The sequence below is a fragment of the Vipera ursinii genome (genome assembly GCF_947247035.1).
Source record: "Vipera ursinii genome assembly, chromosome: 1".
Lineage (NCBI taxonomy): Eukaryota > Metazoa > Chordata > Lepidosauria > Squamata > Viperidae > Vipera > Vipera ursinii.
Genome location: NC_139512.1, coordinates 54,671,264 through 54,743,352, shown reverse-complemented (window position 1 = coordinate 54,743,352; position 72,089 = coordinate 54,671,264).

Genomic DNA, 72,089 nt, shown 5'->3' with positions numbered 1-72,089 from the left:
AGATCAGACCATCCTTTGGTGCGCGGCAACCAAACACAAAGGAATAGAAACCAATTTAGGATGGCAAAAATATTTTAGAGACCCTAAGAGACACACTTCAGACATGTTTAATTTTCTTTCTGCGTGACTAGAGATTTCTTAAGTGTCTGTTCCTGACCTAAGTGTATTTCTCATTAGATCCTACTTAGATACTGAAATAACATTTTATTATTTGGAAGACTGAAAATATGCAGCAGTAGTTTAGCGCTATTCCTTTAGAAATACTTCACTATTTTGACATCCTGAAAAACTGAATGCAGCTCATTGAAATTGTAAAAAAACAAAAACAAACCAAGGTTGCATTTAATTTTGAATAATGTCATGAAACCAAACTATTCATCATTCTTCATGAAGAGGTCATATCCTTACCTGTTTCATTGAATTTGCAGGACACATCTATAGGGCAATGCTGTAAAGGAAAAAAATATTTCCATTTTAGCATTCAACTTATGTAACCTTTGGCAACATGTGTTATCAATGGCTCTTTGTTGATTTTTTTTAAACTGTAAAGATATACAGGGCATTGCTATAGCAACACAGTCTGTCTTCTAACACCACCAAAGAGGTTATGAATAAAAGATGGGGGTCTGAAGACAACCAAATAGAAAAAGCAGTTCCAATCTTTGTGAAACAAGACATTTGCAGTTATTTTATTACATGGAGAAATACAAAATCTTACTATCAAGATATCTCTTGATTAGAAATTAGCACTAATTTCTCATTTTTCCCAGGAAATAAACACTTTGTACAGTTGGCCTTTGAAAATGGATAATAAAGCAGCAATCTTATATCTATTACTTTTCAGTAGATCTCATCCATGTGAGCGACACTTATTTCAAGTCATGTTGCACTTAATTAATTATCCAAGATATGTTATTGATTGAATTAGAATTGTTCTCAGCCAGGCTGTTTAAATCATAGTTTGTTGAATAGACCATAGTGGATTGGCTCACACATAGTAACAGAATAGTAGAAATAACAGAATAACAGAGTCGGAAGAGACCTTGGAGGTCTTCTAGTCCAACCCCCTGCTCAAGCAGGAGACCCTGTCGCCATTTCAGACAAATCCAATCTCTTCTTAAAAACCTCCAGTGTTGGAGCATCCACAACTTCTGGAGGCAAAGTCATTATAAACCACAATAACACATTTGTAACTGAAAACAGACTGGAGGATTAAATGGGCTAGGGGTCCAATCCAGAAGGGTACCCTTATATTCTGAGGTTCAAATAAATCACAATATGGCTTCAAGCAATGTGTAAATCTATTTAATTTAATTTAATTTAATTTATTAATATTTCTATACCGCCCTTCTCCCAAAGGACTCAGGGCGGTGAACAGGGCAAGAATAAAAAGACAGAATTACAAAAGTTAAAAAATAATTAAATACATGCCCACTAAAAAACAATTAATACATAATAAAAAACCCCAATAAAATACAATAAAAACCCCACCAATCCCCCATCAGGCCAGGCCGGCTTGTTCGAACAAGTATGTTTTTAGATCGCGGCGAAAGGAGCGAAGATCGGGCGCCATCTGGAGCTCAACCGGTAACTGATTCCATAGCACCGGGGCGCCCACAGAGAAGGATCTCCCCCTGGGGGCCACCAATCGACATTCTCTGACCAGTGGCACCCTGAGGAGGCCCTCTCTGTGGGAACGCACAGGGCGGAGGGAAGTTGATGCCGGCAGCAGGTGTTCCCTAAGGTACTCCGGACCCCTGCCATGTAGGGCTTTGAACACCATTACTAGTACCTTGAATCTCATTTAAATTTAAAACAAGCAGGCCCGGATTTGGACATCTTTTGGATGATAGCATCCATTATGATTACTAGATATAAAATACATGCAAACACAAAGTGAGATAACTGTTTAGACTGAAATTGAAAAATGTAGAATTTACTTTAATATGCAAACTTGCAAAATTTAATATGCAAATATGCAAAATGTGGACAACTCTGGAAGTGTAAAATCTGGGGCCATTTCAACATCAGTAACGCACACCAACATTAATTCTTCTGAGACCAATTTTAAGCATGTCTACTTGGTGCATTTTATTAAATATTATTACTTTGAAAAATAAAGCATTTTGCTATTGTTATTGCCTGAATATCACTAAAGATCCAGAACAAAAAATGCCATCTAGTTAGGGGGCAGCTGTATTATTCCTCTGCACTTTCGACAGAGGTTTCTTGATTTTTTTTTTTTTATTTTTTTAAATTTTTTTTTTTATTAAATTTATTATTTAAAAACATTGGACACAGTACCAGCGAGCTGACAAACCTTTTTGTCTACAATGTTTAAATATATATATATATACATGTATATATGTACATCAAAAATACACTTAAATACACTTAGATTACAAATCGGTGAAATACCACAATATTTAAAACAGTGAGCTAGTCTGTAAAACCTAATAGAAACCTTTCTTTTTATCCATCCAAAGATACAATTTGTTCCAAATTCTATAATAGTCTGATTGATCTTTATTCTTTAATTCCAAAGTTAATCTGTCCATTTCAGCGCAATCCCAAATTTTCCTAATAACCTCTTTTTGTCCTGGGATCTCATTCTTTTTCCATTTTTGCGCAAATGATATTCTAGCTGCTGTGATAATATGGATCGTTAAGTATAGCACATCTTTAGGATATTTCTCTTTCGTGATTCCCAACAAGAAAAGTTCTGGACTAAACTCCAGATCTTGTTTCAATATTTCTTTCAGCCAAATCCAAATCATTCTCCAAAATTTTTGTGTTTTACTGCAAGACCACCACGTGTGGAAGTATGTGCCTATCTCTTCAGAACACTTCCAACATTTGGGAGATACTGTTGTGTACATTTTTGCTAAGCGGGCTGGGGGGAGATGCCATCGGTAAAACATTTTAAATAAATTTTCTTTATACGATGAGGCCAGTGTTATCCTTTTATTCCTATCCCAAATTGTTTGCCAAGTATCTAGGTCGATGTTATGTCCTAAATTGTTAGCCCAGATCAACATGGGGTCTTTCACTTGCTCTTCAAACAGCTTATATCCCAAAAGTAATTTATAAAAATTCCTTATTTGTTTAGAGTCCGGTCCCAATAATATTTTGTCCAATGCTGTTTCAGAGGTATATATCCCCCATTCATTTTTATCCTTCCTAAATCTCGATTGGATTTGTAAGTAGGCCCACCAATCGAGTTTTATACCTTGTAATTCTAGTTCATTCCTAAGTTTCAATTCCCCCTCCTCATTCAGAATATCCTTGTATGAGATTATGTTACCCAAATCAAACAGATTTGGGTAAACTATCGCTTCAAGGGTGGATAGCCAGACCGGTATTTTGGTGTAATTGTGAGATCTAATTTTTTTCCAAGTATTGAGTAGCGCTTGCCTGATCCGGTGTCTTTGAAAATGCGAGAAAAGACCTTGTTTCTCCGTCCATAGGAAAGCATGCCAGCCATATTGCAAATCGTGACCCTCTAAAGTTAATAGTCTTCTATTTCTCAAGATTACCCATTCTCTAATCCAGCTCAGGGCCGCGGCGTGGTAATATAATTCCCAGTCTGGCAATCCAAAACCCCCATTTTCCTTCGTGTCTTGTAAATATTTCAATTTAATTCTTGGTTTTTTCCCCTGCCAAATAAAATTTAGTGATAATTTATCCAAATTTCGAAAAAATTTAGAGTCGAGTTGAATTGGGATATTCTGAAACAGAAACAGGATTTTAGGCAGAATATTCATCTTAATGACAGCGATTCTTCCCAATAATGAGAGTTTTAGGTTTCCCCATCTTTCCAGGTCACCTTTTATTTGATTCACTACACTATCATAATTATCCTTTTTGAGTGAAGTGCATCTAGCCGTAATGTTAATCCCTAAATATTTTATTTTCTTGACTATTTCTATATCCGTGATTTCGGCCAGATTACCTTTTTGTTTATTGGTCATATTTTTAACAATCATCTTGGTCTTATTTCTATTTATTCGCAGTCCGGCAACCTCACCATATTTAGATAATTCTTCCAATAGCTTTGGTCCCGTCTGACATGGATCCTCCATAATAAAAACTAGATCGTCCGCGAAAGCTTGCAATTTAAAGGTTTCCTTTTTAATGGTTAATCCTTTTATCTTTGGGTCGTTTCTTATAGTTCTCGTTAATACTTCAAGAGTCAATATAAACAGCAACGGTGATAAGGGGCAGCCTTGCCGTGTTCCCTTTTGAATTTGAAACTTGCTAGATGCTTCCCCATTAATAATTATTTTTGCTTCCTGATTGTCATAAATTGCCCTAATTATATTTATAAATTTTTCACCCATATTCATAAAGCTAAGCTGTTGGCACAAAAAAGACCATTTAACATTGTCAAATGCCTTTTGGGCGTCTAAGAAAAGTAAAGGTTCAAATAAATCACAATATGGCTTCAAGCAATGTGTAAATCTATTTAATTTAATTTAATTTAATTTATTAATATTTCTATACCGCCCTTCTCCCAAAGGACTCAGGGCGGTGAACAGGGCAAGAATAAAAAGACAGAATTACAAAAGTTAAAAAATAATTAAATACATGCCCACTAAAAAACAATTAATACATAATAAAAAACCCCAATAAAATACAATAAAAACCCCACCAATCCCCCATCAGGCCAGGCCGGCTTGTTCGAACAAGTATGTTTTTAGATCGCGGCAAAAGGAGCGAAGATCGGGCGCCATCTGGAGCTCAACTGGTAACTGATTCCATAGCACCGGGGCGCCCACAGAGAAGGATCTCCCCCTGGGGGCCACCAATCGACATTCTCTGACCAGTGGCACCCTGAGGAGGCCCTCTCTGTGGGAACGCACAGGGCGGAGGGAAGTTGATGCCGGCAGCAGGTGTTCCCTAAGGTACTCCGGACCCCTGCCATGTAGGGCTTTGAACACCATTACTAGTACCTTGAATCTCATTTAAATTTAAAACAAGCAGGCCCGGATTTGGACATCTTTTGGATGATAGCATCCATTATGATTACTAGATATAAAATACATGCAAACACAAAGTGAGATAACTGTTTAGACTGAAATTGAAAAATGTAGAATTTACTTTAATATGCAAACTTGCAAAATTTAATATGCAAATATGCAAAATGTGGACAACTCTGGAAGTGTAAAATCTGGGGCCATTTCAACATCAGTAACGCACACCAACATTAATTCTTCTGAGACCAATTTTAAGCATGTCTACTTGGTGCATTTTATTAAATATTATTACTTTGAAAAATAAAGCATTTTGCTATTGTTATTGCCTGAATATCACTAAAGATCCAGAACAAAAAATGCCATCTAGTTAGGGGGCAGCTGTATTATTCCTCTGCACTTTCGACAGAGGTTTCTTGATTATTTGGGATGTCTGGCCCTTCAAATAAACTGCATTATAGGCTATTGTTAAGCCTTTGACATTTAAAATTGATTGTTTTCTCCTCTGCATTAAATAGTCCATACAATAGTTATTGTGGGATTTAGACAATCAGTTCATAAATGTAGGACTTTCTGGGGCAGTGAACATCTTTATCAAAGGCTTTTTTACTTTCCTTAACGGTAAAGAATGAAGAAACCAAACAAAAGAGAAGAAATTGAGTGAAAAACCAGAACATTGTGTATCTTTCTATAAAATAAATTGACAGTATGACATTTCCCTTGCAGTGTAAAAGGAGAAGCAGGTCACAGATAATATATAATAGTTTCTGAGTGTGTATTGCAACTGTGAGTTGCCTCTGAGGGCTGAGCCATCAGTGAGATTGAGATACAGGAGATGAATTTGCTTGCTACTCATCTCAGATCTTGCTGCTCAACCCAGTCCTCCTCAACCTTGGAAGACATAATGGCTAGGGCCAGTGTTATCATAGCTATTCATTAATCGTGTCTTGAGAAGTTCAGAATAAAACACAGAACAAGGACTAAACCATCTATCATCAGTAGGACTCTGAGGCACCATGTTATACATAAATATGGATGAAATGTCTTCCAGAATTTCCAGAAGATTTTCCCTCTGTAGAAAGCTTTTGAATACAGCAATTTCTTTAGATCTCTTTGAAGGCTGTAGTGGTGGTTGTGACTATGATTCGTTACACAGTTGCAGTGTTTAAACAGGATATGGTCTTTTTATCCACTGATTGAGTCCTTATCAAGGACTTGAAATAGGTAAATGCTGTCGGTTTATGATGTTACAGGTATCATCACAGAATGTAAGCCTTTTCAAGTAAAGCTGCCTTTTGCAATTGACTGATGGTGATTTTGTTAATGCTGATGGTATTCAAATAGAGTTCCATTTGTTTGCATCCAAGGTACCTAGTACTATTGGTAGTATCTTTTTTTTTAATTTCTTGTAACACACCCTTCCATTTTTTGTACCCTCAATGGCTTCCCTTGCTTTCTGATCTAAAGCTAATTTATTTCATGTTGTCTTCTTATCAAATTTAATCAAAGCATAATAAGGTAGGGAAGTCACAGTTCAGTGGAGAGATAATTACACAGTGAGAGGTGGACATTTCATGCATTCCTTTCTTAGCCTTTATAAAAAGAAAGGTAAATGCAAGAACCTGTGTCTTATTGACATTTGTCTGACATCATCTTCAAGAAAAAAATGCAAAGCACCAAATGAACGCAGAAAAAAAATGTGTACAAAAATTTCAGTGGAGAACATTTTCTGTGGAACACTAAATTTGGCAAAAGGCAGTTCAGTTCAGTTTATTACAATCATAGACCAGCTCAAAATACATTAAAAAATGTAACATACGGTTTCCAAGTTATGAGTAGTGAAAATAAACAATAGTATTCAGAATTGTGAAACCTATATGTGAATAACTGATAGATTAAAGTAAAATAATATATATATATATGTGTGTGTGTGTGTGTGTGTGTGTGTGTGTGTGTGTGTGTGTGTTTAAAATTAATCAGTTTCTCTAACAAAAAGACATTGAAAAATTGTTTATTGATAAGGGAAGCTGAATTCTACAGATAGCAGAACTGCATGCTGCTATGTTCAATAAGACAAAATCTAACTGAACAGTTAGGTAAAAAGAAAATGAATATGAATTACCAGAGCATTTATTTCAAAATAGGTATAACAACTTCTGACCTGAAACAGCATAATGGGAGCAGTATGGTACAACGTGGCCCAATTCTTCAGTGCTTCCTGTGCTACATAGCCTGTGCTTAAATGGAATATCCCGGCAGTCCACCTCAGTGATCTCTGTTAAAAAAGGGTAAAGGTAAAGGTTCCCCCGCACATGCGTACTAGTCGTTTCCAACTCTTAGGAGGGTATAAAATCTAACCAAAGAGAAAACCCTCCTAAATTTAGGCACTGCTGTTCAGTTGAGAAATTGTGCTGGGATGGATAGGGTACCTTTGCTTAAAAAGACAATTTTGGATAAGACTGACTGATTCATCTGAACCTGCAAATCCATTTGAGGGGGCAAGCTAAATCTTGGATCTGGGATTCTGCTAAATACGAGCCTTAGTGCAAAACACACTCCTTTGCTTGATCACTTGATTTTAATTGGCTTCCTGTATCTCAGGTCTCTTCCATATGGTAGAATAACACATATTTATTCCACAAACCTCCAGATACAATGGAAAGCTGGTCCTATGCGTCTTAAAATTGAGAACCACACATAAGCCAATAGTGCTTCCTCCAGCAGACTAGTTTGAAGAAAGCACAAAGAAGGCACCCAACCAGCATCCTGCTCCCTCCTCCTCAATATGTTAGTTTTGTAATGCTGCACAAAGCATTCACAAAGCCTCCTTTGTATAACCTTTGAAATATTGAGACAGCAGCATTCACCAGAAGTCTCAGTGTGATGGCTGCAAAGGCTGGCAAGCTCTATGGACATGACCTGAAAAAGGCTTCAAAGCAGCCATGCTGAGTCTTCTGGAGGATATGGCTATTTTAATGCTCCAAGAATGGGTGCATTGCCTGTATCAATATGTTTCAGCCGTTCAGCCCTTGGTGATTAGTAAGAAATCACATGGTCACTATGGCACCTTCGTGCCTCCCCCTAGTTCAAAAGACCATGAGCTTAAAAGACCAATGAAATGCTATCATGGAGCTATGGCAGCATAGCAGTGTAAGGAGGGAAGCGGCAAAACAAGACCCAGGAGATAGGGTTGCTTCCCAAAGGGAAAATGATCCATTTTAAAATCTTGCAGAACTCCAGTGGTTTCAAGTGGAAAGTCACTTGAATACATCCATATTATTCACTATAACAAAGATTTAAAAACTAAAAAAATAGAACAGAGCAAGGAAATAACAGATGAAGGGATATTAATAATGGAGTCATGCTGGGATCCCCAGGCCTGTTGACATAAACAGGTCTAAAGGCACCTTTGAAAGCTCAGAGTGATAATGGGGAAAAGATTCCACAATGCAGGCACCTCAGCAGAAGAGGCCTCTCACTTATGGTGTGCCAAAGGTAGCTTCCTAGCCAATAGGTGGTTTTGGTAGGGTGAGTGGATGAAATCAGGGAGAGGTGGTACCTCATGTAATCTGGTCCCACGCCATGGAGGGCTTTAAAGGTCAACCCTTGAACTGGGCCCTGAAAAAGCCTGATTATCAGTGCAGCTTGCAAAGCACAGCTGTAATGTGTGTTCTACCAGAAACTTGCATAACTGCTCACACTTCCACATTTTATACAAGGGCAGCCCCAGGTACAGCATATTGCACTAGTCCATCTGGGAGGTAATCAGGGTAGGAGTGACTGAGAGTAGGGCCCCTCAATCTAGGAATGGACACAATATAAAATTGTGCAAAGGCTCTCCTAGCCATGACCACCACCTGCTCATCAAACAGGAGTCGTAAGTCTAGGAAAGCCCCCAGACTGCACACACGGTCTGTTTGGGGCAGTGGAGTCTCAAAATCCAAAACCACTCAGTCTTGCCAGAGTTCAGTTGAAGCTTGTTATTCCTTAGACACCGACATAAGAGGTTCACAGCATTGTTTAACTTGACACGAGCAGAGAGTCTACTGATGATACCTCATCCCATGAAGACGGATGAGCTCACCCAGTAGTCTCATGTAGATGTTAAATAGGAGAGGAGAGAGCACTGACCTCTGCAGCACCCTCATAGTAGGGGCCAAAAGTAGGATTTTCTTCCAGAAATACCACCAACTGGAACTGACACCCAGAGAAAGGAGGTAAACCAGTATAACACCGTGTTACCCACTCCCAGTCCTTTGAGATGATTCAGAAAGATACTGCGGTTGATAACACTGAAAGCCACCAAGAGGTCAAGTAAGTAAGGCAAGGAAGGACACATACCCACCCTGTAGTAACTTCTAGTCTTATGGGCTAGAGCCTTGCTTTACAAAGGGTGGAACAGTGAAAAGAAATGAATCCTTTGGGACTTTGCATTTCTGCCCCAGTCTCTCAATATTGTTGTCTATTTACCCAGAAAGAGTCAGTTGTTATTGGGGGAGTAAACCTAGTGCTATCTTTAAGCTATGATAAAATGAAATAAAAATTATCAGACTATAAACTATAACAATTAAGATTATTAGAGTACTAATATTGTCCAGTGCAGGTCAGAAATAATAAGAATTTGTAACATTGTTTTATGCCATGTTAGATACCCAGCTGAGTAGTGTTTACTGTGACAGGCAGCATTTCTCCAAATTCTCCACCATAAGCTGAGACTAATTCAGTACTTGATCCTCTCACCTCTTTTACCTGAACCTGAGAGCTTCCAAATTCAGCCAACTATCGTCTCCCATCTTCAACATATCAGATTTTCATAGAAAAGAACAATTTAGAGGAACAGGTAACTGTAATAGATGGACTTTCACTTTAATCAAAGCAATTCTTACCTGTTTATCAACTTTACCCTCATCCAATATTGCTTTCCATTATGGTTGGTTTAATACCTTCGTTGAATGGCCTCCTCCATTAAGAACTTCTTCTCCTCTTCCCCTTTAGCACTAGACTATTTAAATATGACCTCAAAACATTCCCTTTTCTTTTAGCCTTTGGCAGACACTTCCTGAAGTGTTTTGGAAAGGTCTATAAAGAATGGCACTTCAAAATAAAATGAGAGGTATAGCCAGATGCAAGCATTAATGGTTATCTGAGAAGTAAATTCTCAGTTCTTAGTGAGATGGGAGTAGATTTTTTTTAAATTAAAAAAGTATATTTATATCTCCAGAGTCATCTAATAGTTCTAAGCTAAGATCCAAATTCAGGTGACTAAATTTTGTTTCTGCAGAGCTGTGGGCTGTCCTAAATTGCTCTGTTGATCTTGATTGTTGTCACTGTAACCTTCACTAATTTTGAATGAGATATCGAGCATTGCTCACTGTGCAGATAAAATTGAAGTTTATTAAACTTGTGACCTTCTTACAGCATTTAATGAAATAGCAGGGGTTATGGATGGAAACATATGCTTCCAAAATGCAGTGTTCTGAATTGTGTTACATCTGTAGGTCTTTGTACTCCTGCAAATCCATCTAAATTGACTTTTGTCATGCTCATGCATGGCTCAGTGTTTTCAAATGACTTGCAATCAGTCGCAGTTGTTGGTTAAAAAAAACCATCCGAACAAGATTGATAGTGTGCTGCAGTTTGTATATATAAGAAATTCCTATGATCAACAGACAGATCAGAGAAAAGACAGTCATTCAGTCTAATTGTGGTTGGTATAATGTGACAATTACTGGAATGTTTGGGGGGATAAATTAGTATAGTAATTTCTTTTAGGTTATTTTGTCTTCTGAACAACTTTGAGAAAGGACGATACAAAAAATAAACCTTTTTTTCTGACAAAAAGGGTCTAGGGTTTTCCCATAGAATACACAAGTACAAATTGCTGATAGATTGAAATAATTCCTGTGAGATTACTACTAACTTTCCAAATTGCTGTGTTTGGAACTAGAATATTTTTTCAAGACATTTCTGCATATATGAATACCAAAGCTGTCTTTCTTCTCCCTCCTATTTCTACCCTTTTCTCTTTTAGAAATGATTTTGATAATAATCATTTATTCCCATAGGTTAACTTGTTCCCAACACAAAACTTTCCCAAGATGGAACATTTGAATGGGGTATAGAATAGGTCAGAATTACTTCTTAATGAATGCTTCATAGTTCAAACATGCTGACTTTGTTCAGGTACTTTCACTGGGGCTTTAAATTTTTATTTTTAGTAGCCTGAGAAGTTGCTGGTTTAACATCAGAAACTAGAAGAAAAAGTAATATTCATGAGGCTCCAACCATATGAAAATTTGATGATTCCTGTTTAAACCACTATGATGTTAACATTTACAGCCATTATGTAAATGTTAACATCATAATTTCTGGATGTAGAGCAAAAATTGGGGGCTAGGAGGGTGGGGAAAAAAAAGATGACAGCTGAATGTGTTCCTATAAACAATAAATCAAATATTGGCAGTAACTTAAGAGGTGCCAGGATGGATGCTTGTTGCTTGTTAAGCATGTGAAAACAAGCAAGTAGTATAGAACTTCAGGAAGGATTACTTTCTCTGTCTGGGGGCATCAATTGTTTCCTTTTTTCTGAGCCATCCTAAGCTCAACCCTAGAACAGTTAAATCCATTGTAAGGGTTGCATGAAACTGTTAAACTGCTTTTGAATCCAGGCACTGGATTGTCCCATTCTTTAAGCCATGTTTTAATCAAAAGGAATCCTTTTGCCTCAAAATACTTTCTCCTGGATAAAACACCTGCCAGGCCCAAAGCTTACCTCATGGGATGACTGTCATTGCCAGCTTGTTTTGCTATTGCTTTTAGTAACCCTTTTGGTATCTGTCAGAAAGCCTGTCTATAATAGGAGTTTTTGGCTGAGATATCTCTAGTTAAAAACTTGAGGCAACTATTATTTGCTATTTGTCATTCTTTTTAAATCAAACTCTTTAAATCAAAATCCTTTGTATCTGGGATTCATAATAGTATGATAGACATTGTGTGACTTTTCCAGATCTGTTGCTGCTGAAATGCGCTATTTCAGGAACTCATTAGATGATCTTTGTGTGCAAACCTAGTGCCCAAAAGCTTGACCTATTTTTATTTGGTCCCCAAACCTTACTCTTTAGATACATAAGACTGTATCAGGAATATGTAAATCGGTGAAAAATAAATCTGTTCTGTTCTACTGTTTGTATTAAGAAGACAGTGTTTTGGTCCAACTATGTATTTTATTGCCAAAAACAATCTTGGGAAAATCTGCAACCATTTACATTTGCAAATCTTCTTGACTCTACAGTGGGTTTTTTTTACACAACTTCCCCTTATTTATATAGTTTTTAGGGTAATTTCCACAGAGGCAGCTTTTGTTTACACTAATTGAGATGGCAATAGCTCTTTGTTATGCAAATGTGCCTGCTGTAAGCTCTTTATTTTTAGGTCTTTTATGCAACTGTCCAACACATGTTGTTTTGGGCCACATCTTTTACAAATGAATGAGGCTTGTTTTGTACATTTTTGAGCAGAGACATATGGACACTGGCAGAACTTGCCAGTTTTGACATTAGTGCCATGTTTATACACTGTCTCATTTTGTACAAAAAGGAATCCATTCATTTTTCTCCCCTCCACCATTTTGCATTTCCATTAATTTAGATAACAAAAACAACAGAAATAGAGTAACAAAGTTGGAAGAGACATTGGAAGCCTTCTAGTCCAAACTCCAGCTCAAATAGGAAACTTTATAATTTTCCCAATAAAAATCTTAAAACCTCCAGTGTTGGAGCACCCACAACTTGTTCCACTGTTCACTGTCCACTGTTCCAGGCAAGTTGTTCCAGAGATTAATTGTTCTGTCAGGAAATTTCTCCTTTGTTCTAAGGTTGGTTCTCTCCTTGATTAGTTCCCATCCATTGCTTTTTGTCATGCTTTCAGGTGCTTTGGAGAATAAGTTGATGCATTCTTCTCTGTGACAGTCCCTTAGATATTGGCACCCTGCTATCATGTCACCCTCCTAATCCTTATTTTTATTAAACCAGACATACCCAATTCCTGGAACTAATCATTGAATTGTTATCAATGATGATAATCATTGAATCCCTATAACTTATCTAATGATGTATATCAACAGATATTTATGTGGATGTAACTGCTGAATTGAGTGTCAACTGCCCCCTCCATTAAATTCTATGGATGTTTTAAAATCAGCTGGCTATACATGGCTATAAGCTAATCTTTGAATGATGTTTAATTTTGTTGGGATGGTTTGTTTTGTTTATTAATTTGGGAAGCAAGTCATTATACATTTCTGGCACACTGTATTTACAAATACCATTGTATTTGCTATGGTCTGGTTGTCCCCAGAAAAATTAACTGTAGAACAGTAATTCAGGCAAATGTGATCCTTTATTCCATACAAAAGTGTTTACATTAATTTTAAAGGATTGATCTGTAATGCTTTTCAAGAGTAAGTCTACTTGTCCTGTTAAGTAGGCTCAAAGAGAAGTGGGTTACTATATATAAAACCTTTCTGAACACATTCTGGCAAAGAAGAAGACTTGTCATGTTTTCCTGTCTCTTCTCCATAGCCATTTTTTTTCTGCAGTGGGGAAAAAAGTTATCTTTGCCAGCTCTTGAAATATGATCAACACATTCAGGACAGATAGCAATGTACAGAACCTTGTAACTGGGACTGTTTCACCAACACACAAATAATGCAGAGAGATCTGTGAGAAAGAGCACGATGCAGCTCATTCTACACATAAGGTTTTTCTAATGGGATATTTTAATATCTGCCAATAGCATAGCTTAGTAGGAATTGTATGAAAACTAAGTTTATAAATGGGTTTCTGAGAAAGGGATAGATTATTCAGAAAAATTCAGCTGGAAAAATGGTTTTTTAACCCCTATTTTTCTTTGGTGGTTATAAAAAAGAGATAAAGAGAAGCCAGACACAGACCTTCAGCTGTAGTACACACTTTGATTTTGCTACTTCTGGGACTATCAAAGCAGTTAAGATATCAAACTTCAGGTAGTCCAAAATATATACAAGTCTTTTCTAACTTGGGGCCCTCAATATATTCTGGACTCTATACTGGCAGAAGGGTGAAGACTGAGGGCTAATAGTTCACTATATCTGGAGGGCAGATGGTCGAATATGACTAAATTATACTATTGGAGGAGAAACCTGATCAATGCTGATGGCTGTATTCCACCTCATTGGGTATTAAGATGTAATATCACTCATCATAGTGATGTCAAGAATCAGAACCATGTTTAAAAGACTTTTGATCAAGTCCTATGTGACTCATAAATGACAGCAATGACTAACTGTGACTAGATCTACTTATCATTTTAATTGTATGTAATGCTTTGGAGCAATGTTTTAGTTACTTGGTACTATCCAGGGGAAAAAAGGGAAGCCTAATTCACCAGCAGTATGTTGCTAAGGGCATTGGTATTGTAGCAGTGATTTGAAATTGCCAGATCTGTTGAAGACAGCATGATGGCATCAAACGTCTTGATTGTGTGAATGGACATTTTTCTATTAATGGAAAAAAAGATGTGCATTGTGGAATAACTTTTTTCATGATTACAATACTTACGTTCCAGACACAAATAGTTTTTCTTCCTGGAATGACAATTCCATTCCATGCTTCATATTTGGTATTATAACTAAATTTTAGGGGGGGGGAATAGAAATGAATTACATGGAAGTAATATTCAGAACTATTCAGATTTTATTGAAATAATTTAAAGTTATTTCTTAAATGGATTCAGAGCAATGACATTTCTGAAAGAACATTTCTGGCAAGGGAACATTTCAACTGGAATATACTAAGAATTTTGTTTAGTTTGGCAAAGGTCTTGTTCAACTTGTTCTTGGGATGCTGTAATGTATGGTGCTATCCTATGTGAACATCTATTCTTCATCATCTTTTTTTTAAAAAAACTTAATTAAATTACAACAAGAAGTAAAATATAAACAAAAGCAAACAAAAATTAGAGAAAGAGAAGCTCAGAAGGCAAAATTAAGAATGCAAAAAAAGAAAAAGAAAGAAAAAAGTAGAAAAAAGAGTAACCTCTGGCTTTCTTCAGTACAAATATAAAGTACATTTATTTTTTACTCTAAGATTAAGAATAACACACATTATTTCTATAATTATAAACAGTTCTAACTGTCAAATCCCAAAATTAAAGTTTTGTTTCTTTCAATTTCAAGCAAAAAGTCCAAAAGTGATTTCCACGTAGAAACAAAGCTAGACAAAGTCTTTTCTTGCATCAAGTAGTCAATTTCACCATTTCAGCCAACTCCATTAACTTCACCATCTGCTCTTCCATTGTGGGAATTTGTAAGTCCTTCCATTTCTGTGGGTACCAAAGTCTCTCTCTTTTGTCATATAAAGAAACAAAGTCTTGTGGGTTTTTTTCAATTTATTTATCCATGAAACCTAAAAGGAAAACCTCTTGTACTGCCTCATCTTGGCTTGTGCTTTGATGGTTTATCTTGAAATGGCAAGAGGACCTAGAAGCTCTAAGAGCCACAACTGGTAGTAAGGAGACAATAAGGAAAGGTCCGGAAATCAAAGCTTAGGAGAAATTATTAAAAGAGCTAGAAATATTTAGTCTAGATCAGTATTTCTTGACCCTGGCAACTTGAAGAAGTGTGGATTTCAACTCTCAGAATTCCATAATCAGCTTTGCTTTGCTGTCTGTGGAATTCTGGGAGTTGAAGTCCACTCCTCTTCAAGTTGTCAAAGTTGAAAAATACTGACCTAGGTAAAAGAAGAAAGGGAGAGGGAGAGGGGGGAGGGGGAGAGGGAGGGAGGGAGGGAGGGAGGGAGGGAGAGAGAGATTAGCCAAAAGCTGCCATGTGGAAGGAGGAGCAGATTTGGAATGTCAGCTTTCCTCATCATTGGTATTTATATAGTAAAACCCTGCACTGAACAAGGAAATTGGACTAGATATCTATGTTAGCGCCTAAATTTCACGAGATCATCTCCTATAATAGGCGTCCCCTAGCTCATATGAAAGGATTGAAAATTACTGACTCCCATCAGTAAAATAATGTAGTGCCATAGACACACAAAAATGACTCAATTCTGAACAGGATGAGGAACACAAAAAGGCCAAGACATCACTGTGCAGAAGTAGTTCAGTTTGTAGTGAATTTTTTTTTAAAAATAAGCATACATAAACTTACTTGGAAATCTTTTCTAACTTAATAAAACTTGCTTTTGGAAGATGTGCAAAGGTTTACCCTGTCGATTAGAGAATTCTGGCATCACACAGTTTTCATTCCCCTGTCTTTCACTGGCCAGTTTGAAGCTGATGATCGATTGTCTACACTTTGGTGAAATCTGAAACTCAGGAAATAGGTCAGAAAAAGCCAATCAATACTATTCCACTCCAAGTTATTCAATTAAGGCTCCCCCCCTCCCAAATTACTGCAGACACATTCCCTAGCCAATACATGCACAGCAAATAAAATAAATAAATAATTCCCATTTCCACATTTATGCTTCCAGAACATACTGTATACACTTAACTGACTGGGTGCATCATCATTGTCATCGTCCTTGTCATCATATCTGAACAGTTGGTTTCAAAGGATAGTTGTAAAGCCACCAGACCCTAATTCATCTGTTGCATCTGAAAGACTTTTGCTAGTTGTGATTGTGAAAAGGGAACATGCTGGCAATTTTGCAACAAAGCATTTTTCCCAGTAACTGTAACCATGGTTGCATGTTGCTGTGGCAGCTGTAGGAGAGGAGAGAAAAAGATGCATTCTAAACAATGCCTATTTAAAGGCACCAGGAGCAGGATCCTGTTCCCTTTCACAAGGAAGTCACTGTGAAAACACCCAAGTAATATCCTGAAGAGAAGGAAGATACAGACAGATTCTTGTTCATTTTACTTCTACTCTACCTGCTTGTAGAGGTATGCAAAAACAACTGCAAGGATCTGCAGAAATTGGCATAGTAATAGAGAGATTTGGAGATGATTTCGGAGCCCTGCAAGTGTTTTCGAGAATTTTTTTGGGTTTGTTTTGTGGCACAGAAACTTACAAAACCTCTGTGAAATATTCTAAGCAGACTCAAAGACCCAATACCAAAGGAAGACAAAGGAGAAATCATTTACAAAATAACATGCAAGGATTATAAACACCATTACACAGGATAAGCAGCATAAGGCTAGCCGAACATATCCATGAACACCAGCTAGCTGTCAAAAACGTCAGTCCTGCTGTAGCTCTTTCCGCTGGGATCTGAAAACCTATTTATTTGAACAGGACGGCCTGGTTTAAGGGTTTGGGGTATTTTTTAATTATTTATTGTTAGGGCTTAATTAATTTAATTTCATTTTAACTTTTGTATGTAAAGCTTTTACTGCCCTGTACACCACCCTGAGTCCTTCGGGAGAAGGGCAGTATAGAAATTCAATTATAAATAAATAAATAAATAAATAAATAAATAAATAAATAAATAAATAAATAAACTTCAGCTAGGAAAATTTAAAATGAGCTGGATCAAAAAATGGAAGAGAATCTTTGAAGTCTGTCCCTTGGCCCAGGGATCAACAGACATGTAGACTTAACTCTTATTGTGAACTTGTCAAAGACATAACCAAAGACACAATATTCTTTCTCATCACGCAGCAATCAACCTCACTTAGTTCATCTAGAGCCATATTCTTAGCACCATAATAATTAAAACTTAACAGCAATTCAATAATCACTGGAAAAGAACATCATCCTCCCAAGAAACCTTCCTATCATGTAGCTCAGAGGTGTCAAACTGCTGGCCCGCGGGCCGGTTTCATCATACCGAAGCTGCTCCCACCCCATTGCTGGCAATGCAAAAAGAGTCGTGACACGTCGTGTGACCCGGCAAGTTTGACACCCGTGGTGTAGCTATTGACACTACCAATTACACAAGAAGCAGTTAAATAAATAAATTTGGAGCATGCCCAAGATGGCGGACGTGCTCGGCTAAGCTCCGTTTGGAGCTGCAACAATGTAACGACCCTGGGAGCCTCACAGGAATATTCTTTTCTGTGAAGGACTTGGAGGGGGAATGAGGACGAGGTGAGCCTTTATACTGTTGTTTTTTGGCTCCGTGAGCCCTGAACTCTCCGTGGTTTTTTTTTTTTTTTTCCCATCTGAGCCCGGAAGAGTTTTAGAGGCCTCAGAGGATATGGAGGAGCTGAGCAGCGCTTTGTGCTGCATGATCAGCTGTTCGTCGGACCAGCTACTTGCGAACTTGAATGGAGGCTGCTGGAGTGCCTGGGAGTGCCTGGGAGTGCTTGATCAGCTGTTTGTCGGACCAGCTGTTTGTCGGAAGGCTTGCGGACTTGCGAACTTGAATGGAGGCTGCTGGAGTGCCTGGGAGACCAGATATTCTGCGGAGCTCTACTCTAAGCGGCGCCGACCAGCTGACTACGGATCCGGGAGGCATTCTCGAAGCCTGTGGAGCCTGGGACATCTTTTTAGAGCTTGGTGGTGTCCCGGAGCGCCCTTCAGCTGCTTGGGGGAGCGGCGTGTTGATTGATTAACTACGAATCACGGCTTGGAGCAGCGCGGGCGTGGAAATGTTGAAGTGTTTGTCGGCTTTTTGGAGGGCCCCGGCTGCTCGGAGGAGGTTTGGGAGAGCCGTGTGGGTCCGGAAGATCTGACTGAGCCCCGTGTTGAATTTCTTGGTGCCGACCAGCTGACTGTGCTCTCGGTGCCGACCAGCTGTCTCCAGTTGCTCAGGAGCCGGATGTTGGTTGAGTAACAACTCCCATTATGAACTACGGTTTGGAACAGCGTCAGCGTTTTAAGCTGGAGTGGTGGAGACGGCCCTGGTTGACGTCTGAGACGGTTGGCGGTGAGGGGGTTGGAGTGCCGCGACCGTCTTGGTACAGTGACTATGGCTGGGTGGAGTATGGACTTTTATGCCTGGACATCTGGAGGCATGGACTATTATGCCTGGACATCTGGAGGCATGGACTATTATAGTTCACTGGACCATATCTTTGAGCCCCACTCCGTGACTTTATGGGTTTTTTACCCTAATCCATCTCGCTGACTGGTTTCGCCTATTGTCCTCTCCTTTCCTTTCCCCCTGGGCTGTGGAAGGTGCCGGGTGTATAACCACTGTGAGAGAGTGGTTAAGAGTTAAGAGCTCCATCTTTTCCGTCCTAGAGGTGAGAGCTCTAGGCGGTATCTCTCTCCCCGGCTGTATATCTCAGGCTGCTCCCCGGTTCTGACCGTTGTGAGAGAACGGGGATTGTCCCGGGGTTACCCTGCTCTAGTGGCAGAAGAGCTGGGTTTGCAGTCTGGATATTCCCCTTCCATTTTTAAGATCCTCCCTTTTTATTTATTCGATCTGGGTCTGTTTCTTGCTGTATTACCCAATTTTACCATGGTTTTGAGATACTCCAGCACGGTTTTACTCGCTCTCAGGGGTGCCCCCCCATCCTGGGAGCGACCCGCCTTACCTTTTAATTTACCTCTTGATGACGGGTCCGACTGTTGGGACCCTGAGAGATGGCCGGGCAGAAACAGGGGCCTAAGATATAAATTTAACAAGAGGCCCCTGATTACTTTTTTAGCTAAATTTTTTGTAGGGTTAGGGAGGGGGGAGGGTTGTGGTTGGTTGGAGAGAGGGGGCACTCTGCCAACTGCTGTTCAGACCAGGCCTAGTAGAGATCGCGTTGAGAGGGAGCCGGGGTCGGTCATCTCTGGAGCTCTGGAGCGGGTCGTGGGAATGCCAATTCCCACGACGATAGGGAATGGCTGCAGGTGTAAGATCAGAGGGCCGTATCGACCTCCGGGAGGGCCTCTCCGCTATCTCCAAGCGGTGAGACGCTCCGACCCTCTGCCTTCGACCCAAGGCTCTGGGAGCGGGGATGTGCAGCCACCTGAGCTCCGACTGGTGTACCTAAATGCCAGGTCCGTTGTTAATAAGGCTCCCCTCGTCCGGGATTTAGTCAAGGGTGAGCAAGCGGACCTGGCTTGCATTACGGAAACCTGGTTGGGCCCAGAGGGTGGTATCCCCCTGGTGGATCTCTGCCCACCAGGCTTCCGGGTGCTACACTGGCCTCGGACTCAGGGTAGGGGTGGGGGAGTGGCTGTAGTTATGAGGGAGACCTTATGTCCGCAGGAGGCCACCGTTCCTCAGATAGTCGGGTGTGAATCTCTCTTATTGAGGTTTGGTCCTAGGGCGCAGTTGGGCTTGCTGCTCGCGTACCTTTCGCCTAGTCGCGTAGCAGCAGCCCTGCCTGAGCTTCTCGATATCCTCTCAGGGCTGGTGATTGAGTTTCCTAAACTAATGGTTTTGGGAGACTTCAATCTACCATCCCTGGGAGGAGTATCTGAGTTAGCTCGGGAGTTCATGGCTTCCATGACGGCCATGGACCTGACGCAGGTAATTCATGGACCAACCCATGAGGGAGGCCACACCCTTGACTTGGTTTTCTTATCTGGTCGGTGGTTAGATGATCTTGGTGGGGGCTCCCCAATTGTTATGCCCCTGTCATGGACCGACCATCATCTCCTGCGGCTGGTCTTCCGTTTTGCCACCCCCCACCGTGGGGTTGTTGAGCCAACTAGATGGTTCCGCCCCAGGCGCTTAATGGACCCTGAGAGGTTTCAGGCAGCGCTGGGGGCCCCACCTGCCTCCCCAGCTCACAGCTCGGCGGATGCCTTAGTGGAGGCCTGGGAAAGGACGGCCACGGAGGCACTTGACCGAGTTGTACCCTTGCGGCCCCTGACCCGGCGCAGATCCCAATGGGCTCCATGGTTTTCCGCGGAGCTCCGGGAGATGAAGCGTCGGAGACGGGGCCTAGAGAGCGTTTGGAGGTCCACCCGATCTGAATCCGACCGATTGCGACTAAGAACCCATATTAGGTCTTATCTCGCTGCGATGAGGGTAGCGAGATCTAATTATTTCGCTGCCCTCATCGCGTCTGCAGATAATCGCCCGGCCGCCCTGTTTAGGGTGACCCGCTCCCTCCTCAACCAGGAGGTCAGTGAGGATCCCTTGCAGGGGCGTGCCGAGGAATTTAGTCAACATCTGTCGGACAAAATCGCTCGGATTCGGACCGGTTTGGACTCCGACTGGGCAGTATCGGATGATCAGGACACGAGTGATCTTGTCGATGTCATCTGGGAGGAGTTCGATCCTGTGACTCCGGAGGAAGTGGACAGGATCATGGGGAGGCTGAGCTCCACCACATGTTTATTGGACCCGTGCCCTTCCTGGCTGGTTTATGCAGCCCGGGAGGGGACACGAAGCTGGTTCCAGGCGGTTATAGCTGCTTCTTTGAGTGAGGGCAGTTTTCCCGCCGCCTTGAAGGAGGCGGTGGTGAGACCTCTCCTCAAGAAGCCTACCTTGGATCTGGCTGTTTTGAATAACTTTCGTCCGGTCTCCAACCTTCGCTTCCTTGCGAAGGTTGTTGAGAGTGTGGTGGCACATCAGCTCCCTCTGGTCCTGGATGAAGCGGATTATCTAGACCCGTACCAATCGGGCTTCAGGCCTGGGTACAGCACGGAGACGGCATTGGTCACGCTGGTGAATGATCTCTGGAGGGCTCGGGACAGAGGATACTCCTCTGTTCTAGTCCTATTAGACCTCTCAGCGGCTTTCGATACCATCGACCATGGTATCTTGCTGCGGCGTCTCAGGGGATTGGGAGTGGGAGGCACGGTTCTTCAGTGGTTCTCCTCCTATCTCCTGGGACGTTCGCAGTCGGTGTTGACGGGGGGGCAGAGGTCGACCGCGAGGCCTCTCGCTTGTGGAGTCCCTCAGGGGTCGGTCCTCTCGCCCCTTCTGTTCAACATCTACATGAAGCCGCTGGGTGAGATCATTCGTGGTTTTGGAGTTGGGTATCATCAGTATGCTGATGATACCCAACTTTTCATTTCGACCCCAAACCACCCCAGTGATGCCCTCGACGTGATGTCCCGGTGCCTGGAGGCGGTCCGGGTCTGGATGGGGAGGAACAGGCTTCGTCTCAACCCCGACAAGACGGAGTGGCTGTGCGTACCGGCATCCCGGGATATTCAGGATATCCCACCCCTCATTATGGGGGGTGAGTCATTACCTCCTGTAGATAGGGCTCGCAACTTGGGAGTCCTCCTAGATTCACAGCTCTCTTTAGAAGACCATATTGTAGCTGTAACTAGGGGGGCGTTCGCCCAGGTTCGCCTGGTGCGCCAGTTGCGGCCCTATCTAGACCGGGATGCCTTGCGCACGGTCACTCATGCGCTCGTGACCTCTCGTCTTGATTACTGCAACGCTCTCTACATGGGGCTACCCTTGAAGACCACTCGGAGGCTCCAGCTGGCACAGAATGCAGCCGCGAGAGTTGTGTCGGGGGTCTCCCGATACTCCCGTGTTACACCTTTGCTCCGCGAGCTGCATTGGTTGCCAGTTGTCTTCCGGGTGAGGTTCAAGGTGTTGGTAATGACCTACAAAGCCCTCCATGGCATGGGTCCAGAATACCTTGGGGAGCACCTGCAGCCGGCGTCAACTTCCCTCCGCCCAGTACGCTCCCACAGAGAGGGCCTCCTCAGGGTGCCGCCGGTCAAAGAATGCCGACTGGTGGCCCCCAGGGGGAGAGCGTTCTCTGTGGGTGCACCGGACTTATGGAACCATCTTCCGGTAGAGCTCCGGATGGCGCCCGACCTCCGCTCCTTCCGGCGCGACCTTAAAACCCATCTCTTTAAGGAAGCGGGCCTGGCCTGATGGGACGGGGTGGGTTTGTTATTATGACTTTAATTTTAAATTTGTACTATTTGTACTATGGGCATTGTTTAATCATGTTTTAATAATTTTAACTTTTGTATTTGTCTTTTACGTATTGCCCTGTTAACCGCTCTGAGTCTCTTGAGAGAAGGGCGGTATATAAATTAAATAAATAAATAAATAAATAATAAATAAATAATTTCATCTCTTTAGCCAGATAATTAATCTACTAACCTCAAGACATTAATCGAATGCCAAACAAGATCTATGCATAGGATCATCCCCTCCAAGTAGAAGCAAAGCAGGCAGATGGATAGATGAAAATAAAACCCTGAATCAACCAACAAACCTTATTTTTCCATACTCACTTGCTTTCATGATGTTATCTAGTAGGCTAATGAAACCTTTGCAAACCCACAACCACACTCAGAGAAATCGAGCAGTGCAGTGTGAGCAGTATATTGTGATTTGTCTATCAATGCTGCCTACCTAAATATGCACAAATAACACACCTGTGGGCTTTGTATCTCAAGACAAAACAAAATAGATATGTTTTTAATAAACAGACCTGGAAATGTAGCTAGTGTATCTTGTACATATTTTCTATTTTCTATTATTCTTCATATAGCATATGAATGTATTCTGAACATTTTCAAAATGAACTCTTCTAAAACCTATAGTGTTTTCAAATTCTAATATGTCAGTAGTACTTGCAAATTATTATTGTTTTCATGTATGAATTGATGGCAAATGTGTATAAAGGAAGAGATTCCTCATTGCTATTTTGTGACCTTGTTTGCCTTAACACAAAGCCATAGCTAATAAACATTTTTTTGTGTGCCTTTGAGTCAGTGTTGACTCCTGATGACTACCTGGATTAGTCCCCACAGTTTTTTTGGCCAAGATTTCAAAAATGGTCTGCCATTAATTCCTTCCTAGGGCTGACAGCGAATGAATGGCTTTCTGCCTAAGGCAGGATTAGAACTGATGAGTTTCCTGGTTTTTAGCCTGGCACCTTATTAAATTATTATTATTATTAATAATAATAATAATAATAATAATAATAATAATAATAATAATAATAATAATAATAATAATAATAATAAAGTTGGAAGGGACCTTGAAGGTCATCTAGTCCAACCCCCTGCTCAGGCAGGAAACTTTATACCATTTCAGGCAAATGGCTGTCCAGTCTCTTCTTAAAAACCTCCAGTGTTGGAGCATTCACCACCTCTGGAGGCAGGTTGTTCCACTGGTTAACTGTTCTAACTGTCAGGAAGTTTCTCCTTAGTTCTAGGTTGCTTCTCTCCTTGACTAGTTTCCATCCGTTGCTTCTTGTCCTGCCTTCAGGTGCTTTGGAGAACAGCTTGACTCCCTCTTCTTTGTGGTAGCCCCTTTGCCATGCATATGATAAACTAACTGCATTTTTAAGCTGTTTTATTTTTCTTCCTTTGCTTTTACCTTTTGCCCAGTTTGAATCTTTTTATCATTCAACCATAGGATTGTTAGGAAGATGATCCAACCACCAGAATTTTTTCTGATTTGTAAGGAAGGAAGAGGGGAAGGTGAAGAGAAAGAAGAAGGAAAAAAGTCTGCCTCCCATATTCAAGTGGGAGCCCTGGATGACTTTTCTCCAGCCATTCTCTGCAATGAATCCTGCTATCTTGTGCTAAACCATGCAGTAAATAATACGTGATTATTTTTTAAGGTTGATTGTACTGCGTTTTATCTGGAATTCTATAATTGTCTCTTATTTTTCCTGTATTCCCCCTTTCCTTATGAATTCTGTTTTTATACCTACAGATTTGTCTCCATTGCTTTATTTATTTATTTATTTATTTATTTATTTATTTATTTATTTATTTATTTATTTATTTATTTATTTTATTACATTTATATACCGCCCTTTCCCTGAGGACTCAGGGCGGTTTACAGGGAGTTAAAAACCAGCAATACAAAAGTTAGAACCAATTTTAAAAAGATTAAACTAACCCTGTACAATTAAAATTTTTAAATTGGGTTTTAACTTTTGTATGGTTGATTTTTAACTCCCTGTAAACCGCCCTGAGTCCTCAGGGAAAGGGCGGTATATAAATGCAATAAAATAAAATAAAAAAATAAAAAATAAAACCCTGATTAAAATAAATTACTCCTCAGCCTGGGCCCGAGAGCTCAAAGAGCCAGGTCTTCAGGCCCCGGCGGAATGACCGGAGGTCGGAGGCAGTCCTCAGCTCCACTGGCAGCTGGTTCCAGAGGGCAGGTGCCCCCACTGAGAAGGCCCTCCCCCTGGGTGTCACCCGCCGGCAATCTCTTACCGGTGGGACCCTGAGCAGACCCTCCCTGTGGGAGCGCACTGGGCGAAGGGCATTTGATGCCGGCAGCAGGTGTTCCCTCAAATACCCCGGACCCAGGCCATGTAGGGCTTTATAGGTAATAACCAGCACCTTGAATTTGATTTAAAAAGGAAGGGTTTTTTTTCTTTAAAATCATTCTCCCATGCAAGATCTAACTGTTGCATTTCATAGTAGTTAGAATGCAGTACTGCAGGCTAATTCTGCCAATTGCCAGCAGTTCAGTTCTCACTGGCTCAAGATTAACTCAGCCTTCCATCCTTCCTAATTCGGTAAAATGAGGACCCAGATTCTTGGAGTCAAGAGGCTGACTCTGTAAACTGCTTATAGAGGGCTGTAAAGCACTGTGAAGCAGTATATAAATCTAAGTGTATTTGCTATTGCTATTGTTATTGCTATTTCAGGTCTGGCACAAGATTTGTGCCTCTCCTTCTGCGTTTCTTGCAGCTAGGAAAGTGTTTCCCAGCTAGGATGCCTACAGTGTGTCAGGAGGTTCAGGCTGTTATAATTACCTTTTACTGAGAAACTTCGGAAAAAGGGGACTTCAGAAAAAGGAATTAACATCCTTCCCAGCTCGAAACACCAAGTTATTTGAAAAAAAGAATTAGAAAAGCTCGATCAGATTCTAACAGTTAATGGTTTTTTGGTGAATTAATTATGTTTGGCTTAATGGATTTGAGGTAGGAGTATATTTTTAAAAGTCCACTCTTTTCTATCGTGGTGAGATGCTTAACCCCACCCTTTATCTGATTTAAAAATTACTTTAAGCTATTGTATCAATTGTGATCATATGCTTGGAATCAAAGTACTCTCTTTAATTATACCATATTTTAATATTCATCAACCATACATGTTAACACCAGCACTAGTTTGAAATCTGATGAATTCAATTTTAATTTGGACCTGAAATGTCATGACTTCACTGCATGAAAACCCACATTCTGATTACTGATGTAGCTTTGTGCCTTGTGCATGAGAGTGGGAGTTATGGAATTCAACTACCAAATTTGAGGCTAATGTTAACGAGTTAGTAGAAAATAAAAAATTAAAAAAACCAGAAGTAAATGCTGTTAATAGTATAGTATTTTGAAAATTCCATGTTTTGTCTGCAACACTGTTGCAAAATCTGAGATGTATTGAATGGCTGTGCCTGCCAACAGAAATCAAAATTTGAATAGATTTAATTACTCAGCCTAACATTTAGTTAATTTTAAGTTAATTGTAATAAACAAAGACAATTTTAATTGGTGATGGTATGAATTAAGAGCATGTATGTATTTCATGCTTTTTTTCTGCTGCTGGTATATTATAGATCATGCAATCATAACAAATTATTTTTCATAAATTGCATTTTTGAAGTTTGGGTTCAAATCTATTCCTCAGGTCCACTCTTAACTGCGAAAGCTGTGAAGGGTATTTTTTTCACAGTTCTCTGTGATCGAAATAAATATTGAATACTTCTGCACCCTCCCTCAGGAGAGACTTACAGAATCTCAAAAAGGAAGTGGAACAGTTTTTCTGTAATAAATTAACCAATTTTCCTTTCAAGCAGAGGAGGTACAAATTAATGTACATAACATTCCCACTCCTAATACCTTAGAAATAATACTTGTCGATGTAGTGACACTTCAGAGGTATTCTGGAGGAAAGCAGTGATCTACCTGTAAAAAAATCGGCTACTATAATATTTTTTATATGAACTGCAATTCATTTTAAATCTGTATGTGCCGGTGAAATAATTAAATATCATTTCAAAGATGCTGGGAGGAGGCATAGTGTCCTGAAATGTTAAAAAGCTAGAAGTCTTATTAAGATAAAGAAAAACATGGGAAGATTTTTGCTTGGTCTATGAAAATATTGGGTCGTCCCCATTTCAGTTCCCCAAGAGTTTTCCCCCCTCCGTCCTATTTTTAACTGCAAAACCAGTCAAAAAGTTTGATTCAGCACTAGTTTCCCCCCCAATTAAACAGCAAGCAAAGTAGATCTCATTTCAGCAAATCTGTTTTCTCTTTTGTTCCCATCTTCTGCCTCTCCAGTTGTCTCTCAGTATTACTCCCTCTTTCACACATACACACTTACGCACCCACAGAGAGGCAGGGGAACTGACTGTACATCTGGCTGTGATATCAGTGAGGGGTTCTGGATCAGGGCAAGGAGAAGAATAAAATACAGGTCTTTCAATCATCTGGAAAGCCCTTCAGAAGCTTCACATGGTGAATGTTTTTAGTCTAGAAACAGTCAATTGGTTTAACAAGTGTTTTCTGTCTGAATGGCTAAGCAAAGAATGTCAGGCATGCAATGTCTACACATATAATTGCTTCACAAATTATATTAATTTTCCTTTATTTAGCCGGAAAGTGCAACGAGTTCAGTTAGTTCAAGGAAAGCAATGTTGTAAACAGACGGCTTAAATGCAAGCGGTGTAAAGAGCAACAGCTTGTGGAAACACAGCCATAGATATTAAGACCATATCCTGCCTTGCTACGGATCGCACATAATTGAATCATGTTCAATAGAAGGCCATTAAAAAATAGGCATGATTTGCAATGCTAATCTGACGAAGACAGCTGTCACTTGGATTTAAATATGTTTATTGAAAGCCTGAATAAGCCAGGCATCTATTATCTTCTGCCTCTGCTGTTATCTGCTTATAAAACAAGCACGATATGTCTCAATAACGTGCTCCGTTTTGTCTTTTAGTTGTAGGAGTATGAAGAAGGCTGAAAGGAGAGAGGAGGGCAGGTGAAATAAAACCACAGAGTGACTACTGGGAATATAAGAGGAACCAGACGGACCAATTCAGTGGAAATTGGATAATAGTTTTTTTTTCATAGCAATTTATAAATACTATTTTTGTTACAGATGCTGGGCTAAAATGTGGAGGCTTATAAATGTCAACTAGAAAATCACCCACAAGGGTCCCAGTGAAGACTCTTCGGCTAGTGTATTACACAAATGTGGGGAACCCCACAACTTCTTAAGTAAAATCCCGACTCTCCCTTGTTTGTGTCTTGACTGTCTCACTCAGTCATCAGCATTGCTCACCACTGTTTTTACCCCCACTGCCTCAATTCACCTTTCCCCCACTTCCGCCTGCACTTAGCACTATAGCTTGACCCCCTCCCCCCTAACAAGCACTGACTATGGCTTGTTTCCTGCCACTAGTTTTAACAATTTGCATGATGGGAACGGGAGGGGATCCCTTGCCATTAATGATGCAGGAGAGGGAGAAAGGAGGATAATAATGTTGTAATAATATCAATGGATACAATTGGGCTGAACAAAATGGGTGTCAACAAGGGAATCCTTGCAATTGCTTTTGCTTAAAAACCAACCTAATGGTGCAACATGCAGAGCAAAGATGTACAAAATGGAATTCTGTAGCACACCAGAATTTCAAAAATAAAATGTGGCCTTTGGCTCAAAAAGCCTATGTGCTTCTATAGCCTTTGCACTACAATTATTTGTTTGTTTGTTTGTTTGTTTCTTCATTCCAGCCAGATGGGGAGAGTTTTTCCAGCATAATTCTCATTTTATGTCCTCAAAATCTGCTCTGAAGCTTCATGGAACCCTTTGGGGATGATGAACGAAGGATCCTGGTCTGGGTTCCCCTGGGGTTAAACCTCGGCCATCGATTAGATGTTTTTGTTGCAACCAGCCGGGACATCGGGTAGTGGAGTGCCCGGTCCCCATCAACCAGGGGACTCCCAGGAAATCCGGGGCCACAGTCATGCGGATCCCAGAGAAGCTGCGAGCAGCGCATCAGGCAGAGGGGTCCACCCCTCGAAAAGGTATCCTGGAGGAGGAGGAGGTGACTACTGCCACACGATATCAACTGGTGGCCCATGACAGCGAGGATGAGCCAACGGAGGATCTGTTGATGAGTGAACCCATACGACCATTTGTCATCCCCATTGTCTTGACGAGTCCACAAACAGGGCATTGTGGGGAGTACTGGGCCCTGATAGATTCCAGTTGCAACCATTGCCTAATCAGCAAATCCGTGGTGGCGGAGGTAGGGATCAGACTAAGGCAGCTGGCCAAGCCCGTTCGGTTTGAGCAGGTGGATAGTTCCCTCCTGGGAGGCGCACCAGCTACCCTTATAACAGAGCCAGTAAGGCTAGAGATAGGGGCCCATTGGGAAGTCCTCCGATTCATTGTGGTCCCCTCCATGACTGAGGCTGTTATTTTGGGGCTAGCATGGCTAGAAAAGTGGGGTCCCACAATTTGGTGGGAAGGGGGCTTGGATTGGTGTTGGCCCCCGGCCACCAGCCCAGGAACAAGCAAACAAGGGCGGAGAGAGAGCCAGGGAGGCACTCGTAGAACAGGAGAGCATGAGGGGGAAGGTCCCCTTCCCGGAGGTGTATGCTGACCTTGCTAAGGTGTTCAGTCAACATGAATGTGATGCACTACCTCCTCACCAGCCAACCGATTGTGCCATTGACATCCTGCTGGGGGCCAAACTACCGAAACCCTGGATGTATGCCATGATGCCTAAGGGGATGAAGGAACTGAGACACTATATTGATAAGAACTTGGCAAGGGGTTTCATCCAACTGGCAAGATCACGGATTGCAGCTCCAGTGCTCTTCAATGAGAAGAAGGATGGCTCCCTATGCCTGTGTGTAGACTTTCGTGGCATCAATGGGGTTTGTGTTGAGAACATGTACCCCCTTACTGTTGATGAAGGACTTATTGGCCCATCTGGCCAAGGGGAAGGTGTTTACAAAACTCGACCTTAAGGAAGAGTATTACAGGGTCTGGATCAAAAAAGGAGATGAGTGGAAGACGGCGTTCAACTGTCCGTTAGGCAGCTACCAGTTTAGAGTCATGCCATTCAGTTTGTGGGGAGCCCCTGCGGTGTTCATGCAACTCATTAATGAGGTTTTGCATGAACACCTGTACCGCGGGGTGCTTGTGTATTTGGATGACATCCTGATCTACTCCTCCAATGTGGCAGACCACATACGACTCGTATGACAGGTGTTGTAAAAACTGCTGAGGGCCCAACTATATGTGAAGCTGTCCAAATGTGAGTTCCACCAAACCCGGTTGGATTACCTAGGGTACCGAATAGTGGGGGTGGAGATGGACCCAGGTAAAGTCAGGGCTGTGTTGGAGTGGCAGGCCCCAAGAACCCGCAGTCAGCTGCAAAGCTTCTTGGGGTTTGCCAATTTTTACCGGCAGTTCATCCCCTCCTTTGCTGCCGTCGCCTTACCCCTAATGGACCTGCTCTGTACCCAACAAGCAGCAGCCAAGCCATGCCTCAGTCAACCTCTAGCGTGGTTGTTGGCCTGCCAAAAGGCCTCTGAGGACCTGAAGGCTCTCTTTGCAAAGGAGCCAGTTCTACTGCATCCGAATCCTGACTTGCCATTCATCGTCTAAGCCGACGCCAGCGACATCGCAGTGGGAGCAGTGTTGCTCCAGAGGAACAGCCAAGGAACATTACAGCACTGTGCCTACACCTCCCATAAGCTAACAGATACAGAACGAGCATGGACAATATGGGAGAAGGAGCCGTTCACCGTACAGTGGGCATTGGCGACATGGCGACATTTCCTGGAGGGCGCAAAGGAACCATTCGAGGTGTGGATGGATCACAAGAATCTGGAGGCTTTGCAGACACCACGGCGCCTGTCCCCAAAACACATATGGTGGGCGCAATACTTTCAGAGCTTCCGCTTTTGGTTACTGTATGTACCAGGGGGCAAAAACTTTCTGGCAGACGCACTGTCACACATGCCCCAATATAAGAGCAAGCGGGAGGAGGTAGTACAAGCCATTATGCCTCCCTTCAGGCAAGTGGTGGCACAAGTGGTTGCACACCATCCGGCCAGCGACCTGGTCCAGGAACTGCAGAAGGCCACCCAGGATGATCCCTGGTTGCAGGACCACCAATCCCTGCTAACAAAAAGGGATGAACTGGCATGGAAGGGCGATAAGTTATATGTCCCACAGGCGGTGAGGATAAGGGCATTGCAAAAATGCCATGATGTAAAGCAGGCAGGACACTTTGGGTTCCTCAAGACCCTGCACCTAGATGAAGACGGATATTGAAGCCTATGTATGGGGCTGCCCTTGTGTGCCTCCAAAGCCTTGTACTGGGAGGCCACCAGGGCTGCTGCAGAAAGTGACGGATCCAACCTGACCATGGGAGGAGATAGCGATGGACTTTGCCGTGGAACTGCCAGAGAGCTGTGGTTACACGGTGATCTGTACGGTAGTTGACCTTTTCTCCAAACAGGCCCATTTTGTACCATGTAAGGGATTACCATCTGCACAGAAACTCGCTAAGATGTTCATCAGGTATACTGCCTGCATGGGGTGCCCCGGCAGATAATCTTGGATCGGTGGGTGCAATTTACAGCCCGCTTCTGGTGTGAGTTCATCCGTTCCATTGGGTCATCTCAGGGACTCAGCTCGGCATACCACCCCAATACCAACCAGGCAGCAGAACAGGCCAACGCGATGGTGGATATCTACGGTGCTACGTCTCCTATCAGCAGAACGACTGGGCTGACATGTTACCATTCGCAGAAGTGGCATACATAAATGCAGTACATAGCAGTACTGGTTTTACCCCCTTCTGGGTGGTACATGGTCTGGACTTCATCCCAAACCCCAAGTGTTTGCAGTGGGACCCCTCCCCCTATCAACCCCAGGACTGGATAGCCCACATTAGGGGGGTTTGGGGGGATGTAAAGAGGGCCTTCGTATGAGTAGAGGAGGCCGCAAAGGTACAGGCAGAAAAGAAAAGGATGGACCAAAACCTTTTTGGGTGGGGGACATGGTGTATTTATCAACCCAGTACCTCCGCTTGAGGGTGCCATGCAAAAAGCTGGGACCGAAATACCTAGGGCCATTCTGGATCACAAAGATCATCAACCCAGTAGCCGTTCGGCTACAGCTACCCCGGTTCCTGGGGAAGATACATCCGGTCTTCCATTCCAGCCTGCTGAAATCGGTAGAGGGGGCCCCTAGAGGCCTGTAACAAAAGCCCCAGGGCCTGTTATGGGGGACCATTATGAGGTGCAGGAGATACTGGACTCCCGGCTCCGGCATGGCCAGTTGCAGTTCTTGGTGTGGTGGAAAGGATACCCTATCACAGAGGCCTCATGGGTGGGGGAAGGAGATGTTCAGGCTCTTCGAATGGTGAGGAGGTTCCACCGACAGCATCCCAGGAAGCCGGGGGGAGGGGTTGTTAGCTGAAGTATCTGCCACAGCGGGTGATTAATCATATGTGTCTCCTTATTTTTCAGGTGGAGCCCTGGTAGAGGGGCCACCTGTCAAGTCCTGTTGGCTTGCCATTTCAGGGAAGTGAAAGGGAGGGGAATTCCCCTTTGCCTGAGGAATCCCTCTGCCTGATCTCCGAGCAGCTGAGGCTCCCGGCTGCATGCTGATTGCTCTCTCTCCGGCCATCGAACAGCTGAGGCTCCTGGCTGCATGCTGGACTGCTGGAGACAATGCTGGAGGGGGGAGGCGGAGGCCAGCTCTGCCGGTTTTAGGGACAGACGCTGGATGCTGGCTGGTTGGATGGGGGGTGGAGCTAAGGGGATTGCCTGTATATAAGGCACTGGGAGCAAGTCACTCTCAGTGCTGACTTTATTTGCTGTTTAATTGCCATCAATCAACGTTAATTGCTGTTATTTGCTGTTAATTGCCGTCAATAAACACTGGTCAGAACGTTCCTGCCTAGCCAGCTATCTTGTTGACCATCATTTATCATTTGTGGAACCAGGGCTGGTGAGGACTCTGGTAGTATATTTATTCATATCAATTCATATGGATGCCCATTTCACAAATGCGAATCTGAGTGGCTGACACAACATTAAGAAATATAGTATAAATACAATATAATGTCACCATGATGTAAAAAAGATGTTGAGATTCCAGAAAGAGTGCAGAGAAGAGCAACAAAGATGATCAGGGGACTGGAGGCTAAAACATAAAGAACGGTTGCTGGAATTGGGTATGTGTAGTTTAACGAAGAGAAGGGGGAGGGGTGACATGATAGGAGTGTTCCAATGTCTCAGGGGCTGCCACAAAGAAGAGGTAGTCAGGCTATTCTCCAAAGCACCTGAAGGCAGGACAAGAAGCAACGGATGGAAACTAATCAAGCAACCTAGAAGTAAGGAGAAATTTCTTGAAAGAACAATTAATTGGTAGAACAACCTGCCTTCAGAAGTTGTGAATTCTCCATCACTGGAAGTTTTTAAGAAGAGATGGGACAACCGTTTGTTTGAAATGGTATAGGGTTTCCTGCTTGAGCAGGGGGTTGGACTAGAAGACCTCCAAGGTCCCTTCCAATTCTGTTATTCTTTTATTCGGTTAAAGATGGAAAGGAAATTGCATAGAAGGATTAAAGATGGAATGCCCTATGTGTCTGAGTCTATTTTCATTTCTTACTAGTTTATTACATAATCTTTCCTAATTTATATACCATAGTTCAATCTTTTCTTTTAGTTTTGTCTTTATTATTAGCTCATGTTCCTGCTTTTGATGCTCTCAAAATCTTTCAATTTCATGTTGGCCTCGGTGTGTTTTAAACATCTCTACCACCTTGATCATCTCTGACTTCAGTCTCTGCTGGGAATGACTTGCAGGTAAATTACTTAATCTTGAGGACCAAAATTCCATTCATATCTACTCAAAGGAATGGCCTACATTTTGGATTTTCCTGCTACGGAGCTTTCATGATAAACTTGCAAAATAAAATACATTTCAACAAGGTCAATATTTTAAGTTTTCTCACCTATAATTTGAGTCCTATATGATTTGAAAGCTATTTAGCTGTTCCCAGCTAAATAGAAGCATGTTGTGAATTTCTACTTGAATGCTTTTAATGGATTTTTTATTTTCTTAGTTCATTGATAAGAGTGGTGTTTTTCCTCTTTCTTCCTTCTTCTTTTTAAGTATAAAAGAAACTATTCGTTCTTTGCTTAGAACTGAGTAGGCGTCAGCTGCCACCTATATAGTTATTCTGTTCAACAATAATTATGTAAAACTGATTCAGGTACAACTCTTAAATTCTATGTTTCAGAGCAGTCTTCTCTTCCACAGGCACTGTGATTATGGTTTACTTCTGCAGGTGCTCTCTATTTCCTCTATAGATTTTTTTTTAAGTATTAAAAAAGCGATTTATCCTCCTGTTTGCATGTTGTGTTTGCATTATATTGTATTTTAGGAGTTCAAAGGACTTTGAAAATTATAGTGTTTGAAAAGAAACTCCTTGGAAGGAACTGATATTGGTTTGGAAAACCAGTGGTCCCGCAGAATAGTTTGCCCCTTTCCACTGTAATTCCAGAAAGTTTCATAGCTCAGAAATCTAGACAACCATCCTGTGTGGTAGAGCTTTTTACATGCATTATATTTTCTGCTTTTTTCACTGCTGCAGAAAACTTTGAGCAAGGTATAGCATTGCTATTCTCAATGGTGAGAATGTTTGCTGAAGCTATTGGGGCAAATCTAATTTATTAATAGCACTGTGTGATAACCGCATTCTATTCATCTTTCATTCATCTAAAATGATATTTACAGACATGAATGTATTATTACAGAGTTGTAAAGTGGGCTGTGGGTGCTTTTGCGATTTAAATTTTGATCCTCTCTTCTTTTCCAAATCTGATTTCATAGATCCCTGTCCTTTCTTTCTTCCTTCATTCATTTAAGATCATTTCTTCTGTCCCCTTATATTAGGCCTTCTTTTTCTAACCTTTTCTCCTAAGTGCAACTCTGCTTATGTTGTATTTTGTGAACCTAGCTGATAGGATTGTTGGGGGACAGGGACTGGTCTTCTGGCTTCTGAAGTATGAGAGATTCATTATGTTATCTTTATATTGCCTTCCTCATCTGCAGCGCTTTTATTCTGCAAATTGCGTGGTTGCCAAACACATTTCAGTTTTTCTACACTCAATAGGTGTCAGGCTTTTATGATCATCTTTCCTTTTTATATAGCATAAGAAACAGAGTTTTGAGTCCAAGTCTCCATTCAGTGCACGAATACAAATGAAAGCATCTCACTAGATAACTGTCTAGCCCTTGCTTGAACAATTCTGATGAACGGGAATTCACCGCCTGTCTGGATAACTGATTACACCATTTATCTGACTCTTTCTTTAACAAGATAGTATTAGAGATGGAAGTGGAGTTATTATGACTGTAGTTGGAAGTTATTGTTCTATGGATATAGTCTAAACTTATGTGTGCCCTTTTTTTGCAGCCAGGCCACATGTCTAAGTAATATCAACTACAGTTCTATGGTTTCTTTCAGACATACTGTTTTCTATCCTATTCAACAGTAATGGCGAACCTTTTAGAGACCAAGTGCCCAAACTGCAACCCAAAACCCACATGTATCGTCGGGTGCCAAGTGGGCGTGGCCCATTGGGTGGGTGTGGCCTATTGGGTGGGTGTGACCCATTGGGTGGTCACAGCAGTCTGGGTGGGCATGGCCACCTTGATGTTGCTCGTGGGGTGGGACGCCTGTGGGGGCCTGGCAGGGTTGGGAGAGATCCAGGGGGGTCTCCAGTGCGTGGGACAGTGGGCAGGAGGCTCATCCTGCAGGGTGAGGGGAGGCGAGGCAGGGGGCAGGGCAGGGGTGCCATTGCCGCAGGGCAAAACAGGTAGGGGCTGAGGCAGCTGCTGCCTGACACCATCGGCCCACACACAAAGCGAGTACATGCTTCTTTACTTACCTTCCAGCCCCGTCCCGTTGCTCCTTTGCAATCCGCTGCCGCCACATGCAAGGAAACAAAGGAAGGGTTTTTTTGGGGGAAAAGGTCAATCAATCAATTCCAACTTCACGATCTTTCATGAGAAGTTGGAATTGATTGATTGACTTCCCCCCCCCCAATAAACTACTCTACCGATTTCAGCATGGGGCTGGGAGTCAGGTAAGGAAAGAAAGGCAGTTTCTGGGGGGAGCAAAGATTTCTTTCCTTACCTGCCCCACTTGTTCTGAGGCCACTTTCTGCTCAGACGCATTGCTCTTGCCAATGGCCCGACTGCCCACTTCAGCACCCTTCCTCCCCGAGCCTCTGGTGCTCCATCTGCTGCTTTGGTTGGCCTGCTGGTCCTCACCTCAACACTCTGCCCACCGCCACCCAGCACGGCCGCCCCAGGGCTGCAGGGGCTGGCCTGGCATGGGAAGGGCATGCGCCCCACCCTCCCACCACCCCCCGCCCCCACCCAGATGCCCTCGCCTCCCCCAAGCATTTTTTTACTAACCTGTCTTTCAGCTGCATTCTGTTTCTACGTTTGCTTTTCAATCTTCGCCACGTGTTTGTGGAACTATGGGTAAAAAAAAAAGTTCCATCAGACTTTCTAACTTCTTGAGATCTCACGAGAAGTTAGAAAGTCTGACAGAAATTTTTTTTACCCACAGTCCTATAAACACATGGAGAAGGCTGAGAAGCGAACAGAGAAACGGAATGCAGCTGAAAGGCAGGCTAGTAAAAAAAAATGCTTGGGGAGGTGGGGGCGGATGCGGCAACCTTACCCTGCACGGGTATTGATGCAAGTTGCTCATGGACGGGACTGAAGGCCTAGGCCTGGGCGACAGTGTACGTGCCCACAGAGAGGGCTCGGCATGCCACCTGTGGCACGCATGCCATAGGTTCGCCACCACGGCTATAGAACAATGAATCAGTGGAACAATTTGCCTCCAGAAATTGTGAATGCCCCAAAACTAGAAGTTTTAAAGAAGAGATTGGACAACGATTTGTCTGAAATGGTATAGGGTCTCCTTTCCAACTCTGTTATTCTATTCCATTCCATTCCACTCCACTCCACTCCACTCCATTCCATTCCATTCTAGATTTCCAAAATGATACTGGTAGAAACCTAGCAATAGATTAGATGCTGCATAACAAAGTTTAAATTAGTTCTGATTCAGCTTTCTCTTTTCTAGAGAGCTGATTATTTTCTTGACTGTATTTCCTTCTGAATGGAAGTGGATCTGAAAGCACACCCTAAAAAAATCAAATGTTTCAATTTTCTTGAATGTCCTTCATCAATTTCTTTCATGCTTTCCACAGACATCTTGTCCTGACCTGTCCCCCTTATTGTTTGTTGAGGACACATCCTCATAACAGAGCCTTAATCTTATAGGCAGCCTACTGCTGAGTCAGTGTGAAGGCCATATGTATGTCTTAAACCACTTGTATTAATCTATGGGACTTTATGGGAGAGGGCAGTTATAATAAATGTTAATGAATGAATGAATGAATAGTTGGTTGAATGAATGAGATGGTTCAAAATGTTTTGGCTTTAAAGTAGTAGTTTTACTTGGAAAATGAAAGAAAATATTCCAATGAGACCTACTAGATAAGGGCTTTTCAACCAGTGGTATGGGTACCACCTGTGGTACATTGGCACCTAGCAGGTGATATGTGACCATCCTAGAAAAGTGATAATGGGGGAGGGGAATGAACTGAACCGGTGTCAGCACCGCACAAGCCTGAGCGAGAGATGGCTGGAGCTGCAGGGCTGTCAGGGTTCAGCGGAAGTGTGAGGATCAGTGCCAGGTTCCAGCTGGAGCTCGGCACTGATCCTGGCGCTTCTGCTGAACCCAGAAGAAGCGCCAATCAGCTGGAATGTTGTAGCATCCCCAGGGACTTGTGATTTACATTCAGATGCTTGGCAACTGATTCATATTTATGATGGTCACAGTGTCCCAGGGTCATGTGAAGTGACCAAAATCTACTGCAACCTTATCCAGCAGACGGGGGAAATAAAAACCAAACACGCCCCCACCCCACCCCCGCTGCCAATCCTCAACAGAAACGCTCACAACATTGAAAACCTTGGACAGGAGGAAGAGCACTGCCAGGTGGGCAGGCAGGTGTCTTGCTCGGCTGTGGCTTGGGGGGCACTTTTTTCAGTGCCATTGTAACTTCGAACAGACACTAAGCGAACTGTTGTAAGTCAAGGACTACTGTACTTCATCACTTTTTTCCTTTTTTTTTGATCATCAAGTTTTTGACACCTTGCTAGGCAACTGGTGGTACTCGGATGTTGCCATATCCTAAAAGTGGTACAATGGGTGAAAAAGTTGAAAAGCCCTGTCCTAGAACACATGGAGTCATCTTCAAATATTGGCAACAAGATGAGTTTCAACTGAGTTGCTGCAGGGAAAGCCCTCTCCTGTCCAGGGCCCTGGGCTCTGTGCCTCCATGGTCTTTATATTTTGGCTGCTGGAGACAGCAGAACCTTTCCCAGTAATTTTCTTCTGCCAGGGGAATACAGTATCAACATTTTAGAAGACCAAATATGAGGTCAATATTCCCTTGAATAAATTGCTGCAACTGTGTTAGATCTCAGTCAAGAAGGTGAAATAAACTGGGCAACATGGAGTATCTTCCTCTGTTACCTGGAAGAGTACAGGCAGTCCTTCACTTGCAACCATTCATTTAGTGATCGTTTAAAGTTACAACAACACTGAAAAAATAACTTTCAACTACTCCTTGCACTTACAACCAACACATCATCCTCATAGTCATGTGATCAAAATTTGGGTGCTTGGCAACCGACATGTTTTACTGTGATTGCAGCATCCTGAGGAGACATGATCACTATTTGCAACCTTTCCAGAGGACTTCCAACAAGCAAAGTTTGTTGTTTGTTTTAACATTGGAAATATTATTGATTAAGATAAGAGACTGAAATAAAATTAAGGGAATTAAAATAAGAGGTCAAGATTATAGATTGAGAGCGTTTGCAGATGACTTGGTTATTACTTTAAGTCAACTGACCTACTCAGTTGTAGATTTGATGGAGATAATATTGTTATATGGGAAAGTTTCTAGATTTAAGAAAAATATGCAAAAAACTAAAATATTGTCTAAAAATATTACAGAACAAAAGGTTGTTTTAGAAGAACTAACTGGATTTGAAATAGTTAAAAAGACTAAATATTCAGCTTCAAATGTGAAATTATATAAAAATAATTATGAATTGTTATGGTTAAAAATACAAAAAGAGTTAGATAGTTGGAAAAAATTACAATTATCTTTATTGGGAAGAATTGCAGCAGTGAAAATGAATATTTTGCAAAAGTTTTTATTTTTGTTTCAAATGATACCTATACTTAAAAAGGATTCAAACTTGGAGGAATGGCAGAAAGGTATTAATAAATTTGTTTGGGCAGGGAAAAGACCAAGAGTAAAATTTAAGATAATGCAAGATGTACGTGAAAGAGGTGGTCTTAAAATGCCCAATTTTAAATTATATTATGAGGCTGCTGCTTTATCATCAATTAGTGGTTGGTTTAATTCAACACAAGGGAGATTATTGAATATTGAGGGTTGTGATTTGTTATTTGTTTGTATGACAAGAAGGTGGATAATGTTTTTAAGACACATATATTAAGGTATGCTCTGTTGCGAGTTTGGAAAAATATTGACATAAGTTAAATTATAAAATACCAATTTGGGCAATACCTAAACATGCAATAGAAAATATAAACGTGGGATTTAATCATGATGTGACTACATATAAAGAAATTCTTAGGATGGAAAGGAATGTGTGGCAATTGAAGCCATATAATATTTTAAAAGAAGGGAAAATAGTACAAACTTGGTTCCAGTATGGGCAGTTACAAGCTAGATGGAAGGAAGATCAGAAAGTTGGTATTTCGATAACTGATGAAAATTTGGTTAAACAAATTAGAGATCAAGGTCAAGCACATATAAGAAGGATATATAATGCATTGATAGAAATAGACTCAGAAACGGAACTTGTTAAAGACTGTATGATAAAATGGGCCCAGAATTTTCAGGACGTCATAACAATGGATACTTGGGAAAAGATATGGGTTAGAAATGTAAAATTTACACAGGCTCAAAATTTAAGAGAGAATTTTAATAAAATGTTTTATAGATGGCATTTAGATCCAAAAAAATTAGCAAGTATGTATCCGAACTGTCAGCCTAAATGTTGGAGGTGTGGTTGTGATGATGCAACGTATTATCATACATGGTGGACTTGTAAAAAAGTCAAAGCTTTTTGGATTAAAATTTGGTGGAACATGCAGAAGATATTTAAGAAAAGGATAAGGTTTTCTCCACAGTTATTTCTGTTGGGTATTATTACAGATTGTACTGTTATAGATACTAAATTGATGTTGAATTTAATTACGGCAGCAAGACTTTTAGTAGCGCAATATTGGAAGAAGGAGGAACTGCCTACTATAGAAGAGTGGACTTTGAAAGTTTCAAACCCGGCGGAAATGGCAAAGATTTCAGCATATTTGAAAGAACAATCGCAACAGAGATATATTGTGGAATGGAGAAGATGGATCGAGTATATTCAGAATAAATATGGGACTAAAAAGTTTCATTTAGCATATGAATAAGTATTAGTTTTATATGATGTATTATTAGGTATTCATTATTAGTTAGTTATTTAGTTATGTTTAAGGGGAGTTAAAGTGCGATAGAATTTATTGTGTTTTTTTAGTTAGTTAGCATATTCTAGCTTTAGTTTGTAAAAGTTAATATCCTGTATTCAGCTCTGGGAAGTTGGGGTGGAGGGGGAGGGAGGGTAAGGGGGGGAGGGGGAGGGAGGGAGTTTATGTTTTTAAAATGTATTCTAAAACTTTTCAATAAAAAAATATTGGCTGCCTAGAAATATAAAAATGAGAAACTTCAAACATTTAACTTTAATATCAATGGAAAATTAAAGCTGGAAAAGTATATAAGGTGTTTGATATCTTAAAGATGGAATGTTAAAATATAAAATATACAAAAGTATTGACAAATGTAAGAAAACTACTAAATAACTGATGGATAACAATAAGAAGTATGTTAATTTAGATAAGAGATAATATGTATCAAAGGAAAAAAGAGAGGAAATTCTGGTTACAACAAATTGGAGATTTGTAATAATATGTATTTGTATGAAACAGAACTATTGTAACCCAGACACGACGTTGCTTTTCAAAGATATTATTGTAACATTGGAAAATCAATAAAAAACCTATGAAAAAAAGCTTGTAAAATCAGATGCAACTCACTTAACAATTGTGAGTTGAAGTCCACAAGTCATAAAAGGACCAAGTTTGAAGATCCCTGCTATATATGCTGGAATGTAGGGGAAACTGCTGCTTTGTGTGGGTTGCAACAGGGACAGACCTTGATCAGGCTGACCTCAAAGATTGATAAAGGCAAGCTTTACAGGCAACACTTTTTATATTCCATCTCAAGGACAGGAAGAAATCACAACTGTAATACTGTGTGGATGTGCCCTGAGATTAGCTTATTTAAAACTAAAAGTGTAATAAATTCAAGGCAATTAATACTTATGTATTACATTTTTATGCTGCTTCCTTTAAATGACTCTCAGAAAATTACAGGATGCAAGAAAAGTTATTAAAACATTCACAGTACATTTAAAAGAGCATTTCAATCACAAAACCAATGCTTAATAGTAAAAGATAAAGATCATAGATAAAAGAAAAGAAGAAACAACAAAAAGAATAAAGTAATTTTTAAATGGGAGCTAACTTGTTTTATAGACCTTTGTTGTCATCAACAGGATGAAGGGCAACATTCTTAGTGCTAAATAAGTATGCTCTAATGGCCATTTTGCTGCTTAGAATGAGGTAAGTACTGAAGAATCATGAGTCACATCCCTGGTAAAAGGAAATTTAAAATGGATCTCCATGAATAATTGAGTCAACATTTCCCCATAAATAAATTACAGTTGCATGATTACTTTTTAAAATGATTTATGTCATTTTTGCAAAGCTGAGCAAAACATCTGGAAATTTACTAAACAAGGATGATGAATGTACTTGTTGATGATCTCTGGTGGATGCAGGATGAGGGTGATGCATCTATCTTGACCCTCCTTGATATGTCAGAAGACTTCAATATCATCAAATTCTTCTAAAAGCTTATGGAATTGGGGGAGAGAGATGCTTAGTGTTACAGTAGTTCTCTTCCTTCCTCCAGGCCTGATTCCAGCTGCTGTGGGTGGGGGAAAGAGGTCTAGCTCTAGAGTCCTAGATCCCTTCTGTGTGAGGATGGCTAGCGTTCTACACTTTGTCCATTTCTATTTAATATACATAAAGCTGCTAGGTGAAATCATCTGTTGGTAAAGGATGATAGCTGATAATATTCAGCTGCACTTCTCTATCCTAGGCCAACCAAGCAATGCTGTCAAGGTTCTTATCCGGGGTCTTCAAACTTGGCCCTTTTATGACTTGTGGACTTCAACTCCTGGAATTCTGGGAGTTGAAGTCCACAAGTCATAAAAGAGCCAAGTCTGAAGATCCCTGTTCTTATCTAATATCTGGGGGCTGTAGGAATTTGGATGGGGAAAAGCAAGTTCAGGCTCCACTCTAGCAATACCATGTTCCTCTGTCATTCCAACTTTGATCCTGGATGATGCAGCACTTGCCCAGACAAAACTGGCATGCAATTTGGGGTCTCTTGGACTCTTAATCCCTTCTTGAGGAGCAGATGAACACTGTGACAAGAAGGGGCTTTGCACAAAACTCTGCTGTGTGCAAATCATGTCTGTTCTTGAATAGGGAGACCATGCTCACAATTACTCATGCCTTGGTTACCTCTCATTCAGATTATTGCATCACACTTTACATGAGATGTCCCCTGAAGACCGTCTGCAAGCTGTAATCCTGAATGCAATGGTGTAAATAGTCATGGGTGCACTATGGTACAATTATGCCACAATATGTATAATTATAAAAAAATCAATTATTTCAATCATTTGTATGGAGAATCTAGGCCCATCTAAATTGAACATGTATATAACAGGTGACAGTACTTGTGTGGACTTGGAAGTTAAGTCTGATTAGACTGGGCTAGGAAGCTAATAGGGAAATCTAGGACTGTTAACGGGATTGTCAAAATGAAAATGTATTCCTGAAAATGATAATAGCAAATCACTTCCATATTATTGCCAAAAAACCCTGCACATATTTGTCCATTTAGATACCAGGAGTTGAATTCATCTTGGGGAAAAATGCAACTTGGGAAAAGATGCTACATTTACGCTCCTTATTCAATACATTTTGGAAACTGAATTTAAAGCTATTTGTTCCAATAGGAAAGAATACTTATAGCTCAGGGCTGAATTGTGGGGTCCTTGGAGCTTGGTTGTTTTCTTGCAGACATTTCATTACCAAACTAGGCAACATCTTCAGTGTTAGAAGGGAGTGGGGTTTGCTCTCTGTTTATATAGAGTAGCTCACCCTGTCAATATTGGTGGGGGTGTTGTTTCTTCTTGGTGGTAACAATATCTACATACCATTCAAGAGTGACATCAAAAAGCAATTTTCAAAATAATATTTGTTATAGTCAAGCAGCAGGCAGAATACAGCAACAAGTAATATTTTATATATATAAAATATATATATATAAACCGGCACATAGATCTCCCCCCTGCATACCAGGCACTAAGAAATTGGGAAGAGGAACAATGTGCGCGATATGAAGACAAACAGCGCAAGCATTCACAGAGTACCTCATTGTATCAAATCCAAGATTGCACCAACACACAACCACCCTGCAATGTTGAACACAGGGAAGAAGAGCAACAACCATTTAGGACCCCTGGCATGAGAACACGGGCAATGACTAGAGCTATGGCTACAACACATGGAACTATCAGCAATTCACTTTTAACAACAGATACCCAGAGACAACTACATCCCCCAAAAACGGATGTGCGACAACTCAAAGAAATACGGCAGACCTCAACAAACAGACCGGTGACGCTCCATGAGAAGAGTGCAGACACCAACAGTATAAACGCGATCTCCCCACCCCAGTATTTCCATCCTGACAACATTGGCAGTTAGCCAATGAAAGCTTGTTTTTTTAGCAATAAAAACTGTTTTAGTTTATCTTATTCCATCCCAGTGTTCATTTAGTTTGTTAAATTTAACATGCCTGGGATTCGCATTTTTAATCTTATCAAGGAATACTACCCGAGAGCTGTATTGCTCACAGCCAGGAGATGGGAGAGACTCGCACAAAAGGTTACTTGCATTTATCGCAGACTAGCCTTTCTACAAGACTGCCTACGTAACGATCTACCTCCGAGGTTGCTCTGGAAGAAACCGCTTGTGGATTCCATGGAGTGCCGACTTGCCATTCATCAATTCCAATGCCATACTACACGTGCATTGATTAACGACCATCATAGAAAGATCCACACTTTGACGATGGCAGCCTGTGAATACTAGGAACGTTGCCAACAAATCCTTGCATGCCAGCATTACCAGCTTCTCACTTGCCATATTAGCGAAGCTACAGAAAAGACCAAGCAACTCAGGACTGAGGTCCTGCATTGCAAAATGCAGCACCTGCATGCAATAAGCAACCCTGGTTCTAACAATGATTTGGTACACAATTTATCATCTAAGACGCTTTCTTAAAAACAACTTGAATTGTTACAACATGATGCAGGTTACAACCTAATGGATGCGCACACTGTGGACTTTGTGGCAGCCTTTGAATCAGCTATCCAACAAGTGAATATTAATGAAGAGACCAGGGGCTCTATCAGGCACCGTGTCACAAGCCTACTTATGACTCATAGACGCTGCCAAACATTATCAGTTACTGAAAAAGAAGCCCTAAAGCAATTACAGGATGACACATCCATCGTCATCCTCCCAGCTGACAAAGGCAGAGCAACGGTCGTAATGGACCGACCCGATTATATCCACAAAACCCTCACACTGCTCAATGACACCAGCGCCTACTGGACTGTCAAAAAAGACCCTATGACAACCCTCAGGAACCAAATTTATATATCCCTAGTAACTCTAAATATATGAATCCCAGGCATATTTGTGCAATGGTATAAAATCCTTCAACTCTGGGATAATTGTATAAGCAAACTCCCCACCCCCTAATATGTACTCTGATGACAGTCAATTTTTAGATTTTATAAATTGTTGATTTTATTGTTTTATGGTTCCTAAACAATAAACAGCTGTTTTACAATTATCCCAGAGTTCAAGGATTTTATACCATTGCTAATAATAATAATAATAATAATAATAATAATAATAATAATAATAATAATAATAATAATAATAAATAATAATAATAATAATAATAATAATAATAATAATAATAATAATAATAATAATAATAATAATAATAATAATAATGTTGGAAGGGACCTTGGAGGTTATCTAGTCCAACCCCCTGCTCAGGCAGGAAACCCTATACTATTTCAGGCAAATGGCTGTCTAGTCTCCTCTTAAAAACTTCCAGTGTTGTAGCATTCACAGCTTCTGGAGGCAGGTTGTTCCACTGGTCCCCCAATCATCTTTGTTGCCCTTCTCTATACCCTTTCTAGAGTCTCAACATCTTTTTTACATCGTTGGTGACCAAAACTGGATGCAGTATTCCAGGTGTGGCCTTACCAAGGCATTGTAAAGTGGTATTAGTACTTGAACTTGATTCTATCCCTCTGTTAATGCAGCCTAGCACTGTGTTGGCTTTTTTGGCAGCGGCAGCACACTGCTGGCTCATATTGAAGTGATTGCCAACTAGGACTCCGAGATCCCTCTCACAGTTACTACTATTGATCAAGGTACCACCTATACTATACCTGTGCATTTGATTTTTCCTGCCTAAGTGTAGAACCTTATTTTTTTCACAATTGAATTTCATTTTGTTAGATAGCGCCCAGTATTCGAGTCTGTCCAGATCCTCCTGTACTTTAAGCCTATCTTCTGGAGTATTGGCTATTCCTGCCAGCTTGGTCTGCAAATTTAGTCTGCAAATTTGATGAGTTCCCCATCTATCCCCTCATCCAAATCATTGATGAAGAGCACTGGGCCCAGAACAGAGCCCTGGGGCACCCCAGTACACACTTCCTTCCATGTAGATGGAGTTCCATTGAGGACCACATGCTGAGTACGGCCTGTCAGCCAGCTATGAATCCATCTGGTGGTGATGCTATCTAACCCACATTTTTCTATCTTATCAAGTAGTAGGTTGTGATCTACTTTATCAAATGCCTTACTGAAGTCCAAGTAAATTATATCTACAGCATTCCTCTGGTCCACTCATTTTGTCACTTGGTCAAAGAATGCAATGAGATTTGTTTGGCATGATCTATTTTTGACAAACCCATGTTGACTTTTAGTGATGACTTTGTTTGCATCAAGGTGTTCGCTGATTTGTTGTTTGATTATCTTTTCCAGAATCTTCCCAGGTATTGAGGTCAGGCTGATAGGTCTGTAGTTTCCTGGATCTATTTTTTCCCTTTTTTTGAAGATGGGAACTACATCAGCTCTCTTCCAGTCCTCTGGTAGTTCCCCAGTGCTCCAGGATCTTTGAAAAATATAGTTCAGTGGTTCTGAGATCACATCTGCCAGTTCCTTGAGAACTTTGGGGTGTAATCCATCTGGTCCTGGTGATTTGAACTCGTCTAGGCTGGACAGGTGCTCACTTAACATTTTCTTGCCTATCTTAACTTGTGTTTCTATTCTGTTTTTTATGGCACTGGTTTTGGTAGGTTGGACTGTTTTTTTCCCTTTGTGTAAAAGATGCAAAAGACGAGTTAAATAGTTCTGCTTTCTCCCTGTTGCTTGTCACCTTCTTGCCATTTTCCCCCACTAATGGACCAATCATTTCCTGAACTTTTTTCTTGTTTTTTACATGTTGAAAGAAGCTTTTTTGTTATTTTTAACTTTGGTCGCAAGCCTTAGTTCATTTTGAGCCTTAGCTTCCCTCACTTCATCTTTGCAGGCATGGGCTATTTGCTGATATTCTGCCTTAGTTATGTGCCCCTCTTTCCACTTGTTATACTGTACTTGTCCTTTTTATCTTTCAATTTATCAGAGAGTTCTTTATGCAGCCATGGTGGTTTCTTTAGAGAGCTGTTATTTTTCTTCTTTGTTGCTATTGTGCTAGACTGGGCCTTTATTATCTCACTTTTCAAAATTTCCCAAGCTTCTTGTTTTCCCCTTTAGGATTCTCATTCATGGAATTCTTCCCAAGGTCTTTGTAAGTTTATTGAAATTAGCTCTTTTAAAGTCCAAGACTCTAGTTTGGCTGTGTTCTATTGCTTGTGCTTCCATAATGTTGAATTCCAATATTGCATGATCACTTCCCCCCAAGGTTCCTGTGGCTTTGACACTCTATCATTTCATCTCTGTTAGTGAGAATTAAATCCAATATGGCTAATCCCCTAGTTCCCTTCTCTACTTTTTGGGAGAGAAAGTTGTCTGCTAGGTTTCTCAGGAATCTGTTTGATCTTCCACTTGGTGCAGAGTTTGTCTCCCAGTTGATATCAGGGTAATTAAAATCCCCCATTACTATTGTGATGTGCTTCCTACATACCTTAGTTAGCTGACTTTATATATGTGTGTGTGTGTGTTTGTGTGTATGTATATGTGTGTGTATATGTGTGTATATGTGTATATATATATATATATATTGCAACCTCAATAACTTTAAGTGTGTGTATATATACATATATGTGTGTGTATATACATGTGTGTGTGTGTGCATGTGTGTTTTTCTTAATTAAGTTAAAAATACGAATCTCAGGCATATTGATATTAAAACAAAAGTTCGGACACTGGGATAAGATAAAAACTAAAGCACTTTAATAAAATTGAGCTTTCATCGGCCAACTGCCAACGTCGTCAGGATAGAATTGCTGGAGAGGGGAAACCACATTTATATCACTAGCGCTTTTGCGTTCCACTCATGGAGTGTGTCACTGGTCTGTTTGTTTCCATCGGCCGTATTATCTCAAACTGCTTTGCACTCGTTCTCATGGAGTGCGATTGCCTGTGCGTGCTTTCTTTCAGCAGGGAATCACTGCCTGTTCTTCCGGTCACAATCGATGCCCTCTTCATTGCGTGTGTCCTCATGCCAAACATCCTTGGGGATTGCTCCTCCCCCTTCTTGCTTTCCGTGATGCAGCGTTCCTGTGTAACTGTGCGATCCAGAGCTCGGCTGGACGGTATACTCCGTGAGTGTTCGCGTTGTCTGCGCCATTCTTCTTCCCACCTCCTAAGGGCTTGGTATGCAGGGAGGAGATCTATATGGCGGTTAATTGAGGAACGGTCTGAAAACCATGCTTGTTTAAATGATTGGCCGCCCTTGGTGTTATCCTGGGCAATCGCCTCAGCCCTGGCCAAATCGAAGGTGTGATTGTGTGTATCCATGAGTGGAGCGCAAAAGTGCCAGTGATATAAATGTGGTTTCCCCTCTCCAGCAATTCTATCCTGACGATGTTGGCAGTTGGCCAATGAAAGCTCGATATTATTAAACTGCTTTGGTTTTTATCTTATCCTGGTGTTCAAACTTTTGTATGTATATATTGCACCCTGCTCACTGAGTCACTGGTCACTGAGGTCACTGGTCTATTGACTTCAAATGGCCGTAGCGTTTCTAAATGTCCATTTCTTCGCGTACTTGCAGGATCAGAAGTTGTTTTTTTATTCATGGTTGCTCCCCTGGTGAGCGTATGTAAAAATTTCCAATGTAAAAATTGCCAATGCAATGCAATGCTGAGGAGGAGCTCTCTTGCCTTTTTGGATGTACTAGTCAGCTGTCAATCCAATGGCACTCTCCATACGACCATTTACCACAAGCCAACCCACACAGACAGAACCTTGCATTATAAGAGTAACCGTCCCGTGGCACACAAAATCACTTGCATTCGGACATTGTTTGGATGGGTCGGCTCGCACTGCAATACGGTTAGGGCCAGAGTCGAGAGGAAATATCTATACTGTATATGCAGGCTTAATGGCTACCCTGCTGAGTTTGTTAGGAGATACAGCAGGACACACAAATCTCGAAGTAGCCGATCAGATAACATAAGAGCAATGCTGACCACATGGACAACACTCTTGTATATTAATGGAGTGTCTGAGGCTACTGCACGGTTGTTAGCCCCTTACAATATTAATGTCGCCCATAGACCAGACCAAATCCTGCATGCCACATTAATGCATCCTAAAGAGCCACTCCCCAACGAAGAAAGATCATCAATTATATATAGGATTCAATGTAACAATGAATCTCCCTTTATTCTTTGTTAGCAAGCCAAAAAATTTACACAAATATGAGCTGCCACTGCTGTGGCTACTGCCTGTAGATGGCCTTGGCTACTGCCTGTAGATGGCCTTGGGCTAGACTGAAACAGGAAATAAGATTTGTCCCATGTCTGGGACTAAGCAAGTGTAATCTGAATGCTTAACAAACATTTAACATATATCTTCCTTGCTTCTCAGCTAACACACACAGAGAGAGAGCCTGTGGCCTAGGGGTTAAAGCAACTGCTTAAGATGTAGTCGGCCCAGGTTCGAATCTCAGAAGGGTATGGCTGACTGATGAGAACAAATAAGTTTGAAATGATCATATCGGTCTCCCTTTATTCTTTGTTAGCAAGCCAAAAAAACTTACACGCACACACATGGGGCTTGAATACTGCTCTGTTCCAGATACACACACACCAAAAAAGGCATGGCTTTTCCAATGGGTGGCCCTCCTTAAATTGTAATAATAGGTGGCTATACTCTTATCTTTTTTAAGATGTGATATAAAATGGAATAGTTTTTCTCAGAATACTTAATGAAAAACCTGTCATCTTGAACTTGAATTTAACTGCAGTTTCCAAATGAATTGTATTCAGCAGCACATCCATTTAAATAATATTGTTAAAAACTTCATTTCACCCACAAGAGTGCCTGTACAAGTGAAATACACTCCTCCTCTCCCTCCTCTCCAAACAACCAGTCATCCTCAATATGTGTATAGAAACACACTAATATAAATTAATGCCTTTTAAAATCACAGTAAACTCTGTTTTCTGTAATTATAACAAGCCCTAGAGTTTTTAACCATGCAATGGTAATTTTTTTAGTCTGTATGCCATTATTGTCCTTTTGATTTTTTTAAAAACTACATCTAACTTGAGCAAACAATGTTAAGTGGGGAAACAGATGTGATTAAATAGCCTGTAATTATGCCTTTAGTCATCTGTTAGCATCATAAGGCTTCTTCTGCTAGTATGACCAGGAAGAGTGACCTAGCTGATTTCCCAGCAGCTTTGCCAGAGACTGATGTAGAATAGATGGCCTTATTAAGCAATCAACAAAAAAATCAGCCATTACAGTGTTACAGTGGAATAGTAATCAGCAGTGTTTATACTATTCACACACTTGCCCCACAATACACAATCAGGCCCATGAATTCTGCTAATTGGGTACCTTCTGCATCCAGAGGTGCCTGCTGTAGGAGACAAAAGGGAGCTGAAAATTAGTGTTTGCAGCAATTAGTTTCTGCCTAAAGACTTAGCCCAGTTGAGGAAAGCCCTGATTCATAGATTATTTTAGCAACTGTGGCATTCAAACATCCTGATTTTTGCTTGCTCTCAAGGGGGAAAAATGTTAGTTTGAAACCATGTATTTAGTTCTCCAGTCCAAAGCTCTTTATTTTATGCTTTCTGGTTTCTTCAGGACTTAAGTATTTTACTTTTATATACCTGCACGAAACCAACTGTGAAGATTGAGGGAAATCTATTTGCCATCATGAAATGGCTTATTAAAGAAAGGTATATTTTCCAGTCATTATTTGCAACATAATCTCTAATATGGTGTGCGAAGTTTTCAACTACATGCAAACGCAACACAACATACACACCCAGAGAGAAAGACAGAGAGAAAAGAATACAATGCACACCAATGTGTCACGCAACAACACATTTGTCTCATAAGCATGACATTAAGAAACATGGACACAGAATACATTTGATTGGACTAAAGTTACAGGGCATTTATTAAGGGGTGTCCTTGACTGCTCAGTGGATTATGCTAAACTGGTTACAAAAACCTACTTGCCCTTTTTTTCCCTTTGAATCTTTAGTATTTCTGATATAATAATCTGATAGGCAAATCTCCTTGCTCCGTTTCTTGCCATGATAGACTCCCCGCTGGAAGGGCTTAGAGGGCAAATTAACAGTAGCACAATTCGAGGGACCTCTTCACCTCTGCTACAAAGCATCAGCTGCTTATTCCAGCTCAGCTAAAGCTCTCAATTTGGGTGGCTGTAGGACCTTAACAAAGGAGAGAGGAGGAAAGATGATTAGAATCCAGGAAGAAAATGGAAGAGAGGGGAGGAGAGAAACAAAAAGTCTTCTGTTAAACACTTCCTCTTATTTGAAGGTCATCCTGGAAATACAACATATTAATATGTTGCAATCTTCATTAGTTTTTGCTTTGAGCAATTATGATGAAGAATGTGACCTTCAAATGAGAACTCTTAGTGCCAAATATTGCATTAAGAAACTTAAAGTGTAGGCAAATATTGGTACTTTGAAGACAATCAGAATAAGTGTGATAGTTTGTAGAGATACTGTACCAACATTTTCCTCAGACTGATTGCATTACATATTGATATTAGCAAGTATCAGTATGTAGTGCAATCAGTCAGTAGAAAATGAGTGAAATGTAAACTAATGAGAGTTAATTGTCTCTTGTAATAGCAAGGACACAGAATTCTATCAATTAAATTAGTCTAAGCTGAAACAGAGATCAATGTAATAGTGTTGTGATACCAACCAAATTAGAACCCCTAATGAAATGAATGATGTACCAGCACCAGGATGACAGAGCAACTAACAGGATACTTTTGATTGGATTTTAAAGTCTGTGAAAAACCTGCTACCATTATCTTGTCATGTATGATGGAATGTAGTAAGGAGGTAGATTCCCAGGAGGGAATATATTTCAGAGGAATATGAGGCAACACAATCTGAACATTACTATGTGTGAGAGAAATAGAATGAAAACAACCCCTCTCTAATGCAGATAGTAGATTCCTCAGTCTGGCAGGATTTTGTTTGTAAGGGTGAAAACAATAAAGAACTCAGCTTGGAAGAATCACTTTGTGTCATCCTTGGTTTTAGGCCTAACATTATAATATTTTAAATCAGCTGTTCCTTATAACTTGTGAAAGTACTATAGATCACCCCTTGTATGAGTGTTGGAAAAATATTAATAATATACCTAAAGGACTTCCTTGATATCTGGAAATATTGAATTTATCAAGCCTGACATCTACTGTAGTTTTACAAAAAAAACCAACAACACCCTACTTGGAACTGCCTATATTCTTACACACTACCTTAATAATTTTTTTGTCTTTGATTAGGGCTTGAATTATTAAGTTTTCACCAGTTTTACAGTAGATTGTGAATCTAACTGTAGATTACCCACACATAATAATAAGGAAAATAGGTGGGTATAGAATATTGCAAGTATACCAGACAATTAAAGAAGAAAAATGGGTATTGGGAGAATATCTGAAGCACAGAGAAAAAGATGCAGTAAAGCTAATATACCATGAAAGTTTATTAAGTACTGGAAAGACTAAACTAGCCTACAAGAAAGATCAAATGAAGAATAGAAATGAAACATGGCAAGGCAATGGGCAGTAGATTTTTTTTTTAAAAAGCAGGCAAAGCAGATAACGACCTGGTACAGTAATGGCTAAGAGTAGGACAACTGAAAAGAGACAGAGGGGCTAATTCCAGTTGCACAAAACCAAGCCTTAGGAACAAATACACACAAAGCTAGAATAGAGAAGGCAACAACAGACATCAATTGCTGCCTCTGCAAAAAAGCTGAAGAAACAGTGGACCACTTATATAGCTGCTGCAAGAAGATCACACAGACTGAATACAAACAATGGCATGAGAAAGTAACAACAATGATACTTGCAACAAATATTTGCAAGAAATTCCATTTGCCTGTAAGAACTGCTGGGACCACAACATAGACAAAGTAATAAAAAATGAAGAAGTTAAAGAGTTCTGGGACTTTAGAATTCAGACAGACAAGCACTAGCCACTTAACATGTCAGACTTAGCAAGTATTGATAAGAAAAATAAAAAGCCTGGACAGTGGACATGGCAGTACCTGGAGACAGCAGAAGAGAAGAGAAAGAATTGGAGAAAATCACAAATTACAAGGTCCGGCAAATAGAAGTAGAATGATTGTATCAAAAGAAAGCAAAGATAGTACCAACAGTAATAGATGGCTTGGCTGAATCACAAAACATCTAGAGAACCGCTTGAACACCATTGGCATTGACAAAATCACCATCAATCAATTGTAAAAGGCAGCTTTACTTGGAACAGCTTACATCCTTCCAGAATACTTTAATACCATCAGACAAGATCTGCATTTCTCAGGTCCTTGGGAAGAATTTGATAGGTGGATAAAAATGCCAGATCCTATCTAAACATCTGACTGACTCTGACAAATCATCATCATAATTCAAGGTGCTGGTTATCACCTATAAAGCCCTACATGGCCTGGGTCCGGGATATTTGAGGGAACACCTGCTGCCGGCATCAAACGCCCTTCGCCCAGTGCACTCCCACAGGGAGGGTCTGCTCAGGGTTCCGCCGGTGAGAGATTGCCGGCGGGTGACACCCAGGGATAGGGCCTTCTCAGTGGGAGCGCCTGCCCTCTGGAACCAGCTGCCGGTGGAGCTGAGGACTGCCCCCGACCTCCGATCATTCCGCCGGGGCCTGAAGACCTGGCTCTTTGAGCTCCCGGGCCCAAGCTGAGGAGAAAATTTTAAATGGGGTTTTTAAGTGTACAGGGTGAATTTAATATTTTTAACTGGTTTTTAACTTTTGTATGTTTTGATTTTTAATTCCCTGTAAACCGCCCTGAGTCCTCAGGGAAAGGGCGGTATATAAATGTAATAAAATAAAATAAATAATAATTTGAAATAATCCAGACTCCTGAGACACCAAATCATGCATGATTTTGATGTCATCATTTGAAATCCCATTAAATTTTGACAAGTTTGTTCCAAATTACCAATTTTCAGATAGAAGCATCACAATCTTATCAAATTTATTGAGCTCATTTAAATTTTGGCCATTTAATAGTTTCAAATTGAATTAATTTTATTTAATTTGGGGCTCCCTCTGGAGAACAAAAGACAACATATGTCATGATGCCTGTGCATTGCTGGATCCTTCAAAAATATGTAAAGAAGGTGAAAAGGAAAGAGCTGATTTCAAAAAACAAAATAAATGGTTTATGACAACAGCTGACAAGGTCCACATGGGAAAAATTGATAAATTGATTAAGGACAATTGGGAATCACTCAGAGAAAATTGCTGTCGAGCTTGGCCTTCATAGGAATGTGTAGTCAAATTATTGTATTATACTGATGATATTTAATATGGAAAGTTTGTGCAAAATACTTTGGCAGAAATGAAAATTTCAGGAATTGAAATTTGCCAGCAGTTGTCTTCATGCTACGAGAATGAAGAATTTATTCACAGCATATGTGATAACCAATGAATCTGGGCATCTTATTATAACCCTAAAAATAAATTGTCAATCCTTGGAGTATTATAAAGCTTTACCTGTGAAAAAAAACAATTCTAAGGCTTTGAACACTACAACATTCAACATTTTGAAATAATATTTAAGTAGAGTTCAGAAGCACAAGAAAAATTTACTACAACATGCACAGTCAAGAGGCAACTGAAAAGTTGGATCTTATTGTTTTATCCTTGTTGCCATATCATGCAGACTTGGTGCCATACCATGTCTGTGTTTTCCCAAACTGAAATAACTTCATGGAAATAACTTTGTGGGCCTCTGTTTAATTGAACTGAAGTTAATTTAAGATTTAATAGGACTAGTTGAAGATATAAAATAATAATAATAATAATAATAATAATAATAATAATAATAATAATAATAATAATAATAATAATAATAATAATAATATGTTGGAAGGGACCTTGGAGGTCATCTAGTCCAACCCCCTGCTCAGGCAGGAAACCCTATACCAGGGGTCGGCAACCTCGGCTCTTTTATGACTCGTGGACTTCAACTCCCAGAATTCCTGAGCCAGCAATAGCTGGCTCAGGAATTCTGGGAGTTGAAGTCCACGAGTCATAAAAGAGCCGAGGTTGCCGACCCGTGCCCTATACCATTTCAGGCAAAAGGTGGAGTTCTTTCATAATGTCTTTAAGAAACTTATCCATCATTGACAGAAGTGTGCAGCAAACTATGGTGATAACACGGAGAAGCAAATATAGGTAACAAAAGATCTTATTTCAAGGATTTCTTTCCTGCTTTATTTATTTAAAATATCCCAATTTAAACCATCCAAAAGTTGTTGACAGAGGCATTAATTTTCATTCAGCCTTTTTGGTACATGAAGTGGAGCTTTGTTTTAACTAATCTTTTGTAATATAAATCTGTAACTGTATTAAGCTTTACAGAGCTACAGGCATATTTTTCAGGATTGAATCTGCAATATATTGTAATTTTGTTTTTGCAGGTTTTTGCTAAAATTAGTATAAAAAGACCTGCTCCAAGATAATATTACACTCGCGAAAGGTTATGAATTAAGCCCAGTTGGAATTCTAGCAGTTACAGGATATATGATTAGGTGAAGGAAAACAAACACAGACCGAAAATATCACTAACCTTTATTGAATCTTGAGAATCTCTGAATCTGCATTACAAGAAGCACTCTTATTTTTCACAGCATAAAACAGGCTAAATACCGTGCCCCCAAATATTTTAACTTTTAATAAATATTCTTCAGGCTTGGGGCTCTTTATCCACTTTTCAGTTTTCAGAGGCTAACTCTGGATTGTTTTGTATACAGATAGTCCTCATTTATCAACCACCAGTTGGGACTCGCAACGCTGTCATTAACTGAAGCAGTTAACTGTAACCGTGCTTAAGATTGTACTTCAGCATTCCTTTGCTTTACAGACCTGTGGAGGTCATAAATGTGAGGATTGATTGCAATCCTTCAGATTTAAGCTGAAGAAGCTTCTTGGATGAGTTTTTAACTGTGCCATGAAATATAGAAACTAATTTCAGAAGAGCAATGTAAAAGATTACCTAAGGAGAATATTTTCCTTTCCTATGTTAGTATGGGTGAACTTCTTCTTATACAAGAGCATTCAAAATCTGGTTTTCCATCTGTATTTCTGACCATTGATTAACCCTAGTGAATGAAATCTCTTGGACTTGGAAAAAGACTTTATAGAGCAGAATGAACTCTTATGATTTTTCACTTCAGAAACTGAGTCAAGGTTGTCCTTAAGAGGGCATTTTAAAAAAAAGTCAAGATGGTGATTACAAAGTCCCAAACCCATCAATAACAATAACAACAACAACAATAAAGCAGTGGGCCCTGGATCATGCAGTTGAAGCCATCATCTTGACTTTTATCACACACATGCATGTCTCAGGGCCTCTCTATTGAATTCTTCTAGAAGTCTGTTGTGCAGGCATTTCATTGACAGGGCAGCACTATAAGAATTAGAACCAGGACAGACACCATAATAATTAAAGGGATTTATTAAGCAAGCTTGAGTTGGAGGGAGAGACTGATATTTAATTTCATTTTATCTTTCGGATGGCTGGTTTTGCTCATGTTGTCACTTTGGTCAGATAGTAAATGAGAGATTCACTGTTCAGGAAAATATCTTTGAACAATTAGTTCCTACTGATGGAACAATATCTTGTACCATTAACTACAAAGCTAGATAGCAAACCAGTTGTGAGCCAACAGCTAAAACAATACAGGTAGTCCTTGACTTACAACAGTTCATTTAGTGACCATTACAACGGCGCTGAAAAAAGTGACTTATGACTGATGTATCCCGATAGTCACATGATCAAAATTCAGCCACTTGGCAACTGACTCATATTTATGATGGTTGCAGTGTCCTGGGTTCATGCGATCATCTTTTGTGACATTTTGACAAGCAAAGTCAATGGGGAAAGCCAGATTCACTTAACAACGGGGTTACTAACTTAACAACTGCACTGATTTCACTTGATAATTGTGGAAAGAAAGGTCATAAAATTGGGCAAAACTCACTTAACAAATGTCTCACTTAGCAATAGAAAGTTTGGGGTGAATTGTTGTATTTTGAGGACTACTTGTACTCTATTCTAATAGGCTAGATTTAAGCAGGAGTCTTTGATTAAACTTGCATCCTTGGATCTAGTCTAAGATGCCACCATAAATTAATCCTACTATATTTAACAATGGCGTTGGGCATGCTGCTGATGCTGAAATGGGATGGACTTCTTTTGCTAATAAGAAATGTCTTTTTTCTTCCTTATTTTCTGCCCCTACTTAAGGTGATCATATTACATTTTGTACTAAATGCTTGCTGCTTTGCTCATTATTATAACAGAAAACTTCACCCACATTTTGCGACAAAAGAACAAGGAAAGTAGTTATGGGAACTGAATTTGATTTTGAGTGTGCTTGTAAATTTCAGACTCAATTGCTTCTGCTGCACAAATATGGTACAATCAAGCTGCAAAACAAAATTTGCCACCAATATTGCTGAAAATCATTTTAAAGTGAGGAATAATTTTCAGAGTATTGTACTTTCCTAGTGTAGAATGTGAATGGGGAAACAAGGAAACATATGTCAAACGGGATGCGATAATAAGTGCTTACTCCATCACATCCTTTTTGACATTATAAGGATGGGCTAGTGCAGGGGTCGGCAAGCTGAAACAGTGAAAGAGCCACTCGGAACTGGTTCCATCACAAAAGAAAAAACTGGGAGCCGCAAAAAAGAGTGCGCATGCACACGCATACGCAAAACAAGAGGCTGATCAGCGGCCCTGTGTATGTGTCCTCTGGGAGCTCTGGTAACTCTGTAAGGCCAGCCCCAAACTTCACAAGTGGAAATCGAGGGAGATTGCCAGGAACACGAGATCAGCGTTTCTCAGCCCACACTGATCTCGCCCAGGCAGCTGAGAGAAGGGGGCAGCAGAGGCTGGATCCCCCAAAAGAAGTCTCTGCTGAAATGAGAGAATGGGGTGGTGGAGGCTTGCCGCCCATTCTCTCGGTGGAGACTTCTTTCGGGGGATCCAGCCTCTGCCGCGCCACGCCGAGAGAACAGCAAGCCATCCCATTCTCTCAGCAGAGCGCTCCACCGCTCCAATGCCCCATTCTCTCATCTCAGAGGAGACTTCTTTTGGGGGATCCAGCCTCTGCCACCCCCTTCTCTCTCGCCAACCTGCTGCCGCCTGTTTGGATAGCTGCTGCCTTCATCAAACATGGACAAAGGCAGCAGCTCTCCAAACAGGGTGGTGGAGGTTTGGAGAGCTGCACGCGCAGCTCCCCAAACCTCTGCCACCCCATTCTCTCAATGGGACTTTTTTACTACCACTTTTTTTCCAGAATGGCGGAGGAGGACTGGGAGCTGCAGGAGACGGCTTAAAGAGCCGCATGCGGCTCCAGAGCCATGGGTTGCCGACCTGTGGGCTAGTGTATACTTGTTAATGAGGCAAACAGCTTCACCAAGGCTTATTGCACTGAAGCTTTCCTCTTGAGTTCTCTTTCTGCTTAACTGGCCTTCAATACAGAAAGTAAAATCAGCTGGGAGAAAAAGTTAAACTCCCCAGAAAAACTAGCCTGGGGTGGGTTAAGGGGAGAACCAAAGGGCTGTGAGTCCCCATAATCTTGGCTGTGGGCTCTAGACCTCTATAAAATATGGCCCCAAAATTTGTCATGCACATGGGAAATAATGTTATTACTAATATCCCTTTATTTTCAATTAAATGTAATTTAATTTAAAGGGTAATTAAATCAGAATTATTTTATTTCCTGGCCCTGCTAATTTCTTTTTTCTTAATGACACATATTTTGGAGTGGGTCTCCGACATGCTGCTCAAAGACCAAATTTGAAAGTAATTGTACAATCCTGAGCTAGACAGAGAAAATTGGGAAGGAGGGAAGGATTTACATGCTTCTGCCGCTAAAAATTGTACCAATCCATTCTATATTCGTAAGACTGATCCAAAGAATTATTTTCTAAACTATCTAAGTATGTGAGCAAATCTTGTCATGAGTACAATGAAAATCTTGGGAAGTATTTCCCAATGGAATGAACAACAGAGAACCTGGGGTTGTTTGCTTGGCTGCAGCAATTTCCATTGCTAAGCAATGTGATCATAAAGCATTATGTCATGTGACCACATTGCTTAGCAACGTCAATCCCCTCCCTTCTAGTTGGCCTCATAACCTTAGGACTGTGTGGGCTGTTAAGCGAGAAGAGGTGGGAGACCCAAACAAACAGGCCAATGGGTGCACAGGTGTTGTAGGAAAGTCTTATAAACAGGTAAACAGGTGGCCCAGAGTGCAGGTGGATATGTGGGTTCTGGGGGGGCAGGGGGTTCCACTGACAGTTGCTCCGTAGCATGGGCAGGGGGGGTTGGGGGGGTTGAGGATAGGTGCTAGTGAGCACAGGTAGGTGCATGGGTGCCACTGTGAGGTGGGTATGCATCACAAGCAGATGCTAGAGAGTGCAAGGAGGTGCACAGGTACCTTGGGGATGAGGTGGAGGTGCCTTGGGCAGGCAGTACAGAGAGTGTGCAGGTGAAAAAGCAGGGCCAACAGAAGTGACTTCAGGCATCCTGTCAGCTTCCACATTGACTTTGCTTGGAGGAAGTTGGCAGGGAATGTCAGAAAATGCAATCACCCACTGCAACATTATAAGCCAGGCACTGAATGTCTGGCTCATGATCACATAATGTAGGAATGCTGATACCACCCTCAAGCAGTTTGCAGACTGCTTGTAAGTCCCTCTTGTTCAGAATGCTTATAACTTTGAATGGTCGCTAAATGATGGCCTAACTTGAGGACTACCAGTATTTGAACAAGAACAGCTTGTTCAGCTGGCCGAAACCCAAATGAGGGCTTCAGCTGAATTTGGCCTGGAAACAAAACTAAGTTCCGCATTGCCTTGGAACTGATTTCCCATAATATGTATAGTGAAGAATTTGAATGAGAAATACTAAGATTTGGTTAAAAAATTTGATGTCTTAGACTGAAAAATAGCCAAGCTTAAGGGTCAGGCAGGAATTACCGTATTTAGCTTAAAGATGCCAATAAACAATTTGCAATGAATGTGGTAAAGATTCTTGAAAGAAACAAAGATACTCAGCCTGAAGGCACTTAGTTATAGCACCTGTATTGCAGAAATAATCCACATTTTCTAAAATTCCCTACAGGGCTGGGCATGACCAACTTATAGCAGTGCTCATAGAAAAAAATGACACAACAGATATTATTACTACTGCTGTAGTATACATTTCAAATTGAAGCTGCTTATCGTGTGAATTTCCATTTTTATCCAGCATAAAAACAGATACTACTATTTTAAATTTTGTCTGCAGGGGATCATATTCTGACTTTCTCATGGAAAATGGGAGCCTGAATGGAAACAAAGAAGATAATAGTTTTTTCAGCTTTTCTTTCACCTACAGTTCAGAGGTTTAAACAATTCAATAAAGTTTGGCAGTTAAATAAAAATCGATGAATTTTTTTTTTCTTAGTGAGAAAGGTTTTGATTCAGCATTTACTGAGAAATTTACTTTTGTGGATTTACCTAAGCTAAATGTCTTTGTAAATAGTTCATTTTTAAAGGAAAGGAAAAGTGGATTTAGCTTAGCTGAGGGTTCGTGGGCAATCCATAAGTCCCAGCAGTAGATTTTTATAATAAATAATAATAATAATAATAATAATAATAATAATAATAATAATAATAATAATAATAATAATAAGTTGGAAGAGACCTTGGAGGTCATCTAGTCCAACCCCCTGCTCAGGCAGGAAACCCTATACCATTTCAGACAAATGGCTGGCCAGTCTCGTCTTAAAAACTTCCAGTGTTGGAGCATTCACAGCTTCTGGAGGCAGGTTGTTCCACTGGTTAATTGTTCTAACTGTCACGAAGTTTCTCCTTAGTTCTAGGTTGCTTCTCTCCTTGACTAGTTTCCATCCGTTGCTTCTTGTCCTGCTTTCAGGTGCTCTGGAGAATAGCTTGGCTCCCTCTTCTTTGTGGCAGCCCCTGAGATATTGGATCACTGCTATCATGTCACCCCTCACCCTTCTCTTCGTTAAACTACACATACCCAATTCCAGCAACCGTTCCCTATATGTCTTTCTTAATTTTCATTTTAACTCTGTTCTTTGGTTTTTGATTTATTTTGTTCTTATATGTTACTTTCTGATGGTTTTTAGTTTATCAAAATTTATATCCTCCAATGGAAATCCTAGTCTATATCTATATTTTATGACATAGACATTTCTGAGGTATTTACATACCAAATTAGATAACCTAGAACATAAAGTTGATTTTGTACAAGAAATACATTTTTTTTCCACAAAAGAAAAAACTTTTATGTAAGGCCTGGGTTGGTCATGTATATATTAGTTGAAATTCAAAATCTACTAAAGGTGTAGTGATTATAATTAAAAAGCACTCAACAATTATAGTTGAATAAGAAATAAGTGACCCAAAAGGATATTGGTGACAGTTTTAATCAAAATACTGCATTTATCAATTATTATGGCCCTTCTAAAGATATATTAAATAGATGTTTTGCACATTTCTTTACTTTCTCTGTGGATCAGATAATTGTAGCTGAAAATTTCAATTACATTTTAGAGTCTGTATTTGATTGGAATACTACTCCACCTAAATCTAATTCATGTACATATAAGTATTGCAAATTTAGAAAATTATTATAGGATTCCTCTGATATCATAACAGAGCTTTACTTCAAGCGACAGTTTTACTGTTGTCTCCATTAAAAAGCTGCAAAGCATATTTGGAAGATCTGAGATAGAAGTAATATTTTGCCTTTAACTCACACAATATACTTTCATTTAGCACCAGCCCAGTCTGAAAATGGCAACTAAATCATTATTTTAAAAATGTCATGGACAAATAAGAGTATTAATATTTTAGGTCAGCTCATTGTCAATCAAGTCCTGACAAATCTGAATTATGCAAAGAGGAACTTACTGTAGGTTACCAAATAACAACAGGTTCAAATAAAACATGTCTTGACTTCACAATTTAGGTCTACCAAACTGTGTCTAAACTTCAAAATTACTGTGTTTTGTTTGATTGCCAAATGTTAGTACTATATATTTAAATAAAACATACCTTGATTTCACAATTTGGATCTAGCAAACTATGTATAAACTCCCAAGCTATTGGAAGGATTATTCCAAAAGATTTTTAGTCTAATGTATTTTTTGATAAACTCACACTTATATACTCTGGGCAGCTGACACAATTCCATAATCACCACCACCCAGTTTATGAACTGGTTGTTTATGAATGTAATGGAAAAGCAGATCAATGTTACTCAGTAAATTCAAGGATTAATGATGTGTTTAAAAATAGTTGAATGATTTTATACAGTATATATTACCCTCCTTCCCTATAAGATAAAACTTCTAAAAGACTTTACAAACTTGAATTTAACATAGCATGTTAGAAGACCAAAAAAGTCATAATTTCCAAGGTGAAGTTTGTATTTTTATACAAAGACAAAATCAGGAAATCCACAGATCACTGTTTGGCTAACACTAATGGTTACAGTTTATTGGTAATTCTGATGGAAAATTTATGTAACAGTAAGTAAATTAAGACTAATCCACTCTTCTCCCATTTAAATGTCTTCACTAAATTATTTCTAAAATCATATATGTCCAGGCAATTCTATATAAATTTCTACACATTTAAATTTTAATCCAGACTCCACTCATAATGCAGTATGAAGATATGTATCCTAAATAATTTGTTGCTCCAGATAGATGGCCTTCACAAATAAGACCCCTTATTTGTCAATATAACCTCACCCTGTATTCAGGTGTCAAGACTGATCAATGTTTGGAACAGATAGTTTTCAACCTATGAGTGTAATTGAGCCTGGAATTATGGTCCTAAGTTGTGACAATCATTAAGTGAATCACCATGTGACCATGTCTGATTTCAGAACTTTTTTGTGGTGGTTGTTAAGTGAATGCCATGTTGTTAAGCAAATATTGTGGTTGTTAAGTGAACACAGTGGTTGCTGGAAACTGAAGTAAACCAGTTCGGCAGAAATGCTGAAAATTGCAGTCATGTGACTGTGGGATGCTGCAAATGGCTGTAAATAGCTGTTCAATGCTATGATGGACCTCCTCAGAGTTTTCATGGCCTTTCATGCCAACCACCCAAAATGTGATTACATAATGATGATGAGGGCAGCCGTTGTAATTTCCAAGTAGGCCATAAAAGTTCTGAGAAGGTCTATCATAACTCTGAATAGTCATTGAATATCTTTTTTGGTAGGGGGAAGCATTATTTTTAACCTGATATAATTACCAACTACACAGTTATGGAACCATAATTACAGCAGCAATATTAGAGAAAAGCTATAAAATAAAATTTTATATTTAAAAGAGTAATACTATCACTGGGAATTACTGGATATTTAAATTGATTTAATACAAGGACAGCAATTTATCTGACAGAGGAAAGAGCATTCAACAGGACAGATACTACAACAGAGAAGGCCCAGTTTTGTAAAGTCACAAGGCAGGTAACTGCAAATCACAGAAGGGCAATTCCAATGATCATAATTGCTTGGGAGCTCTCAGGTGTGAAGACATTTTTCCAAAATTTATTAAAATCGCAGGCAGCATAAAAAAGGAATGTAATTATTTCTTTCATTGCTGTAATCCATTAAAAAAAATCATTCCTGAAAGCTGAAGTTCAGGACTACAGCAAATGAGGAAATAATTAATCTCTCCACAATCACTGTGTTCCTCATAATTATTATGCATTTGAGAGCTCATCTGCTTTGGCTTTTGATCATTGGTCTGGTGGGCCTCCTGACATAAATTTAGGAAACTGTCTATTTGTCCAATCAGCCTAGTGCTAGACTAACTCACTTGACAGGTCTCAGACCAACACATTTTCCAGCCTAGTGATATGAGAGCCTTTTGATTTGACAAGTCTGAGACATTCAAAAATGCAAACTGTTTTCTCTTTCATTGAGCTGTCACCTTGCCTATGGAGATCCAATAGGCAAATTACTGTTAAGATAAGCGTGCTTGCTGCATCTCTGCTTCAAATATGATGGAATGATCCAATTATTCAAAAAATATCTCCTGCCTCCAATGCAAGGTCAAAGCATGCAATTCATACAGCAATGCAAACTACTGTCTTTTCTGAGGTCTGGGTCTTGGGTACCTATATTTTTGCTAATTTAAAAATGCATACTGAAGCAACGGTATGGTTTGGGTTTGGGTGAGCTTAATTCAACTTTTACAGAAATGTTTGTCCAATATATCTGGAAGATGCAAGATTGGGGAGGGTAGACTAGGGTCTGGTCAAACAAAGCTGTTACTATCTACTTTTTATTTGCTACTCTACCTTGCTTCAAAAAATGTACTCACGCTATTTATTGGAATAGGTAGAAAATAGAGAACTCCTTACCAACTTAAATCTTGTCTCACCAAAAGACCTGGACTATACCCATCCTGCCAGATCTATTGGGACATGCAGAAAACACTGGAGACTGTCAGTCCTTCAAAGTAAAGCAGACTAGGACATCAGAGTTTAGAACAGAACAGAAACGGAACGGAACAGAACAGAACAGAACAGAACAGAACAGAACAGAACAGAACAGAATAGAATAGAATAGAATCTGGAAGGGACCTTGGAGGTCTTTGAGTCCAGCCCCCTGCTCAAGCAGGAGAACCTATACCTTCTCAGACAAGTGGCTGTCCAGTCTCTTCTTAAAAACCTCCAGTGATGTAGCTCCCACAACGTATGAAGGCAAGCTATTCCACTGGTTAATTGTCCTCACTGTTAGGAAGCTTCTCCTTAATTCCAGGTTGCTGGAATGTTAATGCTACTTTATTAAAATGCAACTTTATTAAAAAGTTATAGTAGCAGATTTTTGCAGGCTTGAACATGCTTCTCTACTTTTACCTTTATCTTCCTGAGAAATGGGAGGTGCCATGTCTGAGATAGTTAGTCAAATTATATTTCTGCCCCAGACTCAGATTATTTTATTTGACTTTTGCCTTGTTTGCACATCTTCTTCTTGTGCCTTAAGGTTATTCCTACTGCCCATTAAAGACATAACATCCTGGTGCCAAATCTTGAGTTTATTTATTTATTTATTTATTTTAATCCCATTTATATCCCGCCCTTCTCCGAAGACTCAGGGCGGCTTAAAATTCTAAAGCACAAATCAATGTGCTTAGCAATAGCCTTCATTCTATGTATATGCCTGCTTATTAGGGCTTTCGGGGCCCCCCAAGCGGCATTATTACAAAGTCAGCTTATTGCCCCCAACAATCTGGGTCCTCATTTTACCTACCTCAGAAGGATGGAAGGCTGGGTCAACCTTGAGCCTGGTGGGACTCGAACCTACACTAATTGCAGGCAGCTGGTGTTACTTAAGGAGGCATTAGCCCACTGCTCCACCAAGGCTTCCTTGAACCTGGCAACCTACTGGAAGCGTGTGTGATTTGTGTAGCAATGATGTCATGTAATTGCCTTACTGTACACTCAGAACTGCCTGCACTGCCACATTGTGGACCAGCTTCAGCTTTGGAATGATTTTTCAGTGCAGCCCTACGAAAAGCACATTGCAATAGTTCAACTAGGAATTTACTAAGGCATGAATGACCATGAACACAACTTCTTGATCCAGGAAGAGTTGCAATTGACTCATATGCCAGATTTATGTAAAGATTGTCATTGCTATAGCTGCTACCTGCTCTTCAATCAAGATCTAGGAGTCCAGAAGGAACCCAGATTGCACACTGCCTCAGTTTGGATGATTGACACTCCAGAATTGACAATGGAAGTTTTCAAGATCTCAGAGAGGCCTAAAACTAAAGGTGCTCAGTCTTACTAGGGTTGAATCAGAGAAAATTTTTCTTTGTCTAGATTTTCATAGTCTCCAGGCACTGGGCAAGAACTAAAAACATCACTTGCTTTGCTTTACCTTTTAAACTAAAATTTACCCATGAATGCTGGAAAATAGCATTCTGAGAAGAATTCTACATACTTTTTTGTCTGAATTTAACCATCTAATGTAATATTTTTAAAAGCTTTTTAAAAGGAAAGCAACAGTGAATAGTTATCAGAGTAATTTATCCATCCTAATCCATTTTTAAATACTATTACTATAAAAGAAGTTGGCAAAAGCAATTCCATTGTTTTATCTTTAAGTGGCAGCAGAAGTCTATTCTCCCACTGAGAATTTTGCTTTCTGATTCCTTTCAACGTTTCCTAAGAATTTGCTGGCTTCTTTTGCTTATTTCTCAGGCAGGTAATAAGTTATGACTGCGATGCCTTTGCAATTTGTAGTTTTTGGGAGGGAGGGAGGGAGGGAGGGAGGGACAGAAGGAAAGGAAATGAAAGTGTTTCTTTGATGACCAGATTTTTCTGGGCAGTAGAAATATAAAGAAGAGCAAACTAATGACAGCAGGTATAACAACCAGCCTTAGAATTTGCAATAAAGATATCAAAATAACTCCTGACTTTTAAAATTAGCAGTAAGGTGTATACACTAAGTTATAGAGGCAAAAGATGCACTGTTGAAAAACCTGAAGGACCAGTTTAAGGACAGATGGATAAAATCCACCTATGTGGTTACTCAGCGCTGACATCAACTTGACAGCACATAATCATATTAAGTTATTCTATAAGTTGTTTCTATTCTGAAAAGTGCTGCCCAAACATCACAATTCCTCACAATTGCCACTGCAAGCTTTGTGCCATCATTTGTTCAGCCTCCATGGTAATCATGCCTTTCACACTAAAAGAGCATTTGTGTATATATATATTTAACCACCTGCCCCCTCTAATTCATCCCATGCTTTGACTGATTATTGACTTCAGCAACAAGATAGGATTTCTGTTTGTACAGTTGGAATGAGATTGCTTTTCTTTAGTAAGCAAAGAAAAAAAATAGATATTATTTTCCAAGGGCCAATTCAGATATTCACTCTTTGTTGTTTGTGAATATATTGTTGTTGTTAGTTGCAAAGTCGTGTCCGACCCATCGCGACCCCATGGAATATGTTCCTCCAGGCCTTCCTGTCCTCTACCATCTTCTGGAGTCCATTTAAGCTCAGGCCTACTGCTTCAGTGACTCCATCCAGCCACCTCATTCTCTGTCGTCCCTTTCTTCTCTTGCCCTCAACCTTTCCCAGCATTAGGCTCTTCTCCAGTGAGTCCTTCCTTCTCATTAGGTGGCCAAAGTATTTGAGTTTCAACTTCAGGATCTGGCCTTCTAAAGAGCAGTCAGGGTTGATCTCCTCTAGGACTGACCAGTTTGATCACCTTGCAGTCCAAGGGACTCGCAGGAGTCTTCTCCAGCACCATAGTTCAAAGGCTTCAATTCTTTGGTGCTCAGCCTTTCTTATGGTCCAACTTTCACAGCCATACATTGCAACTGGGAAGACCATAGCCTTGACTATACGCACTTTTGTTGGCAGGGTGATGTCTCTGCTTTTTAGTGTGCTGTCTAGATTTGCTATGGCTTTCCTCCCCAGGAGCAAGTGTCTTTTTATTTCTTGGCTGCAGTCCCCATTTGCGGTGATCCTGGAGCCCAGGAAAATAAAATCTGTCACTACCTGCATTTCTTCCCCATCTATTTGCCAGGAATTGAGAGGGCCGGATGCCATGATCTTGGTTTTCTTAATGTTTAGTTTCAACCCAACTTTTGCACTCTCATTCTTCACTCGCAACAAGAGGCTCTTTAGTTCCTCTTCACTTTCTGCCATTAGAGTGATATCATCTGCATATCTTAGGCTGTTCATATTTCTCCTGGCAATTTTAATTCCAACTTTTGATTCAACTAGCCCTGCCTTTCTCATAACGTGCTCTGCATGCAAGTTAAACAGGCAGGGTGACAGTATACAGCTTTGCCGGACTCCTTTCCCAATTTTGAACCAATGAGCAGTTCCATGTCCAGTTCTCACTGTTGTTTCTTGACCCGCATATAGGTTTCTCAAGAGACAAATAAGATGGACTGGTACTCCCATCTCTTTAAGAACTTGCCACAGTTTGTTGTGATCCACACAATCAAATGCTTTAGCATAGTCAATGAAGCAGAAGTATATGTTTTTCAGGAACTTCCCTAGCTTTCTCCGTGATCCAGCGTATGTTGGCAATCTGATCTCTAGTTCCTCTGCCTCTTCAAAATCCTGCCTGTACTTCTGGTAGTTCTCAATGCACATACTGCTGGAGTCTCGCTTGTAGGATTTTAAGCATAACTTTACTAGCATGTGAAATGAGTGTAATGGTGCAATAGTTTGAACATTCTTTGGCACTGCCTTTCTTTGGAATTGGAATGTAAACTGATCTTTTGCAATCCTGTAGCCACTGTTGAGTTTTCCAAATTTGCTGGCAAATTGAGTGTAGCACTTTTACTGCATCGTCTTTTAAGATTTTGAATAGCTCAGCTGGAATACTGTCACCTCCACTAGCTTTTTAGCTTTCCTAAGGCCCATTTCACTTCACATTCTAGGATGTCTGGCTCGAGGTCAGTGACCACCTCATCGTGGTTATCAGGGACGTTAAGCTCATTCTTGAATAGTTCTTCTGTGTAATTTTGTCACCTCTTCTTAATCTCTTCTGCCTCTGTTAGGTCCCTGCCATTTTGGTCCTTTATCATGCCCATTTTTGCATGAAACGTTCCTTTCATCTCTCCAATTTTCTTGAAGAGATCTCTACTCTTCCCTATTCTATTGTTTTCTTCTATTTCTTTGCACTGTTCATTTAAGAAGGCATTCTTCTAGCTATTCTCTGGAATTCTGTATTCAATTGGGCGTATCTTTCTTTTTCTCCCTTGCCTTTCGCTTCCCTCCTGTCCTCAGCTATTTGCAAAGCTTCCTCAGACAGCCATTTTGCTTTCTTGCATTTCTTTTTCTTTGGGATGGTTTTAGTTGCTACTTCTTGTACAATGTTGCGAACCTCCATCCATAGTTCTTCAGGCACTCTTTCTATCAGATCTAATTCCTTAAATCTATTTGCCACCTCTACTGTATATTCGTCAGGGATGATTTAGTTTATACCTGAGTGGCCTAGTGCTTTTCCCTACTTTCTTCAGTTTAAGCCTAAATTTTGCAATGAGAAGCTAATGATCTGAGCCACAGTCAGCTCCTGGTCTTGTTTTTACTGACTGTATAGAGCTTCTCCATCTTTGGCTGCAGAGCACATAGTCAATCTGATTTCTGTGTTGACTGTCTGGTGATGTCCATGAGTACAGCCGTCTCTTGGGTTGTTGAAAAAGAGTGTTTGCTATGACCATCGTATTCTCTTGACAAAATTCTATCAGCTTGTGCCCTGCTTCATTTTGTACTCCAAGGCCAAACTTGCCTGTTATTCCAGTTATCTTTTGCCTTCCTACTTTAGCATTCCATTATCATAGCATCCCCTATGATAATAAGGACATCATTTTTTGGTGTTAGTTCTATAAGGTGCTGTAGGGCTTCATAGAACCAGTCAATTTCATCCTCTTCAGCACCGGTGGTTGGGGCATAGATTTGGACTACTGTGATATTGAATGGTTTGCCTTGGATTGAAACTGAGATCATTCTGTCATTTTGGGGATTGTATCCCAGTATTGCTTTACCTACTCTTTTATTTACTATGAAGGCTACTCCATTTCTTCTGAGGGATTCTTGCCCTCAGTAGTATACCTGATGGTCATCTGAATTAAATTGACCCAATCCTGTCCATTTTAGTTCACCGATTCCTAAGATGTCGATGTTCACTTTTGTCATCTCTTGTTTGACCATGTCCAGCTTTCCTTGATTCATAGATCTTACATTCCAGGTTCCTATGGAGAAAAAATATTTACAGCATTGGACTTTCCTTTCACCACCAGATACATCCACAGCTGAGCGTCCTTTCAGCTTTGGCCCAGTCACTTCATTCTTTCTGGCGCTACTAGTACTAGCCCTCTGCTCTTCCCCAGTAGCATATTGGATGCCTTCCGACCTGAGGGGTTCATCTTCCAGCGTCGTATCTTTTTTCCTTTTGGTACTGTCCATAGGGTTTTCATGGCAAAGATACTGGAGTGGGTTGCCATTTCCTTCTCCAGTGGATCATGTTTTGTCAGACCTCTCTGCTATGACCTGTCCATCTTGGGTGGCCCTGCATGGCATAGCTCATAGCTTCATTGAATTATGCAAGCCCCTTCACCACGACAAGGCAGTAATCCATGAAGGGGTGAATATATTAATGTAGCAATTTTAACACATCCATTCATCATTTCACCTCTGAGACTAAGTCCCAAAGCAATAACACATTGTCCCCAAAATGCACATTTTAGCACAATATATGAATTTGGTCACGCATGTGGAGATCCAAATTATTAACAAGCTTACATATTTGGTTCAATGTCTTCCCCAAGAATTTTCTCTAAAAAAGCTTGGGAGTTTATACATAGTTTGCTAACCCTAACCCTAACCCTAACCCTAACCCTAACCCTAACCACCTCAAATTGCCACCCAAACTATAATATAAGCTACAAATATATAATTGTATTGTTAATAATTTTTACTTCAGAGACTGGTCAACTAAAAGTTGAATTATAGAAGATCCTATTTCAATTACTATGGGCAAATTTTGATAGGCAAGACTACAATTATTATTATGAAATATAATAATAATAATAATAATGATGATGATGATGATGATGATAATAATAATAATAATAATAATAATAATAATAATAATAATAATAATAATAATAATAATAGAGTTGGAAGGGACCTTGGAGGTCTTCTAGCCCAATCCCCTGCTCATGCAGGAAACCCTATACTATACCTGTGCATTTGGTTTTTCTTGGGTAAATGTAGAACCTTACTTTTTTCATCATTGAATTTCATTTTGTTAGATAGATCCCAATGTTTAAATCTGTGACATTATGTGAATATTCAAGATTTATTGGTTCAAGGAGTTTTAAAAAGCTTTCCTTATATATTGTTATATAATTTCATATAGGCGCTGAGATGAATGATTTATGGTAGGCAACTAAAACAATTAAGTATGCTTTTTATTGAGGAAGTTAACTATACGATATCTGGAATGGAGATGGCCTATGTAGATATTTCGCTATTTATTTATTTCATTAATTTATAAGGGTTCATGATGTAGGGTCATATGGCAGAATCAGTTTATATTTCAGCTACTCAATAACTGTGAATAGTATTCATATACACAAATATGCTTCTGAATGCAACACTTTGTGAATGCACAAATTAAAGTATGTTTAAAAAGAATATAGATGGACTGAGTTGCTATCCAAATATAACTATGAATACTGCAGATTTCATTTGTATCTCCCATTCAAATGACCAAATTTTGAAGAATATTGAAGCTCATGTATGAATGTTGAGAGTTCCAAATGAATATTGTAAATGGCCAGGAAAGCATTTTGGGAAATAATAGAATATTAAAACTATCGAATCCAGGCTGCAAAAATGAAATCATATTTTGCTACTACCTAGTGATGTTTTTGATTTCTGCAGCTAAAATCTGGTGGCTTTAGGATATTATAATATCAAGGTCATTAACTGTCAAGGTCACAAACTGCCTTTAGATGGGTATCTGAGTTTTTGGATATTCATAGAACTTGTCAGGGTTTGCCAATTTTCACAAAGGAAAATTGCCTTTCATCAAAATATAGGTGCCCACTAGAACACAGTCAGTGATATTGCTGGCAATTATGAAGTGATAGCTTTTTGCTGAAATATCAATATGAGACTCTCAGAAAGCAATTGAAAAAGAGAACAAGCTAACAGTTTGTCTGTTAACAGGTAAAATTCGTAATTATAATTATAATCTTTCTTTTTGAAGAGTAATCTTTATCATTAACTTCTGCTTTTAAACTTTTAAAGCTTAATTTGTTTTGATTGAATTTTGAATGCTGATTGGTGAGGATGATACAATTAAAGGCACTGAGAGCATATAATTATATTCTTTATAATTATGTCATAATTGTTTTACTATGTTAAATGATCTAACTAATCGATTTGTTTTCCTGTTACATCCAACTCTGTTTTAGGAAGTAGCATTCATCAGGAAAGACTGATGAAGTACTCTCCTGATGTGTTGGAGTATAAATCCCATCATCCCTAGCCAGGAAATGGTTGTTTTGAGCAATATTTGCAAGCGTTTCCAATAGA